This window comes from Muscardinus avellanarius (genome assembly GCF_963383645.1).
Source record: "Muscardinus avellanarius genome assembly, chromosome: 20".
Taxonomy (NCBI): Eukaryota; Metazoa; Chordata; class Mammalia; order Rodentia; family Gliridae; genus Muscardinus; species Muscardinus avellanarius.
Window position 1 is genome coordinate 14271225 of NC_137806.1, and position 72089 is coordinate 14343313.

The 72089-nt window shown below is 41.7% G+C and overlaps 1 protein-coding gene across 1 annotated transcript; it reads right to left on the bottom strand.

Annotated features, from left to right (window-relative positions):
- Nucleotides 1-7828: 7828 nt before the first annotated feature.
- LOC308277811 (vomeronasal type-1 receptor 90-like) lies at nt 7829-53433 on the bottom strand (the record flags this gene model as incomplete). The annotated part of the gene is made up of 3 exons (XM_080717207.1): nt 7829-8787; nt 52021-52165; nt 53299-53433. 3 exons carry the CDS (start codon nt 53431-53433, stop codon nt 7829-7831), a joined length of 1239 nt encoding a protein of 412 aa, XP_080573333.1.
- Nucleotides 53434-72089: the final 18656 nt, after the last annotated feature.

Sequence of the window (72089 nt, forward strand, 5' to 3'; positions counted from 1 at the left end):
GCAAGTACTAAAGGACTTCCTAGAAGTTCCAATAACCAAGTTAATGAACAGATAGGCCAAGGGGATGGGGAATAGCATTCTTAAGTAGAGTTCTGGCTCTATCTGGTGTCTAATATGAGCTTAACATCTCAAAGAAGTTAAAACCCCACTTATAGCAGATGGGAGGGCCTGGAGCCCTCCAGGTGTTGGAAATTTGGGGGATGAATGGAGAAATTCAACTGAAGGGACAGACAGGGGCCAGGTCCTGAAATAGGCCTTTACCTCAGAGACACTGAAGGTTTGACTTGTGCTTTAGAATCACTCAAGGGTGCAAACTGCCATGAATGGTTACATGCGATCAGAGGCCCAAGTTGTCAGTGTTCCAAGCCTATGCTTACAGCCTGAATTCCTGAGCCAGATACTGGAGAAGCAGACTCCTGCTGGAGGAAATGGGTATTTCTAGCAATTTGTTCTCCTCAGTTATCCCTACTGACTACAACTGTGCCTGGTTCCTGGTTGTTTCTATTTGAAAACATAAGGGTGTAGTCTGATGCTGTGGCACAGGCCTGTAATCCCAGTGCCTGGGAGGCTGAGGCAGGAAGAGTGCAAGTTTGAGGCCAGCATGGGCAACATAGCCAGACACAGTTTCAAAATAAAATTGGAAAATGCTGGATGTGCAGATGAGAAGTAGAATGATCTACTTGGGCTCATGGGCAGTACCACACACATACACATAAAAATACAATGGGAGGGCTGGGCATGGTGGTGCACACTTGTAATCCCAGTACTTGGGAGGCTGAGACAGGAGGATCACAGGTTCGAGGCCAATCTCAGCTACTTAGTGAGGCCCTCTACAACTTAGTGAGACCTTGCTTCAAAATAAAACAAAAAAGAAAAATTAGGCCTGAGAGTATGGCTCAGAGGTAGAATGTCCCTGGATTCAATCCCCAGTACTACACACACACACACACACACACACACACACACACACACACGCACGCACATGCGCGCACACACGCAAACACACACACAAAACCCCCGGGATATTTTTTCATACAAAAGTCTAAAGAAAGTGTGGCACTGTGGCACATGCCTGTAATCTCAGTACTTGGGAGTCAGACGTAGGGGAATTGCTGATTGAGGACAGCCTCAGGAAGTACTGAGACTCTCATCAACCTAGCAAGTTCCTGTTTCCAAGTAAAAAATAAAATTGATCTGAGGGTTCCATTTCCAGTGCCACAAAAAAAAAAAATCTTGGAGATGTGGCTTGGAGGTAGAATGACACTGGGTTTTATCCCTAGTACTACACTTGGGCTGCACACATACACACACTCTTTGGAGTGGGGCATGGTAGCACATGCTTGTAATTCCAGTACTTGAGAGGTGGAGATAGGAGAATTACAGGTTCGAGGCTAGCCTCAGCAACTGAGTGAGTCTCTGTTCCAACCAAAATATAAGTTCTGAGTACAGCTCAGAGGTAGCAGGACACTGGGTCCAATGCCCAGTAGCCACACAAACAATCAAGGACTAAATAGTCCAATCATAACACTGATGTCCCGCCCATCCAATGCCAACCTGTCTTTTGGAGAATTAGGAGGGTGGACTTTGCTTCACAATAGCCTGAGAGCCTGGAGTCCCTGGCCTGGTTCCCCCTTTATCGAGGCAGGAGGCTCCCAAGATTCCCTCCCCATTCCTCCTCTTCAGGTGTCTGTGAATGTCCATAAAGGGACAGTGGGACCCACCAGGGTCCAGCAGAGTCAGCTGCTCACACACATCCCCTCTCTGTGCCCCTCTCTACACAGCAGTCTGAAGAGGGTGTGGGAAAGGCCAAGTCCCCAAAGCGACATTCTCAGCACTCTTCCCAGGGTAAGTGTCCCTGGGGGCCTCTGGAGGACCAGTGCCTGCCCCACCCCTGAGCAGCAGATTTCTTGATTTCAGCAACAAGGTGAATGGAAGTCATATACAGGCCTCTTCCGCCACCTTCTCCATCCCCATTACGTAAATGAGAAAACTGAGTCCCTGAGAAAAAGTTTGAGAATATATCTCAGCCCTGATGCCCTATATGTATGAAAGGCCCTGGTCCATGAGGTCTGTGACAGGGTTTCCACAACTGCCTCTGCCTGGGTGGTCTCTAGCAGGTGCTGCCCCAGCTAGGTCCCAACTTCCTAGCTCCACTCACTACTTAGTCTCACCCACTGCTCAGCTCCACCCTGGCCGCCCATCTTACTGATTGGCTCCACTCACTTACTCTGTCTCACCCACTCAGTTGCAACACAACCACTTAGTTCTGCCCCAACTGCCACAGCATCTTCATGCAGATCTTGAGAAAGCTCGATCAGGGAATCTGCAACGGCGTAGATCCCCCATGAAGTATGTCTAGCATTTCTTTCTTCATAAAATTATTTTAGGATTATTTGGACTAATATGTATAATTGGAATTTTATGTATAAACATTATAACTAAAACTGATGGGCAGCAGCTTGTGAGAGACTCAGACAGCAAAGATCTTTCCCCAAGAATAAAAATATTGGGCCAAATATTAAGTTCAAACTGACCTTAGTTTGAGCCACTGTATCAGATTAGGTTTGAGTCAGCTTTATGAAGTGACACAAAGCATATTATGATTAATTAAATGTCTGACACCCCGCCCTCAAGTATGTAAATAATAACTTTTTCCCGTCCTTGGCAATCCTGCTTGCATGACTATGCTCTTGCTTTTCTGCCAAAAAAAAAGTATAAAAACTATAACAAATCCTAAATAAAATGGAGAAGATTGATCTCGTGTGGCAATTCTTTTCTAATTTTGACCTCAGCTCTTTTCTCACTGGCACACAAACCTCGACTCTGCTAGGGCTGGACCCCGGACACCCAACTGCTTTGTTCTACCCCAACTGTTCCTCCTACCAGTTGGCTCCATTCACTTGTTAGGTCCCGCCTACCTGGTTCCACCCTAACTGTTCCTCCTTGCGGTTGGCTCCATTTGCCTGTTAGGTCCTGCCCACTGCCTCTGCCTCAAGTGCTTCTACTGTTTGGAGTCATCCCCGCTCATTCAGCTCTGTCCCAACCACTACTACCCCTTGGGGCCACTCTCCCAGCTCCCCAACTGGTTCAGCCCATCACTTGGCTCTGACCCTCCCCCTGATTGCTACTGGCCTGTCCCAGCTCAGCCCCGCCCTCCAGCCCCACCCACCGGTTCCCCTTCTGGTTGGCTCCAACTGGTCTTCTCGACCCCGCCCCCAGATACGCCCCACTGGCTCCTCCTACCAACTAGCTCCTCCCACACTGATAGGCCCCGCCCCATCCCTGTCCATCCTCTTGACCCCATCCAGCCATCACTTTGGCTTCTCTTGGGCCCCTGGGCCCACCATAGATTTCCCATGCTCATTTATCTCCAGTCTCCTCTGGGCTTCTGCCCTCTGGTTCAGCCCACACTTCTGCTCCCTGGTCAGGTCAGCTGCTCTGCCCTTTTCTTTGGATACACTTGGCTCTGCCCAGGCTCTGAGGCCCCCTTTAGCAGATTCTCTTCAGGAGGAGGTACCCAGGGCCTGGGTCTCTGCGTATACTTAGCTTTGTGGGCTCTAGCTTATCTGTAAGGCCAGCCTTTCCTTGCTAAGCAAGAACTATCCATGCCTGCCCTGACTCTAGCCCAGCAATCGCCAAATGAGGCTGCATGGTGTCTGACCATTCCCTCTCCACGTCAGGTCTCAAGATGGCCTTTTATAATGATGTGAGTGTAACACATTCTTTCCACAAACCTCAGCCTGAAACTCAACTGGGGAGATAGGGCTGCTGTTTTGTACTTGGGATGCAAACTAGAACTGACTTGTTTATATTTATTTATTTTTGGTGGTACTGGGAATAGAGACCTCCTCTACTTTTTATTTTGAAACATTCTTGTTAAGTTGCTGTGGCTGGTCTTAACTTGTAGTCCTCCTGTTTTAACTTTCCCAGTACTGGGATTACAAGCATGCACCTCCATGCCCAACTTAGCTACTTTAAATAAGAACAATATGTTGGAAGAACAATGGAGAGGTCACAAAATAAAGTCTGAAGAAAAAGTTCAATAAATCAGAAGGTGGGGCTTATCAGTTGGCCTTGAGGCTAAACCCCCTTTTACAATCCTCCTGGCACACTGTTCTGTGAGCAGGTACTTTATCTGCTGTCTCTCTGGCATGGCTCAGATCTTTTTCTTTGGAAGAGTGGAGATGGTGAGGGTGAGACAGGAGGATTGCAGTTTTAAAGTCAGCCACATCAATTTAGCTAGCTCCTGTTTCAAAATAAAAAAGGGGGACTGCTGAGCATGGTGGCACATGCTTGCAATCCCAGCATTCAGGAGGCTGAGATGGGAGGTTAACAGAGAGCCTCAGCTACTTAGCAAGGCATTTTGCAACTCAGTGAAACCCTGTTTCAAAAAAATAAAAAGGCTAAAAAATAGGCCTGGGGGTGTAGCTTGGAGGTAGAATGCCCCTGGGTCCCATCCCCAGTACCCCCCTCAAAAAAAAGAGCTGAGTATGTAACTTGGAGGTAGAATGCCCCTGAGTTCATCCCGAGTCTCTCTGGGTTCACCCTTAGGGTCCCCCTAATGGATACTGATTTATGAAAAAGACTATATTGTGTTTAGCCAAGAATAGTGATGTGTGTCTACAGTCCTAGTGCTTGGGAGGCTAAGACAGGAAGTTAGCAGATTTAAGACAAGCCTCAGCAATTTAGCAAGGCCCTCTAAAACTTCATGAGACCCTATTTCAAAATAAAAAATAAAATAGGGTTGGGTCCTAAAGAGTAGGCGAGAAGCAGAGGCACTGATTAGAGACAATGTAGTTATGCGTAATCTCAAAGAGCAAGGCAGAGTCACTGTGATCTCAGGGTTTTTATTGTCTCTATGTATTTTTAAGGCCTAAAGCTTTAATTGCCTTTACATTCTTACTATGGAAAAACAATAGAACAAACAGTGGAAAGAAGGAGACATCTATGATAAAAATTATATAACATTAAAGAAAGAAATTGAAGACCTTAGAAGATTGAACGCTCTCCCATATACCTGGGTAGGTAGAATTAATATTATCTAAATGCCCATTCTACCAAAAGTGATCTACACAGTCAATGAAATCTCTATTAAATATTAATGTCATTCTTCACAGACCTAGAAAAATCAGTTTTAAGCTGTATATAAATAAAAGATCTAGAATAGCAAAAGCAATTGATTTTCCACAAAGGTGCTAAAAACAAATGTTGGAGAAAAGAGAGCCTTTTTTTAACAAATGTTGTTGGGGAAACTGGTTTTTCATTTGTAGAAAAATTAAATCCCCACCTTTAATCTTGCACAAGGGTCAACTCCAGATGGAGCAAAGACATGGAAATTAGACCAGAGGCTTTTTATATTATTTATTTATTTATTTATTTAATGTGGAACATATTGAAAATGGCATACATTCAGACTATGCTTGGTACCCTCTTCCACCCAAATCCCCTTCCCTCCCTCCCAACAGTAAGTGTCCAGGTCAACCATACTATATTTATATTTTTACACAAATTTTGATGTAGCTCTTTCATTAATCAACCTCAGCCTTCTTCCTCTCCTATCCGTTTATTCTAGCTTTGCTGAGGTTTCTTCTCCATTGTCTGGAGTCCCTCTGGTATCCCTAATACTCTCTAGTTTGGGCATATTGGAGAAAACATATTTCCCTTCTCTTTCTGCACTTGGCTGATCTCAGTTAACATAATGCTCTCCAGGACATTCCATCTTCTTTCAAATGACATGATTTTGTTCTTCTTTATATCTGAGTAGAATTCCATTGTGTGTATTTCCCATAATTTTTTAATCCATTCATCTGTTGATGGAGACCTAGGTTGGTTCTATATTTTGGCTATTGTGAATTGTCCTGCTATGAACATGGGTATGTATATGTTATGTAGTTCTCTGAATTCAACCAGTTTGGAAAAATACCCAGGAGAGGTATAGCCAGATCATATAGTGGATCTGTTCCAAATTTTCTAAGACCAACGTCTTTAAAAATACTAGAGGAGGGCATAAGTCTAGCAATCTAACAAATAGTCACAGGTTGAAAATAAACAAAGTATTTAAAAGACTTATGACTAAATCATTAAACAGAAAATTAAATAGACACTTTACAAAAGATGAAATACAAATGGCAAAAGAGTAAAATAAAAAATGTTCAACATCATTAGCAATCAGGAAGATGCAAATAAAGACTACACTGAGATTCCATCTAACCCCAATAAGAATGACAATCGTCAGGAAGACAACAATAAATACTGGTGAGAATTTGGGGAAATAGAAAATCTTCTACACTGTTAGTGGAATTGCAAATTATTGCAATTGCTATGGAGATCAGTGTAGAGATTTCTCAGAAGACTGGGAATGATGCAGCTATATTACTTTTGAGTATCTAGGGAGTAAGCTAGAGAATGATCCAGACACTAGAAAGACCTCAGAAAATGGAGAATAAACTTCAGTGGAGCAAAGGAGGTGGTCTAGGGGAATGAGATGGGGAGAGGGAGAACCTATGAAGGAAAAACTCCCGTGGACATCATGTGCATATGTGAGGATATCAATGCCAATCTCAAATTTCCATTTGGGGAAGGGAGTAATGGGGAGAGAGCTGGGGGAAAGCCCACCAAGTTCTTTGTGTGTATATCCCACAGTCACCATAATTATCATTTATACATTATTATGTGATTCTATAATGGACCAATGAAAGTATTAAAAAGCATAATCTAGACCCAGATGTGATGGTGTGTGCTGCGGTCCCAGCTACGGATGAAGCAGAGAACAGGAGAGGACCAGGGAGAAGGGGGAGGAGAGGAAGGAAGGAAAAGAGGAGGTGATGGAATGACAGAGAAACTGATACACGTAACACACATGAAGGAATCACCACAATGAGGTTCCATAGTTTCAGTTTCAATAATTGCCTTATTTATGAGCAACATCTGGAATCTCTAATGAAATAACCACATCAGACATTAAAAACAGTGGCCTTGATTATGATCACAACTCTATTTTCTTAAAAGAACCTCCACACACAGATATTCAGTGCCACAAGGCACCTTCCCAATGATGAACATTGGATAACCTTCCATGGATGTTTAAGCCTGACAGAAAGAAGACATGACAAAGGTGACCATTGACACTACATTTTGAAGGGGCATGTCATTCCTGTATATCACCTATAAAACAAAGGTCATCATGGATTGTGTGCTAAGTTCTACAAGCACAAATCCTAAAGTATTATTTCTGGGGTTGAAATCCTGGATCTCTATTTATTTCCTATGCAATCTTGACTCATCTAATTTCTCTGGACCTTAGTTTCTGCCTCTGGTAAATGGACATGATAATATTAGTTTATTTGAAATGTAACTTCAATAAAAAGAGTTAATATGAGCTGTGCATGGTATGGTGGTACAATCCTGAAATCTCAGTACTGGGTATTGTGTTGCTGAAATCTCAGTATTTTGGATGCTGAGAAAGGAGGAGCATAGGTTCAAGGTCAGTCTTAGTAATTTAACAAGGATCTCAACAATTTAGCAACACCTACTTTTCAAATAAAGAAATCAAATAGGACTAACATTCAGAGGTAGAATGTTGCTGGGCCCTGCAAAACACACACACACACACACACACACACACACACACACACACATACACACACATGCTTTAGATATAAGCTGTACAAGAACAGTCAATCTGTAAATTAGTAGTGTTTCAAAAAAACCCCAATTGTTTAAATTACATCACCCTCATTCTTACTTGGTTTCTCTGACAAATTAATTTCAATTTCAGAACAGATTATATGATGAAAAAAATGACAGTAGTTCTCCATCACCACATAATTTAACATTTACTCTCCTTCCCCAACACAAACTTTATAGCCTTGATTATTCGTTTTTCAGTACTGATCAGCAACAAAGGATTGATGGTCGCATAGCCATTGCCCACCAGCATCTGGAGCCACAGGCGAGCTGGATCATCCTTCAGCAATACTTCATAGGAAGAGCAGACAATGCAGTCCAAAAAGTACATGATCACAAAGAAACTCATGAGCAGCAGAATGGTCCAGGTGGCCCTTTGTTCTGGGGATGCTTTTGAGGAAACACTGGTGCTGTGGAGATGCTGGGACTGCCTCTTATGCCTACACAAGAGACCCACCATATACCCACTTGAAAGGGCCATGAGTCCTATAAACAAGATGTCTCGAAATACCCCCATTGCAGTAAAATAGTTCTTGAAGAAGTAACCCATGGGTGAAATAGAACAGGATTCTGAGACAAACCGAAGGGCTGTCTTATTGGTTGGGCCAGTAATGGAGATTAAAAAACGAGCATTTATAAATATACTGGAAACACAGAGAATGAGAAAGCAACACAGGCTGTGTTGTGAAGACTTATGTTTGAACTTTGCCAAGCAGGAGCTTCTGGGGCTGAGGATGATGGCCTGGAGGACACTCAGCAGGCAGGTGGTGCAAAGAGAGAGACTCTTCATCAACCTGTACAAGTAGATAACTGATTTGCATGTGATGTCATCCCAGAAGTTCCAAGATCCAAACTTGTCTATGTCCATGAACACCCTGGTTATTAGCATCACTAGATGAATTAGTGCCAAGAGGCCAACCATCAGGTCAGTAGGCTTGGACCTCTGTTGGAAAAGGGACACGAGGAGGTGGAAGAGAAGCAAAATGGTGTTGGCTGATATCCCAATGCAAATTTGGGAGAAAAAGGTATTTCTAGTGGCAATAAAGGTGTAAATGTTGATGCTTTCACTCATTTTTCTAGTGAACAGTTCATAGTAATTGTCTGAGAAGGAAACGAAGACAAATTCTCTTCACCTTAGATATTAAAAACATCAATCTCAACTAAAAATATTGCCAGCATTAAAATTTGTGGGTTCATCCTAATGCAGTTTTACCCCTTTGATACTGAAGTATTTATATTTCACTCTTTCGTTTTTCATGGATAGGGCAATGATTTACTTATCTTTGTGTCTGCAGCAACCTGATAAATTACTGGGTAAGAAGAAGTAAAAAGTGTCTCCACCATCTTGTATCCTATTAAGATATATGACATCAATGCACCAATAAAAATTTTTAAAGAAAGAAAAGATTCTCATGCAGAATTTCCACAGACAACCCTGCACACAGTTATATCTTTTTGTGCCCTCATCTTTTTTGATAATATATTGGGAATCAAGAAATAAACTATTTATAAATCTAGACTCTGAAGACAGAATGCTTACTTTTTTCTCTTTTTTTGTACTGAGATGGAACTCAGGAGTACTCTACCCATGAGCTATACCCTAGTTCTATTTTATTTTGAGACAGGGTTGCCAAGACTTTGCTGCCCACTCCATCTCGGCATCTACATGTGTGAGAATCCATGTAGTCATCGGCAATTAGCCCCGAGAGAGGGCATCGTCTCTGGCCAAAAAACCCCTCCACTCTTAGATATTCTTTCATAACTATTATTCTTTTAGTAATGATTCTTTTAACTTTCCACATGAAATTGCTCCGGTGGAAAAAAGATCAGGACTGCGAGAAAAAATTGAATTCATGTAAAATAATCTTTCCAGCAAACTTTCAGCCTTGCTCAAATGGTAATTAGATGAGCCTTGTTCAAATGGTAATTAGAGGCAGTAGCAACATTCCAGTCCACCTTCGACCTTCAATACAGCGACACCACCTGGTTAAAAATAGCTATGTCAAAACAAAGGACAGATAAAATAGATGTGTAAAGATGAAAGAAAGAAAATATGGTGAGAATAAGAAAGTATTTTGTATGAAGAAGAGCTTATCCTGAGATTGGCCCGAATGGGAAAGAGAGAATTAGGGTAATCAGAAAAGAAAAGAAAGTTGCAGAAGGTTAGTGATAGGAATATGGATTATTAAAAGAAGGAAAATGCTCAGCTGCTAGAGAAATATATCTGACAACTAAATCTAAAGACCTCATGTTATTTCTTGGTGTTTACCTGCTAAACTGTGTCATGAGTTTGTTTAAGTTTTTCAGACAGCGAATAGTATTGCAGACAAAATCCAGCAGACGTTCATCGAAATTCCCTAGATCATCATGAAGGAACACGGATTTTCCTTACGATAACTATATGAAAGCTGGAATCTCAGGCTTCGTCCCCCATTATAAAGAAGGACATTGGACTAAGCCCTAGGAATGAGCTCCGAAAGGGTTAAAGAAAACTCTTAAAAAACAAACTGGATTCTTCAACAAGTGATTTTTGGGTGTGACTTTTAGCCAAATAGAAGCCTCTGCAGCTGCAAGGCCAAAGGGGGCTGGGCTCCTGAGCACAAGGCCCACCTGAGATAATGGGACTGATTTCAAACACAAAGACCTGGGATATCCCAGGTCTTTACTTTTGTCTTGTTCAGGGTTGGTAATTTGCATGTGTATCTCTCTTTTGTACCTTGGGTGTTTTGCACTTCCTTTTACTAGAAATTCACTGGGAGAGGGGAATATATAAAAAATCTTGTGTCAAAAATAAAGTGTTAGATTGCACAAGAAGCATCGATCCATGTCAGGTTCTTTTTAAAAAGCGCCAATCATAGGATTATTTTCCTAGGAAAGAACCGCTACAGATAAGAATCTGTAGAAAATCACTCTGTCCTTCCCCACCTTTACTGAGACCCTCGACCGCGAGCAAACTCGCGCCCCATTGGACTAGCTGGCTTTCGGCACAGGGTGTCACTAAGTTCCTGAGGGTCATGCTAAATTGCTAACATTAGCCTTGAAAATGAAATTGCCCTATTTTAGCCTTGCAATTACTAGGATTACAGAGTGTACATCACCAAGCCTTGCTAAAATGCTTCCATTTAAATTCATGATCTATCCAGGCATGGTGGCGCATGCTTGTAATTCCAGTACTTGGGAGGCTGAGATAGGAGGATCCAGATTTGTGGCCAGCCTCAGCTACTTAGTAAGGCCTTCTGCAACTTAGTGAGAACCTGCTTAAAAAATAGAGTAGAAAATCGGGCTAGGGGCATAGCTCTGAAACAGAATGCCCCTGGGTTTAATCCCCAGCACCACAAAAATAGTAAATAAATAAATAATTAAATAATAATCAATTAATTAATTAATTAATTACGTTAAAACATATATGCTGAGAATTTGATGCAGAAATAGGCTAACACTTTCAGTCATAATGGCCTATCTACACACCTAAAATTCCCGAGAAGTTTGGTCAACAGTGGGTCCCTAAATATGTCTAAATTTTGATCTAGCTCAGCCATCATCCAGCATGAGCACTAAAATTTCAGCAACCTAAAAGTTCTAAGAACTGCACCCATATTCATGTTATGTGCCTCTCTCCACCCCTCTGGAGGTCTTTTATAACAAAAATCTTAAAAGGCTCCAAAGTTGTGTGAAAATCTCTCTCTCTCTCTCTCTCTCTCTCTCTCTCTCTCTCTCTCTCTCTCTCCTCTCTCTCTCTTTGTCTCTGACAAAAAAGTATTTAAAATTATTTAAACTAGCCAGGTGTGGGAGTGCACACCTATAATCCCAGTAGTTGGGTGGCTGACACAGGAGGACCACATGGTTCTTGTTCAGCCCCAGAAACTTACTGAGGCCCTCTGAAACATATTAAGACACTATTTTTAAACAACAAAATAAAATAGGGGTGTACCTCAGAGGTCAAAATGCTCTTGGATTCAATCCTTATAATACTGTGAACTACTTGTATAACTAGCATTTTATATAGTTCTTTAAAAAGTACATAAAACCATTATAAGATTCCTTCATATCATGTTGCTTTTAATAAATGCAGGCTTTACACATTGGTTTTAAAGGTAAAATACATAAACACTGAAAAATTTTGGACAAGCAATCTATCCAAATTGTTTGAAACCTAAATTTTAAATAATTCAGATAGATTGTTTGTCCAACTTGTCCTAAAACACTGACCTCCATGTGTTTCAGTGTTTCTTTTTGTGTGTATGTGGTACTGGGGATGGAACCTAGTGGCATTCTACCTCTGAGCTATATCCTCAGCCCTATTTTTCATTCTTTATTTTGAAACAGAGTCTCACTGAGTTGCAAAGGGCCTCACTAAGTAGCTGAGGCTGTCCACAAACTGTGATCCTCTTGTCTTAGCTTCATAAATGCTGAGATTACAAATGTGCACCACCACACCTGGCTTAATAGGATTAGTTTTAAACTGTTTTTGTGCGTATAATTTTAGTTACTTACCCAAATATACAGGGAGACTTATTCAATAATATTTTGAATTGATTTATGGAGATATGTTTAAATTTATTTCTTCCTTGTTAAATAAGTATATGAATTAGTAATATTGGAATAAAAATAAATAATAAAATATGCACTTTTGGAAGTTCTGTAGCACTAACAATAGTCATCATAGCAAAGAAATGAATGGGATTCTAATGTAATTAAATATTTCTGATAAAACTTTCATAAATCACCAAATCAATACTAAATATGAAGAAAAATTTGATTTGCATTCCTGATAAAAGTTATTTAAACAGCGTATAGGAAACAGGTGTTTAATCTTAGGCTACCGAAACATGTTGATAGGTCCTATTTGCCCCTCTTTTGATCATTAATCAAAATCACAAAAGCTGTATATGCCCACTGATTCTGCATCAGTGACATACAGAGGTACTTACCTAGACAACCTGTGCAGGGATTCGGAACCCCCTAGAAAATCTTTCATGGTTTAAGATGAGGATGTCTTTAATGTATCTCTTTGCAGCATCTGGAAAGGTGACAGGATCCCCCTGGGAAAGAGAAAACCTAGGAGTCCCCAGTGGCAGATTTCACATGACTCTTAATTTTACTTTATTCACCATGGGATAATAGTAATCTGGGGACAGCTAGGCTCAAAACTTTTCTCTTTGTTTACTCATTTGCATAGAAGGAGAAATGGGTCCCAATCCTATAGGCAACACCCATTCTCTCAGTTGACTCTAAGATCAAATTAGTCCTAAGAATTTAGAGAAAAGCCCATTAGCAGAAAACTGAGCATATGTATCAGTCAGCTATTTATGTATCCAAACCCAAAGTTTTCTAAACTCTCAAATCAGAAGATTAAAAAGTTTTGTTGTCTCTCCCACTGCACAAAGGAGAGTGTAATTTCAACCTGTTCAGTCTTGAGAGTTTTAATCCCTAATAACTAGGCTGTTTTCCCAGTATGTCACTGTATAGCAAGAATCTAGGTTTTCAAACAACCAAGTTTCAAATTTTTACATCATTATGCACATAGAAAGAATAACTGTTCATTTAATTTAAAAAGTCATCATTAAATATCCACACTGAATAGCCATCAGCCCTTACTAAATCCCTGAATTTTTATGCATCCTGTTTCACATAGTGAAAGGCAATATTTTATATACACATGTTATATACATATACGGTAATAGATACAAATGGCAATGAACAGTCCTGGCAAAAATTCAGTTTCAGTTTTTTTTTTTTTTTAAATGGCGACTGAGGGACACAGCACTTCTCAGTAGCTGAAGCAAATAAAGTTCAAATACGTAGAAAGCTGTGTCTTAATCAACAAAATAAATACATACCAGGAACCAAAACAAATCCTGGTACCTCGGGGGAACTCTGAACGTGAAGAAGAAGAAGAACAAGGATCGGACACCAGACCTGCTACAGATACAATCGGATCGGAACGCTGATCGGCGCGCCACTTTTGCGGCTGTCCGCGGATCTGTCTGCCCGATATTACCGCGGCAAGATAATCCAGGACTGAAAACGGACTTAGTTTCTCATCTTAAGCAACGAACAGCACCCACGTCAGAATTCTGTGTTGTCACCAGCGACTGGATCACAACAGCATAGAGACAGACTCCCATGGAATCCTGAACCAAGAAAGGCAGGTAACTGCGGGTGCCCAGGGAAGTGCGGACCCTAGCGTGCGCTGCACCCCAACCCCCCAGCACGCCCCAGCCTCAGAACCGAGCACTCCCTTCGGCGCACCTTGTCTGTGCCCCGGTCCCCTGCTAGCAGTCAGTGCCTGTGCCACTGCACTGCCACCTCTAAATTGGAGACTGCCTGTGCGTCTAGCCCCCGCCACCTTGCCAGAGCCTGCCTTCCAGGTTACGAAAGCCCTGTGTGACCGGGAAACCTCCTTGGGGCACCTCCAGTTTCTACATCCCGTGGGAGGCAGGGACCATTGCTGGACACCACGCACTGGATCCTTGAGCACCTATCCTGCACCCCTGGCCCACCACTGGGTGTTCCCACCCTCCTGGAAGCCAGATGCTTAGTTCTAAGTGAGAACACAGCTCAATACACCTTGGAAGAGCATACCAGCAGCAATAGACAGCTGTATCCACTCACACCAGGGTCCAGTACTAGCAGCACACCCAGCCTGCACTCTCGGAATAGGCAGAGCTCTGGCAGTAACTGTGGGCATCCAGGAACCAGCATCCATTTGACCAGGGTACATCTTGGGACCACACCGGCTAACCCAGCTGGAATTTCCAGAGACACAGGAAAATCCATCGGGCCACAATATCTGCACAGGACCTCAGGGGGAGGTTCTAATTATACCTTGGTCATTCTCCACCACTGTTGTAGGGTAGCACAGGCTGGAGACTAGGGTGGTGAGTGCAGAGGTGCTGACCACAGGTTAGAATTTCGCAGAACCTGTGAATTGTACAGAATCAAATAAAAGTGAAACCAGACATCCGGACACATAAACCTAAAGCAGCTACAGGAGAGAAAGGTGTCCAAACAACCAGAGTGATCTAAGAAGATAAAAATAGAGTATAAAGAAAACTAAGAGACATTGGATGGTATTCTGAAAGTTACCAAACCAATCAGATACGCACATATTATATGGACCTGACCCCATATGTGTAAATAAGGAGGACTGTTTGTTTTACTTTTAATGTGGATGTTTTGTTTTATTTTGCTTTTACAGTACTTTTGTTTTGGTATGGTTATTGCTGTTTTATTTTATTTTTTTTCTTTTAACCCACACTTCTCTTACTTTAACTTGTTTTTTTTATATATATATTGGATAGTTTGCCTTATCTTTTTATTTCACACAGCTGCTAGTTCCTTTTATTTTATTCTCGTTCTTTTTTCCTCTTTCTTCCTCTTTCCTTCCCTTATTTTCATCCTCCTCCTTTGATTGGTTTTCCTCCCTTTTTCTTGGATTACATAATAGTCTTGGTATCTTGAGTGGATTTTTTTTTCTTTTTTTTTTTTTATGTCTGTCTGCTCCTTCCATCACCCCTATTTACAAACCTTCCCACACTAACCCTACATACTTTTCTCCCCCCAAACTTTTCCCCATAATATACCTCCTGGTTTAATACTCAAAGTATTTCTTATATCCATAATTACTCTACTAACGACAAGAGTCCTAGTAGTTAACTCTCTCTCATTCCTAGCAAGATATTACCTTATCATACTTAAAGTCTTTCTCAACCTAAACATATCCTCTACCTAATCCGGCTCCTTTACCAATCACCCCAGCTCCTCCCACATCACCTACCCTCAACACTGGAAAGGCTCTGCTGACTAGCCGATACTCCTAAACTCCAAATATTAAGATTTGACTAAGCATAATACTCACGAACGATGGGTAGAAACCAGAAAAACAGGACAGAGAACGCTATTAATAGGAGAACCAGGAATTATGAAGAGACAGCAGAAATCACGAATACTGACCTACTAGAAATGCAAGAAGGGGAGTTCTGAATCTTGAGGTTCAATATGATGAAAGGATTTAAAACAAGTATAGAGGAGGTAAAAGGTGAACTAGAAACACTAAAAAAGAATCAGAAAGAGGTCTGGAATGAAATGAAAGAGGCAATAAGTGAAATGAAGACAGCAATAGAAAGAAATTCTGGAAGATTAGATGAAATGGAAAACAGAATATCAATATTAGAAGACAGCACATCCCAAACTGAAAACACAGTCAGCAATATACAGAAATCTTTACAGCAACAAAACCTAAACATATAGCAATTATGGGATAATATGAAGCGCCCTAATTTACGGATAATAGCCATTGAGGAAGGGTTAGAGGTACAGACCAAGGGCATCTGCAACATCTTCAAGGAAATAATCTCAGAGAATTTTCCAAATATGGAAAGAGACTTTGATCTTCAAGTCCAGGAGGCATACAGAACTCCACTGAGACAAGACCAAAAAAAGACCACTCCACGTCACATAATAACCAAAATGACCAATATAGAGGCTAAGGAAGGAATCTTAAAAGCAGTGAGAACAAAAGGACGGGTGACATATAGAGGCAAAACAATACGAATCACCCTAGATTATACAACCCAGGTCATGAATGCTAGGAGAGACTGGTATGACGTGATTCAGACCCTGGAAGAAAATAACTTCCAGCCAAGGCTCATCTATCCAGCAAAACTACTATTCAAGATCAGTGGAGAAACCAAAGTCTTTCAGGATAAACAGAATCTCAAAAAATTCATGAATTCAAAGCCAACACTAGAGAAAATTCTTAAAGAAATAAACTATAAGGAATAAAAAAGAAGCAGACTTCAGAACCAGAGAAGAGAGGAAGTTAATAAGTGGGCCATTTAAGTAAAGAAGAAAGTTCACACCACCCAAGAGTAGACAGAACACAAAATGGCAGAAAACAAAAATCATATTTCAATAATATGTCTTAATGTCAAAGGACTTAACTCACCAATCAAAAGACATAGACTGGCAATGTGGATTAGGAAACATAATCCAAATATATGCTGTCTGCAAGAAACTCACCTCACAGCCAAAGACACTCACAGGCTGAAGGTGAAAGGATGGAAAAAGATATACCATGCCACCAGCGACCAAAAAAAGAGCAGAGGTAGCAATCCTAATATCCAACAAAACAGACTTTAAACTAAAACACATCAAAAGAGATAAATCAGGGCACTTACTTTTATTAAAAGGAACAATATACCAAGAAGATATAATGATAGTAAATATTTATGCCCCAAATATGGGAGCAACCACATTTGTAAAACAAATCCTTCTGGACATAAGATCCCAAGTAGACCCAAATACAATAATTCTGGGATACTTTAATACGCCTCTCAAACCACTGGATCGATCTTCAAGGCAAAAGATGAGTAAAGACACTCTAGAACTAAAGGAAACCATAAACCAAATGGACCTAATAGACATTTTCAGAGTATTTCAACCAGGAACTACAGAATACACTTTCTTCTCAGCAGCTCATGGAACCTTCTCCAAAATTGATCACATCCTGGGACACAAAGAAAATACCAGCAAATTAAAAAAAGTAATATAATTCCTTGCATCTTTTCAGACCACAATGGAATAAAAGTAGAAATCAACAACAGGAAACTCGAAATAAAGTATTCAAATTCATGGAGAATGAAAGATACACTATTGAACGACGAATGGGTAAGAGCAGAAATTAGGGAAGAAATAAAGAAATTTATGGAAACAAATGAAAACAGAGACACAACCTAACAAAACCTATGGGACACCATGAAGGCAGTTCTAAGAGGAAAGTTTATTGCATTGAGTGCCTACATAAAAAGGACAGAGAACCACCAAGTAAAGAACCTAATGACACAACTCAAGGATCTAGAAATTCTGGAACAGTCTATTCCCAAAGCCAGCAGAAGGCAAGAAATCATCAAAATTAGAGCAGAAATAAACAAAATAGAGAACAAAAAAACAATTCAAAGAATCAATAAAACAAAAAGTTGGTTCTTTGAAAAGATTAATAGAATTGATAAACCCCTGGCCAACCTAACCAAAAGAAAAAGAGAATCAACTCAAATTATCAAAATTAGAAATGAAAAAGGAGATATCACCACAGATAGAGAAGAAATTCAAAAGATTATCAGAAACTACTTTAAAAATTTATACTCCAAGAGACTTTAAAACCTGGAAGAAATTGATAGATTTCTAAGCACAGTTAACCTTCCTATACTCAGCCAAGAGGACATAGCAAGCCTAAACCAACCAATAACAACCAAAGAAATAGAAACGGCAATAAAAAGTCTTCCACCAAAGAAAAGCCCAGGCCCAGATGGGTTCCCAGCTGAATTCTACAAATCCTTCAGTGAACAACTAATACCAATACTGCATAACATGTTCCGGAAAATTGAAAGAGATGGAACTCTTCCAAATTTCTTCTATGAGGCCAGTATCACATTAATCCCCAAACCAAATAAAGATACCTCAAGAAAGGAAAACTACAGACCAATATCCTTAATAAACATAGATGCAAAAATTCTAAACAAAATACTAGCTACACGCATTCAAAACTATATCAAGAGAATAATACATCATGACCAAGTCGGTTTCATCCCAGAAAAACAAGGCTGGTTCAACATACGCAAATCAATACATATTATTCACCACATAAATAGAACCAAGAACAAAAACCACATCATCATAGCAATAGATGCTGAAAAAGCATTTGACAAAATCCAACACCCATTTATGTTAAAAACACTGCAAAAAATTGGGATAGAAGGAAAGTACCTCAAAATTATCAAGGCAATATACTGCAAACCCAAAGCCAACATTATATTGAATGGGGAAAAACTGCAAGAATTTCCACTACAGTCAGGAACAAGACAAGAATGCCCACTATCACCACTCCTTTTCAATATAGTCCTTGAGACTCTTGCTGCAGCAATCAGACAAGAGAAGGAAATCAAAGGAATTCACATAGGAAGAGAGGAATTAAAATTATCCTTATTCACAGATGACATGATCCTTTATCTGGAAGACCCAAAGAACTCAACAAAAAGACTGCTGGACCTGATTGACAAATTCAGCAAAGTTGCAGGTTACAAAATCAACCTAAAGAAATCAGTGGCTTTTCTTTATGCCAACAACTAATCCACAATGAAAGAAATAAAAACAGCAATTCCATTCACTATAACCTCAAAACCAATAAAATACCTAGGAATAAACCTAACCCAAGATGTAAAAGACCTCTACAACAAAAACTATAAAACATTAAAGAAAGAAATAGAAGAAGACCTTGGAAGATGGAAAGATCTCCCGTGCTCATGGATAGGCAGAATAAATATCATCAAAATGGCCATTCTGCCAAAACTGATCTATAGGTTCAATGCAATTCCCATTAAAATACCAGTGGCATTCTTCAGAGACCTAGAAAAATCAATCATGAACTTCATATGGAGAAAGAAAAGACCTAGAATATCCAAAGCAATTCTCAATAACAAGAAACACGCAGGAGGCATTACAATCCCAGACTTCAAACTATACTATAGAGCAAGAGTAGTAAAAACAGCATGGTACTGGCACAAAAACAGATATACTGACCAGTGGATTAGAATAGAAGATACAGAAACAAACCCACACATCTTTAGTCAATTAATCTTTGACAAAGGGGCCAAACACATACGCTGGAGAAAAGACAGCCTTTTCAACAAGTGGTGCTGGGAGAACTGGCTAACCATTTGTAAAAAGATGAATCTAAACCCCTATATCTCACCAAACACAGGAATCAACTCAAGATGGATTAAAGACTTAGAAATTAGACCTGAGATGGTGAAGTTAGTAGAGGAGAACATAGGTTCAACACTACAACATATTGGCACAGGCAGTAACTTTCTCAACAAAACCCCCAAAGCTCAGGAAATTAAAGCAAGAATAAACAAGTGGGATAACATCAAACTAAAAAGTTTCTTCTCATCAAAGGAAACTATCAATAACCTAAAGAGGAAGCCTACAGAATGGGAAAGGATCTTTACCAGCCACCATTCTGATAGGGGCCTAATATCCAGAGTATACAAGGAGCTCAAAAGACTCTACACTGGCAAAACAAACAACCCAATCAAGAAATGGGCAAATGAACTAAATAGACACTTCACAAAAGAAGAGATACAAAGAGCTAATAGATACATGAAAAGATGTTCTTCATCACTGGCCATCAGGGAGATGCAAATCAAAACTACACTGCGATTCCATCTAACCCCAGTCAGAGTAGCAAGCATAAAGAAATCAAACAACAACAAATGCTGGCGAGGATGTGGGGAAAGAGGAACTCTTTTACACTGTTGTTGGGAATGCAAACTAGTTCAACCACTATGGAGATCTGTGTGGAGATTCCTAAGAAAGGTGGGAATAGATCCACCATATGATCCAGCTATACCACTCCTGGGTATCTTTCCAAAGGGGTTGAATTCAGAGAAATATAGCCACATATGCATACCTATGTTCATAGCAGCACAATATGTAATAGCCAAAATATGGAACCAACCCAGATCACCATCAACAGATGAATGGATAGCAAAACTGTGGGAAATACACACAATGGAATTCTATTCAGCCATAAAGAAGAACAAAATTATGTCATTTGCAAGGAGATGGAAAACCCTGGAGAACATTATGTTAAGTGAAATCAGCCAAGCACAAAAGAAGAAGATACATATGTTTCCTCTAATATGCCCAAACTAGGAAACACAAAGAATACCAGTGGGACTCCAGTTATTGAAGGGGAAATACTAGCTAAGTTTGGATGGTAAGATAGGAGAGGAGGAAGGTCGGTCTTCATTAACGAGGGTCTACACCTGAACATGTGTAAAATTATGAATAGGTCATGGTTAACCTGGACAGCCATTGGCGGGAGGGGGGAAAGGAAAACGGGGGCGGGGGGGGGAGGGCATCAAATATAGTGTAAATGTATACTATTTACGTTCAATAAAAAATTGTTTAAATAAAAAAAATAAAAAAATAAAGAATAAAAAAATGGACTGAGGGTGTAGCTTGGAAGTAGAGTGCTCATGGATTCAATCCTCAGCACCACAAAAATAAATATCAATAATTAAAAAAGCTTTGTAAAATAAACCTTGCATAGTTGTGCTGTATGTATTTTTCTTTGCGTTTTTAATTTTGGTAACAGTATATAGCATAATTATTAAAATTTTATACAATATAGCATTATGGATCCAAAATGTGATGTATTATAGTTGACTTTTAGTGGTTAGAAACTGTCAATCTTCTAAATTTTTGACTACTTCAGACATTTTTTTTAATTGGAATCATGTAGTATTTATCCTAATTTGACTGGTGATTTCCTCTTAGGGTAATGTCACCAAGGTACATTCATTTTGTTGCATATATTAGGATGTATTATTTAATGTTTGATGATATTTCATTACACCCTATTTTTATCTATTTATCTGACAATGCATTCTTTGTTTATAAATTTTGATTATTCTAAAATGCTATTATGAATTAAGAGTTCAAATATCTCTTGATATTCTGACTTAAATTCCTATGTATATTTCAGATTTGAGAATATTTTAGAATTTTTGGATCATGTAGCCCTATTTTTTTAATTGTATGTGAAACCTACATACTGATTTCTACACAGTATCATCACTTTAAATTCCCAGCAACCATGTACAAGTGTTCCAGCTGTTTTACATGATCAACAAAACCATCTATTTTTTGAAAAACTTTGTTTTATAATGTACCATCATAAAAGTGTAAGATGATATAGCACTGATTTTGATTTGCATTAACCTGATGATAGGTGATATTGAGTATCTTTAACATAGCTTATGGCCATTTGCATAGCTTCTGAAGAGAAATGTCTACTCAAGGGTTTTACTCATTTGACTTGTCTTATTTTTTATTTTAATTTTTGTCAAAGTTGTAAATTTCATATACATTTTATATAGTAATATCTTACATATATGCCTTTTTCTCACTCTATGCCATCTTTGTTGTTTTCTTTGCTTTATAGACCTTTATGTTTTGCTACAAATGAATTTTATTCATGATTTTTACACTTAGGCTTTTGGTATTGCATCCAGTAAATCACTGGTGGCAACAATTTTATAAAACTTTTTCCTATGCTTTTTAATTATATAATTTCCCTTTAATCTATTTTCAGTTAATTTTTGTGAATTATGTAGGAGTCCAATATTATTTGTGGACTGTAACTAGTAATGAGTCATGAAAATATAATGTGGAGCTGTAAAAATCTATTTCTAGGACACTACATACATGATATACTTTGCCATTGTTTCTGTTAGTACATTGTTATTGATTTTATTTAAATCTACAATTTCAACTATTGCAACAGATCAATAACCTTCAATTCACAGAAATATTCCTTTGCCAGGCTAATCCCTGCTTTGTCCTACATCTGTATTTTTACCCTTTTGGCTGGTTCATTTTCATCACATGAAAATATGCTTCAATGTCACTCAATGAATAAAATGTGTTTTTTCACTTGTAAAAAAAAAATTTAGTTTCAGTTGAGGCTATGGCTTCTATGCATTGGGATAGTTTTAGACCTCAAAATTGAAAAATACTGATAAATCTGTCTTGAGATGAGATTTGACAGTAACCTTCAGGTTAAGCTTCTCAGCCTAAAAATGGCTGTAAGGTAAGGTAAGTTTGGTCTGTTTTGATCATTGTTATATGCCAAATACTTTTCTTCTGCTAGGATTTTTTTTTTTTTTTGGAACAAGCAGAGAAACAGTGGAATGATGCTCCTGGATTCAACACCCAGTGTCTATTATCTCTGTTATCTGTTATCTCTCTCTCTCTCTCTCTCTCTCTCTCTCTCTCTCTCTCTCACACACACACACACACACACACACACACACACACACACTGTCTATTTATTTAGTTTATTTGTCCATTCTTGTTTGGGTTGGTTCTTTTTAAAGGTAATTTTTCTGAATTCTTTGTATGTTCTAGATATTAGTCTTCTATCAAAGGAGTAGCTGGAAAAGATCTCCCATTCTGTCAGCTCTCTATAAAAGTTCTTGATAGTTTTCTTTGCTACACAGAAGCTCTGAGGTTTAATACAATCCCATAAATTACTCCTCTTTTTAAATTGCTTGTGTTTGGAATCTTATTGAGGAAGTTCTTATCCATACCTAGATGTTGGAGTATTGTTCCTATGCCCTCTTTAAATCCCTGGTTTAATTTCCAGGTGATGATCCATTGTGTTGACTCTTGTTCAGGGTGAGACAGTGAGATTTATTTCCACTTCTCTATATATGGATTAACCAGTTTTTCCAGCACTATTTGGTAAAAACGATATATTTTTCCAGTATATGTTTTGATATGCAAAAATGTTTAACATAATCAGGAATGAGAGATAAAAATCAACACTACTGAGACCAGCGCACTCAACCAGCCACCAGGCTCCAGAGAGGAGGGGCGGACAGCAAGCTGAGGTGAGCAGCTGCAGAACAGCTGGGTGTAATTCAGCAGTTTTCTGGGCTCAAGGAGCATCTAAAGCTCCCAGGAGCCGGGCTCAGCATGCCCTCCAGGGACTCAAGAGTGGAGCCCAAAACCAGAAAAGAAATATGCCAGCCTCATGACCGAGGGTGTGGCAGCAGTGCCATATTGCCTTCAGTGATGGCAGTGAGTTCACTGAGTCTGCGACAGTGCACTCAACAATTGTTGGCATTGGCTACTGTTTATTGTCATTTTGTGAAGCAGAGAAACAAAATTTTGGTGTTCAGGGTTCCTGACTTCTGACCCCTGCTACTCCACCATCACCCAACCCTCACCACTTGAAAAAGTATTGTTTACCTTTTAACTCTTCTAAATCCATTCTACTAAGACTGGACTATAGACAATACCCACAATCAATGGGAAGACAAGAGAAGAACAGGCCTGAGAACGTTGAAAATATGAGAACCAGGAATAGTGGAGAAATGACAGAAGTCACGAATACTTACCTACAAGAAATGCAAGAAGGGGAGTTCTGAATCTTGATTTACAATATAATGAAAGGATTTAAAACAAGTGTACAGGAGATGAAAGGTGAGTTGGAAACACTAAGAAAGAATCAGAAAGAGGTCTGGAATGAAATGAAAGAATCAATACGTGAAATGAAGACAGCAATAGAAAGAAATTCTTAAAGATTAGATGAAATGGAAAACAAAATATCAATGTTAGAAGACAGTACATCCAAAACCGAAAACATGGTCAGCGATATACAGAAATCTTTACAGCAACAAAACCTAAACATCCAGCAAATATGTGATAATATGAAGCATCCTAACTTATGAATAATAGGCATTGAATAAGGGATAGAGGTACAGACCAAGGTCACCCATAATCTATTCAAAGAAATAATTTTAGAGAATTTTCCAAACATGGAAAGAGACTTGAATCTTCATGTACAGGAGGCATACAGAACACCATTGTGACAGGACCAAAGAAGGACTTCCCCACGCCACATAATAGTCAAAATGACAAACATCAAGGCTAAGGAAAGAATCTTAAAACCAGTGAGAACAAAAGGATGGGTGACATATAGAGGAAAAACAATAAGACTCACCCCAGACTATACAACCCAGGTCAGGAATGCTAGGAGAGACTGGTATGATGTGATTCAGACCCTGGAAGAAAATAACTTACAACCAAAACTACTCTATGTGGCAAAATTACTATTCAAAATCAATGGGGAAACAAAAGTATTTCAGGATAAATAGAATCTTAAAAAAATTCATGAATTCAAAGCCAACACTAAAGAAAATTCTTAAAGAAATAAACCATAAGGAAGAAAAAAGAAGCAGACTTCAGAACCAGAGAAGAGAGGAAGTTCATAAGTGGGCCATTTAAGTAAAGAAAAAAGAGAAAACCGCCCAATAGTAGAGAGAACACAAAATGGCAGGAAATAAAATTCATATTTCAATAATATGTCTTAATGTCAAAGGACTTAATTCACCAATCAAAAGACATAGACTGGCAATGTGGATTTAAAAACATAATCCAAAAATATGCTGCCTGCAAGAAACCAATCTTTATGGAAAAAGATATACCATGCTATTGGAGACCAAAAAAGAGCAGGGGCAGCAAACCTGATATCCAACAAAACACACTTTAAACTAAAACACATCAGAAGAGAAAATTAAGGCACTTACTTTTATTAAAAAGAACAATACACCAAGAGATATAATGACAGTAAATATGTATGCCCCAAATATGGGAGCAACCACATTTTTAAAACAAATCCTTCTGGACATAAGATCCCAAGTAGACCCAAATAAGATAATTCTGGGAGACTTCAATACACCCCTCACACCACTGGATCAATCTTCAAGGCAAAAGATGAGTAAAGACTCCTTAGAACTAAAGAAAACCATAAACCAAATGGACCTAATAGACATTTACAGAGTATTTCAGCCAGGAACTACAGAATAAATATTCTTCTCAGCAGCCCATGGAACCTTCTCCAAAATAGACCACATCCTGGGTCAAAAAGAAAGTGCTTGCAAATTCAAAAAATGTAATATAATTCCTTGCATCTTTTCAGACCATAATGGAATAAAAGTAGAAATCAACAACAGGAAACTCAAAAGAAATTACTCAAATACATGGAGATTGAATGATACATTATTGAATGATGAATGGGTAAGAGCAGAAATTAGGGAAGAAATAAAGAAATTTATCAAAACAAATGAAAACAGAGACACAACCAATCAAAATCTATGGGACACTATGAAGGAAGTATTAAGAGGAAAGTTTATTGCATTGAGTGCCCACAGAAGAAGGAGAGATAATCAGCAAATAAAGAACCTAATGACACAACTAAAGGACCTAGAAAGACTGCAACAGTCTATTTCTAAAGCCAGCAGAAGGCAAGAAATTATTGAAATTAGAGCAGAAATAAATGAAATAGAGAACAAAAAACAATTCAAAGAATCAATAAAACAAAAAGCTGGCTCTTTGAAAAGATTAATAGAATTGATAAATCTCTGGCCAACCTAACCAAAAGAAAAAGAGAATCAACTCAAATTATGAAAATTAAAAATGAAAAAGGAAATATCACCACAGATAATGAAGAAATTCAAAAGATTATCAGAAACTACTTTAAGAATTTATACTCCAAATTACTAGAAAACATGGAAGAAATTGATATTTTTCTAAGCACATATAACCTACCTAAACTCAACCAAAAGGGCATAGCAAGCCTAAACAAACCAATAGCAGTGAAAGAAATAGAAATGGCAATAAAAATTCTTCCACCAAAGAAAACCACAGGCCTAGATGGGTTTCCAACTGAATTTTACAAACCTTTCAGTGAACAACTAATACCAATACTTCATAACATGTTCCGGGAAATTGAAAGAGATGAAACTCTCCCATATTCCTTCTATGAGGCCAGTATCACATTAATCCCCAAAACAAAGATACCTCAAGAAAGGAAAACTACAGACCAATATCCTTAGTGAACATAGATGCAAAAATTCTAAACAAAATACTAGCCATAAGCATTCAAAACTATATCAAGAGAATAATACATCATGACCAAGTCGGTTTTATCCCAGAAAAACAAGGCTGGTTCAACATACGCAAATCAATACATGTTATCCACCACATAAATAGAAGAAAGAACAAAAACCACATCATCATAGCAATAGATGCTGAAGAAGCATTTGACAAAATCCAACACCCATTTATGTTAAAAACACTGCAAAAAAATGGGATAGAAGGAACATACCTCAACATCATTAAGGCAATATACTGTAAACCCAAAGCCAACATTATATTGAATGGGGAAAAAACTGCAAGAATTTCCTCTAAAATCAGGAACAAGACAATGATGCCCACTATCACCACTCCTTTTCAATATAGTATTTGAGACCCTTGCCACAGCAATAAGAAAAGAGAAGGAAATCAAAGGAATTCACATAGGAAGAGAGGAATTAAAATTATCCTTATTTGCAGATGACATGATCCTTTATCTGGAAGACCCAAAGAACTCAACCAAAAGACTTCTGGAGCTGACTGAAAAATTCAGCAAAGTTGCAGGTTACAAAATCAACCTAAAGAAATCAGTGGCTTTTCTTTATGCCAACAACTAATCCACAATGAAAGAAACAAAGAAAACAATTCCATTCACTATAACCTCAAAACCAATAAAATACCTAGGAATAAACCTAACCCAAGATGTAAAAGACCTCTACAACAAAAACTATAAAACATTAAAGAAAAATTGAAGAAGACCTTGGAAGATGGAAAGACATCCCTTGCTCATGGATAGGCAGAATAAATGTTATCAAAATGGTCATTCTGACAAAAGTGATCTATAGATTCAATGCAATTCCCATTAAAATACTAGTGACATTCTTCAGAGACCTAGAAAAATCAATCATGAACTTTATATAGAGAAAGAAAAGACCCAGAATAGCCAAAGCAATTCTCAGCAATAAGAATCACGCAGGAGGCATCACAATCCCAGACTTCAAATTATACTATAGAGCAATATAGTAAAAACAGCATGGTACTGGCACAATAACAGGTACAGTGACCAGTGGATTAGAATAGAAGATACAGAAACAAACCCACACATCTTTAGTCAATTAATCTTTGACAAAGTGGCCAAACACATACGCTGGAGAAAAGACAGCCTTTAAACTATTGGTGCAGGGAAAACTGGCTATTCATTTGTAGAAAGATGGAACTAAACCCCTATATCTCACTATGCACAGGAATCAACTTAAGATGGATCAAAGACTTAGAAATTAGACCTGAGACTGCCGAGACCACCTGCTGCCTTGGCATCTATGTATTGAGACCCCACTCTACATAGCTAATCGGCAACAAGCCCCAGGAAGGGGGTGTCATCTCTGGCCAAAGTACCCCCCACTTTTAGATATCCTTAATAACTATTATTCTCTTGGTAATGATTCCTTTTAACTCTCTACACGAACTGCTCTGGTGATGTGAGATCAGGACTATGAAAGAAATTGAGTCCGTGGAAATAAATTTTCTAATAATTCGTCTAAACACCATTGGCTTTGCTCAATAGTAATGAAAAACTGGCCAGAACTCAGATGCTGTGATAAGCATTCCAGCTGCAGCAGTTACAAATAATCTCCAACCCTCATTCTTATCACTAACTTAGGTTAAGCCATTAAGTTTAAGGTAACTCTGTTTACCCTTGAGATCCTGCCTAGAGACAGAGAAGATAAAACTTTGTGTGTGACTTCAAAACAATTTGGTTGATGAACAACTTAGTTGCCCAAATACAATAGAGTCGAAGGAAAAAGATTATTGACTTTTAGGCCCAGTATGAGCATTCCCCGAGACAGAGAGACTGGCCGCATGGTTAGAAATCAATATGACAAAATAAAGGACAGATATTCTAAATATATATGTATGAAAGAAAGGAAATACCGTAAGAGTAAGAAAAGCATTTTTGCATGAAGAAGAGCTTATCATAAGATTATCCCAACTGGGAAAGAAAGGAATTAGAAAGTTAGAAGCAGGTTGCAGAGGGTTTGTGATAGGGAAATGGATTATTAAATATGAATAGGCTTTTAATAAGCTTATTGTTTAAGGAAGAGTGTTCAGTAGTTAAGGAAATACATCTGACAACTAAGAACCTCATGGTGTTTTTTTGGTGTTTTATTTGCCAAGCTGTGTTGTGAGTTTTTGTAAGCTTTCAGACTTCAGAAGGCAAGGCAGATGAGATCTGAGAGACTTCCATCACATCTCCCTGGACCGCCATATCTCCCCATGCTTGTCATATGGATATAGATGGAAACTTCAAAAACAAAAAAAGAAAGCAAAAGAAGATTCCATGAGAAGGTGTATTCTCCAAGCCCTGGGCGTTGGGCATGCCTGTATTGCCTCTGGAATTTACCCCTTGGACCTGCTCTGCTGCAATATCGGAAGAAAGATCCGGAGTTAATCTTTTAAATGCTGGACTAATCTTTTACTTTGTTTACATGTAATTCACTATTGTTTTGCTGTGATGCCCCCCTTTTCTTTTTCTCCTATTATTAATCTCACTGGTGAAGGGTATAAATTTTCTGGGTTCCTGTAATAAATTGTCATTGGCTCAAGAAGCCTTTGTCCACCTCAGATTCTTTCCAAAGCGTCGTACCTAAGAACTTAAGGAAATTTATTTCATAGAGGGGAAAGAATCGCTGCAGATAAGATTCTGCAGAACTCCATCTGCCTTTTGGCCCATCTTTCCGAGGATTTGACCGGGAGCAGACAATTACGACCTGACTGACTTGGTCTGCGACATGAGACTGTGAAGTTATTAGAGGAGAGAATAGGCTCAACACTACAATATATTGGCACAGGCAGTAACTTTCTCAACAAAACCTCCAAAGCTCAGGAAATTAAAGCAAGAATTAACAAGTGGGATAGCATCAAACTAAAAAGTTTTTTCTCATCAAATGAAACCATCAATAGCCTAAAGAGAAAGCCTACAGAATGGGAAAAGATCTTTAACAGCCACCACTCTGATAGGGGGCTAATATCCAGAATATACAAAGAGCTCAAAAGATTCTTCACTAGCTAAACCAACAACCCAATCAAGAAATGGGCAAATGAACTGAATAGACACTTCACAAAAGAAGAGACACAAAGGGCCAATAGATACATGGAAAGATGTTCTACATCGCTGGCCATTAGGAAGATGCAAATCAAAATTACACTGAAATTCCATCTAACCCCAGTCAGACTGGCAAGAATAAAGAAATGAAATAACAACAAATTCTGACGAGGATGTGGGGAAAGAGGAACTCTTACACTGTTGGTGGGAATGCAAACTAGTTCAGCCACTATGGAGATCTGTGTGGAGATTCCTAAGAAAGGTGGGAATAGATCCACCATATGATCCAGCTCTACCACTTTTGGGTATCTTTCCAAAGGGGTTAAATTCAGAGAACTACAGCAACATATGCATACCTATGTTCATAGCAGCACAATTCGTAATAGCCAAAATATGGAACCAACCCAGATCTCCATCAACAGATGATTGGATAGGAAAACATTGGAAAATACACAATGGAATTCTATTCAGCCATAGAGAAGAACAAAATTATATCATTTGCAAGAAAATGGAAAGTCTTGGAGAACATTATATTAAGTGAGATCAGCCAAGCACAGAAGGAGAAGGTACGTATGTTTCCTCTAATATGCCCAAACTAGGGAACATAGAGGATACCAGTGGGACTCCAGAAAATGGAGGGAAAATATCAGCATAGTTTGAGTGGAAAGGTAGGAGAGGAGGAAGGCTGACCTTGATTAATGAGGTTCTACTGAAAGGCTCCATTTTAAAAGAAAAATTATAAGCCCCTAGCAACCAGCTAATAGTTAAAAAATATTTTTTCTGCAGCTAAATAGGTACAGGCTCGAGAATGAGATATATGCAATAAGCACACCCTGTTCCAGGAACCCACCTAGCATTTTATCTATTCTGACTGGATCAGCGCGCCCTGTGCTGGGAACCTGCTGACTACACCTAATATCTTATCTAACATTTGACTACAGAATGTGCTTTTGAAATGATTCTGTAATTTTCTGTAAGCGCATGCAATCTGGCCCAATTTCCCCTTAACTAGTGGTCTTTTCCCTATAAATACCCTCAGTTCCAATCGCTCGAGGCCGAACTCCTCTGCTCTTGCGTGAGATACGAGTCGGCCCCAGTGCACTGGCCCCGTAATAAACCTTTTGCTTTTGCATCAAGGAAAAGTCTCTCGTGTGTACTTGGATGTCGCTTATCCTAAGGCTTGATTGAGGGTCTCCCCTCTGGGGGGGTCTTTCATTTGGTGCGTTGGCCAGGAAGCGCGACCACCCAAGTTCCGCGAGACACCCCTTGGAGGTAAGAACATTTCTGTTTGTTTTGTTTGTCTCCTGTTGCCGACTTTGGTTTCAGTTTCTGGTATTTGCAGTCATCTGCACCAGCAGAACTCCTTGTCCGATAGATTGTGCATTCGAGTCCCATACGGAAGGAGGGTTACAACAGATGTGTCTGTGATACCCGACTACCACCCTGGGAGATGTCCCGGGAAGTCTGGGGTACCTCCAAGGACACTCAGAAACGTCCTATCTGGGTGCCACGTGATCGTGGGTTCGAGTCCCACCGCTAAGTTTTGGAAGGTCCACTTGCCATAGTGTTAGGAGTCTCTTGGTGAGAGTTGAGGCTCCATTTTGTGTGCTATTTGTGTTTCTTTGATTGGTTTTGAGAGTCTCTTGGTGAGAGGTGAGGCTTTATTTTGAGTTTGGTTAAGGGCCAATTGTGTCTCTTTGTCTGGTTCATTTAAGTGTCATTTTTTGTGTGGTTCTTATCAGGATGTGTGTACCAGCTGGATTGTAAATAATTCTTTTCAATAGGGGTGATCAATAATTTGTTAGATATCTGTTGTATAACAGCTTTAATTTAGTAGATTAGATTACAGTCTATTTTTATTAATTTAGGGAAACAGCCAATCTTGGGTGGGGTTGAGCAACAACATCTGTTAAAATTAAATAAAAGTCTGCCAGGGGACTGCAAATAAGGGGTGGTCACCCAGCACTCCAGACTAGCCTACCTCTGGTAGAGAGGGCAGGTTTGCCTGAGACATCGTGGAGGCATACAGCATCAGGGTAACAACCTGATGAAGTCCCCTCCTTCATACAGCACACACCCTGACCCAAAACACTAGAAACTCCATCCCGGACTCCAGTTAAGGTATAAGGACTTCTTGCCAGCTGCTTGGGTGGGTTTCCATTCACCTGTGACCCTTAAGGATCGGGGAAGTGGCCGGCAAGAAAAGGGGAACCTCGCTACCAGCTGTTCGGGTGGCCCTCCTACCACCTAACCCATAAGGATTTGGGGAGCATCCAACGGTAAGGAGCCTGGTTGGGGGCTTATACCAACCCCCTTCGTTCCAGACCAACTGGAGTCCTCTACCATCTCCCTAGACTCATAACTCCCCTATCCAACTCGGCTGAAAATAGTAAAGGGTTTTAGTTATAAAGATTTAGTGTTAAAAAAGTTGGGGTGTGTGTGGATTTATTTGGTTTTCTCTTTTTTGTGTTTAACTTTGGCAATGGGGCAAGGAACCCCGACTGTCCATGGGGAAAGGTAAAAATGCTGTTCTGTGGTTTTTTTTTTTGTTTTGTTTTGTTTTTTTGAGATGGCATGTTTTTTGGTATGGTAAAAATTTTATGATATTGTTTTGTCTTCTATGGTGCTTTTAGTGTTTTGCTTAAAGTGATAGTGTTGGAGCAGTTGCCCCATGATAATAGAAGGTGGTGTTTGTTAGTTGTATGATGGTTGTGATAGGCTGTTAAAGAAAAAAAAAATGAGGTGTGGGTCGGAGAAGGCTTCTGGCCTCTGTTCTGCATCAGATTGCATAGAAAAAGATTTTTCAGTACTGTGCATTTATTTTGTGTGTTTAATTTGCTTTTTAATTAGACTTTGGATGGTGAGCTGGAGGGAGGCTGAGAAAACTGCTCTGGGGGTGGACGCTGGAAGATTTCTTCCAGCCCCAGAGTGAAGTTCTGTCAGCATCCCACTCCTCACTCATCCAACGAGAAAGGGGGGAGGAAACTACATCTAGCAGGCCTGTGCTGTAAAATTAGAAAGGTAATTAAGTTGTCTTGTCTCTCTTATCAGGCTGAAGCTCTTTGAAAAGGGATCTCTCCCTTCCCCCAACAGGAAATGTTTAAAATCACAGTGGCTAAACAGCACAGATTTAAATTTGATATAAAATCTAAAACCGAATATTAAGGATCCTAACTATATGTAAATATAAAAAGGACCGGTCTGTGTGAGTGGGAGTATAAAATGAGTGAAAATAGAAAATGTATGCTATTGGAAATGCAATCCCTTGTTTTTATTATATTTTATATTAAAATACTGGTACCAGTAATAGGGATATTTAAATGTTTTATTGTAAATGGCTTATTATTGTTTTTTAATGTATTTTAAATGATTTTAGCTAAAAAAGTTTTTTAAGATATAAAAAAAGCTTTAAAAATTATATAAGTTGTTTATTTTGTTTTTTAGGTTGTTTGCTTGCATGTTTTTTATATATGTATAAGGTTTATAGACTCAATACAAAATGGAACTTTTGTAACAATATGGGTTTTTATTCTTAATTCCCCCTTCCCATCCTGATTGGCAAATAGTTTTTCTTTTCCCAAATTATTATGGCAGGAAAACCTGCCAATCATTTTTGCTTCTTGTTTTAGATTAATTATAAAAATGATGTATTTGGTTAACAAGATCAGTGAGGTTTGAAATAGCTTATCCTCAGCTGTTCTTAAACTTCAAAGACCATCCAGATTTTTTCAATAATTACAGAGTTAGGATAATTTCCTAGGCACTTGAGCCTGGCCACTGAACATCCCAAGAGCAGCTTCAGCAGCCTGAGATCCTCAGGGTCTTAGTGCCGCCAGATTAGCCTTCAATTGGTTCTGCCTACTGGCTCCCTGGGGAGGGGAGTTTAGAATTTGAGCCTCTACATACAGAGCTTATAAAATTTTTATTTCAACCAATCTCATTGCAGAATTAAGGTTTTAAGGTGCTAGTGATATTCATCTGATGTTTTATAATTCAATTATTAAATTAAGAAAATGTAAAATGCAATGCTTTAAAGCCTGCAATGAAGAATGCTTAAAAGCTCTCCATCAGGCATCGGAAAAATAATTATTTAAAACTGGCTTCAAGGTTATTTATTAGAGAGCAGTTATGGGAATCAATTCGCTTTTCTTTCCTTGTCATGTTGCTTTGTGGCCCTGTTTGCTAACTATTTTGTGAGTGTTATCTTCTACATCTGATGGTGTTACAGACAGAACCTGACAGACATCTATCAAAGCCCTTTGGACTGCCATAGAGACATACTCACCCGTCTGACTCCCTCACCACCTGCCTGCATGCCTGTACCCTAAACCCGGGCCCCCAACTTTGTCCCTGTTCAGCTTGAAGCAGTTTATGACTGAGTCTGCATCCTTATTCCTTTGCTAAGGGGTACAGGTGTCAGGAAGTTACTCGACAGAGAGGAAAATGTACCAGTATTGGAAAGATGCATCAAAATGTATTAATGTGGCAGTATTGAAAATGTAGTCAGAGTCTAGGTGCTGTGGATATCAATACAAATAACATAGGGTACATGCCCACTTTGAAATTTGGAGCATGTGCTGTCCACATGTGTCCTTAAAGAGTTTTGGGCCATTTTCTGCTAAAAAATTGTTTATGTTTAACTTAAATAAAAATTTTAAGATACAGAGATATATAGTCCTACAAGTTATAAAGGCTTTGGACTAAAATTCCTTTGTATAACTGGTAATTAATACCGGATTAATGCAGCTTGCTTTTACAACAATTTATATGATAGTTTTTCTAAGTACAGGTGTTTGTGTTTTAACACTTGGTGTTAACTAAACTAAGGGTCAGCTTTGACTGACCAAGGTCAATGTTTAAAAAAATATTATAACTCTAGCCTGATGGCTCAGAAACAAAGAAAAATATTTTATTATTTGGCCTACATGTGAAGGCTTATTCTTGCTACTGGTTCAATCCCCAGCAGCTTTTTGTTCTTAAAGGAAATCTTTGTTTAATGTTTGCTAAATGAGTAAAACAAGCAATAGTAAAAATGTACCTTGATTCATGTGGCTTAAATTGTTAAACGTTTAAGGTTGTTACTGAAAGATTAACATACTTTGTTTTCCTCAGGCTGAGACAACTACCATCATATTGTCTTCCTGGTAATAGATATTTAAATCATAATGTCATTCTAAAGATTTGTTTTGTTAAGATAATGATTTAATCCACTGGCTGGTTAAAAAAAATAAGTTAGTGAAGAAAGATAAATAAACAAATTGTATCTATACCAGTGACCATAATGTACTTATATCTAAAAATTAAATGTGTTGTATATCTAGAGTTATCTAAATGTGCTAAGAAAATTTCAGAAATCAAAAGTTAAAGGTTAAAGGTATATGAATTTTATATTTATATGTAACCTGACCAATAAGATTTTGTCTTTTAATCCAAAGATTTAGCCTTAAAACCTGGTTTGCATCTGTTTGTCCTGACTAAATAAATGTCTTATTATAAAAATAGCTGATGGTCAATCAGGTAACACATTTATTTTCATTGTTAATGTTGTCATCTAAAAGATAGAGCTATCTAATTTTTATCAATACTGTTAGCTCACATAGACTTATAGTTACTAGTGTAGTCCAGTATAAAATTGGGTCAATGTGCAGAAACCCCTGATAAATATATGAATGAAATTTAAAATTTGGCTTATGTTTGATCTAACAAAAATAAGATGCATATCCTAATGTGTCTCCAGGATGAAGTCTCCCATTAATCAGCTTTTAAGTTCGACCTTTGGGGTGTCTCAACAACAGAAATAGGGTAACAAAGTTAAGCATCAGAATGGACAGATGCAGACACAGAGACTAGCCCGTCTAACAGCCCTGCATTGGGTAATAAGTCTTTGCCCCCTCAAAGATACCAAAGGCTTCTTGTACAGAGAGGGAAGGAGCTAAAGGCCTTATACCTGCCAGTATGGCAAGGGTGCCTGAATGTCGGGTTAAAGACTGGCCAAAGAATTTGTCGGCATCTGGAGGGCCACCTTTAGGAAGCATGTTGCCCTCACTTCTGAAGGGAAGTCAGGTCAGCTGTGCTCTTTGTGGATACCCTCAAAGACTGAGGACTAAGGATGCCCAAAGCTCGGCAAGGCCACTCTGATCAGCCCTCTGACCAGCTGGGGAAGCCTGGGTAGCTCTTGAGGTGACAGCCAAAATATTAAATTTCTTTAGATATTGTGCTTAGTTCTCTGCTTGCTCTGTCTCTCCTAGAGTTCTCTTCAGTAGAGATGTATTTTGTATCTGGGGTTAACAACACTCCAAGGCCAAAGAAATATAATGTCTTGAGTCTATAAAAGATCATTTAGTTTACTTGTATATGTACTTGTATATGTTAGCTGGCTTGATCCTGATGAGCAGCCTCTAACCCTAATATAAAATGAGTTGCCAAGAAGAGCAGCTTCATGAGTAAGGAGATTCGGAAATCAGGCTATAGTGAAGTCCCCCCACACACACTTTGATAGGAACAAGGGAAATCTTTGATCCTGATGCTTCTCTTTCTCAACCCTTGCTAGTCAGCTTGAAGGCCCTTGAAGCTTTTAGAAGTGAGGCGTGGCAGCAGATCAAAAAAGCCTACGAGCCAGGAATGACAGTGATTCCCCATCCTTATCAAGTGGGAGATTGAGTCCTGGTTCGCCGCCATTGAATTGGCAATTTTGAACCATGCTGGAAGGGACCCTACCTGGTACTCCTGACTATGCCTATGGCTGTAAAAGTGGAGGTCGATCGCTGGCCTTCTAGGTGGACACCATTTGGCCTAATTCCAGAACCTGACTGTGAGAGGGGTTAACAGCATCGGATCGTGGGTACACTATTCTCATGTGCGAAGGGCTCAGGTCAGCAATCAGGGGGAGACAGAAAAGTAGGACATAAAACAACACCCCACCAACCCGCCAAAGCTGCGCTTCACCCAAAGGTCCCAAGATGACCAGCACCACAGCTGACCACAACCCGCATCGACCAGTAAAACTTACATGGGTACTGAGAAGCAGAGTGACATTTGAGGAATGGAATACGACTTCCTCCATCTCTCTCCCTGGAACTTGGTTTCCTGACTTATATTTTAACCTGGAAAAAGTACTTGGGGGTTTTGATGACGTAGCTCATTCCCACAAGCCGTGAGCTCATCAGACAATGAGAAAAAATGGATTCTTTGTTTGCCCAGGATATAAAACTGGGGCCTGGAGGCAAAAATGTGGAGGAGCAGAAAGTCTATACTGTGCATCATGGGACTGTGTTGTTACCAATGATGGAGAATCTAGATGGCAGGTGACCCCAGAATTTATAATCATGAGTTTTGTTCACCCATACCAAAGAACTAGAGTCTGGGATGACAGTAATTTGGTTAAAATTACCTTCACCGAAAAGGCCCAATCTGAAACTCGGTGGAGGCGTGGGCTGTCCTGGGGTTTGATGCTTTTTCAAACACCACGGCATGGTACCATTTTTTCAGACACTCCTTAAGATGGAGCCAGTTTTTAAACCCTCCTCAGTTGGCCCGAACTCGGCCAGCCCCTCCCCAATTCCCTTCCCCTTCACACCTGCCCTCTTTGCCTAAAACTAACCCTTCTCCTACTACCCCTTCTCTAATTATCCCTCCTCCAACTACCCCACCTCTGATTACCCCTGCTCCACCTTTAGAGATTACCCCTGGGCCGATATTTGCTAATACCACCATAGAACTTTCCTCTTCACAAAAAGAGCAAAATGGCTGCTGACTCCTCAGCCAGCCCCCAACCACAGAAGATAGTTTTTTTAGCTTAATCCAGGGGGCATTTCAAGCTTTAAATGCTACTAATCCTGATGCCACTGCTTCATGTTGGCTCTGTTTGGCTGCCAGTCCTCCTTATTATGAAGGGACTGCCATAAATGGGACTTTTTTAGTTACTAACAAACTGGAACTTTGCCCCTGGGGGTCTTACAGTAAATTTACTCTTACTGTAATATCTGGAATTGGAACGTGCATAGGGAAAGTGCCTCCGACCCATCAACATCTTTGTAGCTCACTTGATATTTCTATAACAGTTCCCAAATCCCAAAAACATCAATATCTACTGCCCAATAATAATGGTTGGTGGGCCTGCAGTACCGGACTCACTCCCTGTGTCTCTACCTCAGTTCTTAATCAATCCAGAGATTTCTGTATTATGATCAGGATGGTTCTTCGTGTTTATACCATCCTGATGAGACTGTTATAGAAGCTTATGATTTTAAACCAACTACATTTAAAAGAGAGCCTGTATCCCTCACCTTGGCAGTAATGTTGGGATTGGGAGTAGTGGCAGGGGTTGGAACAGGAACTGCAGCATTGATTACCGGGCACCAGGGTTTAAACAATCTGCAAATCGCTATGGAGGCAGACTTAAAGGCCTTAGAAAATTCACTCAGCCAGTTAGAAGAATCCCTTACATCTTTATCAGAGGTAGTGTTACAGAACAGAAGAGGACTGGATTTGCTGTTTTTAAAAGAGGGAGGGCTTTGTGCTGCCCTAAAGGAGGAATGTTGTTTTTATGTAGAACACTCTGAAGCTATAAAAGACTCCATGGCTAAGCTTAGAAAATGGCTAGAAGAACATAAACGCACCAGAGAGGCTTCATTGGGATGGTTTGAAGAATGGTTCAATAGATCTCCCTGGATGACTACATTAATATCTGCTCTTATGGGGCCACTTTTACTATTACTGCTTTTGCTTACCATAGGACCTTGTATAATAAATTGCCTTTGTTAAGGAATGAGTTAATGCCATTAAGATTTTAATGCTGCGCCAACAGTACCAAAAAGTTAAGCCTGAAGACCTTAAATATATAGAATCAGAAACTTAGTTCTATGATTAGAACTATTTCCTAAAAGGAGTGGGGAATGAAAGGGTCCATTTTAAAAGAAAAATTATAAGCCCCTAGCAACCAGCTAATAGTTAAAAAATATTTTTACTGCAGCTAAAGAAGTATAGGCTCAAGAATGAGAAATATGCAATAAGCACACCCTGTTCCAGGAACCCACCTAGCATTTTATCTATACTGACCGGATCCGCGCACCCTGTGCCAGGAACCTGCTGACTACACCTAGTATCTTATCTAACATTTGACTACAGAATGTACTTTTCAAATGTTTCTGTAAGCGCATGCAATCTGGCCCAATCCCCCCTTAACTAGTGGTCTTTTCCCTATAAATACCCTCAGTTCCAGTCACTCGAGGCTGAACTCCTCTGCTCTTGAGTGAGATACGAGTCGGCCCCAGTGCACTGGCTCCATAATAAACCTTTTGCTTTTGCATCAAGGAAAAGTCTCTCATGTGTACTTGGATGTTGCTTATCCCAAGGCTTGATTGAGGGTCTCCCCTCTGGGGGGGGGGGGTCTTTCACTACATCTGAATATGTGTAAAATTATGAATATGACATGGTTAACCTGGACAACCATTGGTGGGAGGGGGGAAGGGAAAATGGGGGCGGGGGGAGAGGGCACCATATATAGTTTAAATGTATATCATTTATGTTCAATAAAATTTGTTTAAAAAATATCAACACTACTCTGAGTTTTCACCTAGCCCCAATTATAATGGCAATACTAAAAAACACAAATAATAAAGCCAGGCATGGTGGCACATGTTTTTAATCCAAGAATTTGGGAGGCTGAGACCAGAGGATTGTGGTTCATGGCCAACCTCAGGTACTTAGCGAGGCCCTTTACAACTCAGGGAGATCCTGTTTCCAAATAAAGTGTAAATAATAGGGCTGGGGATGTAGTTTGAAGATAGAATGCCCCTGGGTTCCATCCCCAGTACTGCTCCCCCAAAATGAGCCATAACTAATAATAAATGCTGGTAAGGTTGTGGAATAGGAATTCTAATATATTTTTAGTGGTATTACAAATTAATGCAAGCACTTTGGAAATTAGGATGGAGATTTATTAGAAGAATGGAAATTAACCTTCCATATGACCCAGTTGTATCACTCCTGGTTATCTACCCAAAATAAATGAAATCAGAATATCATAGTAATGCATAGATATCTCTGTTTATAGCAGCATGATTTATAATAGCCAAAATATAGAACCAGACTAGGTGTCCACCAAAAGAGAATAGACTACAATACTGTGGGGTAGGCACAGAATGGACTTCTACTCAGCCGTAAAAAATATCAAAATTACATCATTTTCAGGGAAATGGAATGAAACTGGAGAACATTATATTGAGATTAATCGGTAATAAAAAGTAAGAAATCAGATGTTCTCCCTAATATGCAGATGCTAGGGAGGAAAAGGGCCATAGGAGGAACTCCAAACGAGGAAGGATAAACTATAGATGAGCAAATAAGGTGACCTGAGGGGATTGGAAAGGGAGAGGAGGGAAATTCCTTAATATACATGATATGTATTCACAAAAAGATCAAAGTCAGTCATGAAGCCAAACATGAGAAGGAGCGAGGGGGAGAGAATGGGGTGAAAGTTAGGGAAGGGGTAATTGAGTGATGTGTGCATGTATGCCTCTACAATCTTATACCCCATTAAGATGTATGACTACAATGCACCAATAAAAACATTAAAAAAAAACACAACTACTATTGGCTTTAGGGGAAGTAGTTTAATACATCATAGAGCAGTGTGTGAAATAAATCTCTGTTACCGACTAGCTCAGTTCTGTGGGGGGCAAGTCCACTAGCGGTCGGGGGCCTCAGAAAGATGGGTCAAAAGGCAGGCGGCGTTCTGCAGATCCTTATCTGCAGCGGTCCTTTCCCCTCTATGAATTCTTTAAGTTTTTAGTCACGACGCTTTGGAAAAAGGACCTGAGGTGGACAAAGGCTTCTTGAGCCAATGACACTTTATTATGAAAAACCCAAGAAATTTATACACTTCACCAGTAAAGTTAAGAGAAAGGGAGGCGGGGGTCCTTCAGCTGGCTGTTGGCCTTTGAAGAATTAACTTCTGTTTCTCTCCAAGGTCTTGCAGATAAGCAGCTCCAGGTGGCAGCCTCCCAGGATAGTCGAGGCTTGGGAGCTTCTCAGGGGGATCTTCTTTTAACCCTTCCTGGAACTTTCCATCTTTTGGGCTCAGTTCATATAACAAGTGTGAGGAGATTTGGTAATTCAGGTATTGGCATCTTATCTTCTGAATCTGAAAGCTTAAGCATACTCACAACACAGTTTGGCAGACAAAATACCACAAACAACACCACAAGTTTCCCAGTTCCAATTGTCAGATGCATTTCCTTAACTGCTGAGCATTCAACAAGCCTATTAAAAGAATCCACTTATCTTTAATAATCCACTTCCCTGTCACAAACTCTTTGCAACCTGCTTTTAACCTTCTAATTTCTTTCTTTTCCAGTTGGGACTTTCTTATGATAAGCTCTTTTTCATGCAAAAATGCTTTTCTTACTCTTACGGTATTTCCTTTTCTTCATACATATATATATTTAGAATGTCTGTCCTTTATTCTGTCATATTCATTTCTAACTATGCGGCCATTTTTTCTGTCTCCTGGAGTGCTCACACTGAGGTAAAAGTTAACAGTCTTTTTCTTTGGGTCTATTGTATTTGGGCAGCTAAGTTGTTTCTTTAAGGTCACACACAAGGTTTTTCTCTGTCTCTTGGCAGGATTTGCCAGAGTTAACGATGAAGGTTGGAGGCCATTTGTGGTTGCTGCAGCTGGGGTGCTTATCACAGTACCCGAATTCTGGCCAGTTTCTCATTATTGTTGAGCAGAGCCAAGGACGCTTGGACAGATTATTAGAGTGTTCATCTTCACTGACTCAGTTTTATAAATCACATCACTGGAGCAATTCATATAGAAAGTTAAAAGGAATAAGAGTGAAGGGTATCTATAAGTTGGGGGGCTTTGGCCAGAGACGATACCTGCCTCTCGGGGCTTTCTTGCCGATTACTATGTGGAGTGGGGGTTCTCAACACATAGATGCCGAGGCAGCAGGATGTCTTGGCAAATCTCTTCTTCCTTAAATGCATAAAAACAACAAAATTAGGTCATTTGCCAGTGAATGGATAGAACTGGAGAATATGATGCTGAGATTAGTCAATCACAAAAAGTAAAGGTGAGAAGTTCTCCCTCATGTGTGGAAGCTAGGGAGAAATTGGTAAACAGGAAAGAGTTCAGAAAAAGAAGGAGAAACCTAGTGGTGTGATGAAGGGGACCCAAAAGGGAATTGGGAGGGGGAAGGGAGACTTGGTTAAGGAAACACTTCAATGGATATGATATACATATGCAAAGTTATCAGTGCCAACCAGAACGTCATGCTCAGGGAGGGTGAAGGAATGGAGTGGGTGCTGGGGAGGGCTCACTGAGTGCTGTGTGCATATATTCCTCCATCGCTTTGAACATCATGATTATAAAGCACCAATAAGAAAAAAATATCATAGCCAGGCGTGGTGGTGCATGCTTGTAATCCCCGTGCTTGGGAGGCAGAGACAGGAGGATAGCGCAGGTTGGAAGCCAGCCCCGCGCTGGCTTAGGAGACCCTGTTTCCAAATAAAAATGTTAAAATAGGTCTGGGAGTGTAGCACGGAGGTAGAAGGGCTTCCAGGAACCCCAGTACCACCAATAAATAAATAAATAAATAAATAAATGAATAAATAAATAAATAAATAAATAAAAAGAAAAAATATCAAAAAATGAAGACACAAAGCAAATCCTTTTATTGTATGGATTTATACCCAGTCCCAATAATTTTTAAATGCCAGAGTGAAACAATCCTTTTGTGATATAGCAACATTTGGAGCTTAAGTAGCAACATACAAGAAAACAAAGGGAAAACACATAATCTTAATAGGTACAGAAAAAAATATTTAAAAAATTCCAATTACTTAAATAAATTTCTTTTGTGCTGAGGATTAGACCTAGGAGTGTTTAGTCACTGAACAAAACCCAGCCCTTTTTATTTTTTTAATTTTAATTTTTTTATTTTTGGTGTTACTGGGGTTCTTGGAAACCCTTCTACTTCCGGGCTACACTCCCAGACCAATTTTTTATACTTTTGTTACTTTGAAACAGGGTCTTTTAAGCCAGCGAGGCTGACTTCTAACCTGTGCAATCCTCCTGTCTCTGCCTTCCAAGCATGGAGATTATAAGCATGTGCCACCACACCTGGCACCCTTTTTATTTTTATTTGCAAACTGGGTCTCACTAAGTTGCTAAGGAGCATGATAAATTTCTGGGGCTGTCTTCCAACCTGTGATCCTTTTATCTCAGCCTTCAAAATACTGGAATTACAGGTGTGAACCATCACATCAGGCTTCAAAATCACCTTTTATTTGAATTAGGTGAAATCCTAAAATGTTGAAGATGGAAATCAAGGAATGGATGACCAGTAATATCAGCAAGCCAGGGGCTCCTTGTGAAACTGTACCAGGCAACAAAGTGCCTGACATACATAGAAGGGACAAACCCACAGACCTCAGAACCTCACAAAGTGCCAGGGATCTCTCACCCCAGAGCACACACAGCCAAGGTGTGAAGCACGATGGGACTAATTTGAACTTAGGGTCAAAACTGAAATATTTATTATTTACATGATTGAGAACTTTCCAGTCTTCACACTTATGTGTCAAGGGGACTTAGAGGAAAGTTTTGTTCCTACCTCTCCCCAGATTGCTACTATCCAGGATGGCATAAAAAAAATCATGGAACAGGTTAAATGTTCCACTGGGGACTCCAAGTTTATAACCTCCCCAGTGGTTTCTCGTCACCTTTCCAAAAGGACAATTGCAGGTGTGTAGAAAGATGAGCTCATAGCACCAGTGATTCACAGGTGCACCCAGTGCCTTCAGGCCATCTGGTAAGTGCTTCTCTAGTCTATGGATGCAATGGGTGGGCAGGCAGGGCTTCTAGGATAGAATGGGAGGAGGTGAATCAGGGTGAATGGCTCAACTCTCCAAGTGAGGGTTTTTGTGGCTTCAGAATAGTGGTCCAGCTCTCACCACTCTATACAACCCAGATAACTGTTACTGTGATCAGGAAATTTCTTAGGATGTGTAGCCTTTTACTGTTGATCCTTAGTAAACTAGCCATTTCTATCCCCAGAAAATACCAGCTATTTTTTTTCTGGATTTATTTTTCAGCATTTATTTTTCTGGATTAAACAACATTCGTTGATTGGCTTTCTCAGTACTCAAGTTACATACTATTGAATTGTTTTCTATGTCTTTTATTCTTATGTATAAATAAAAAATTGATTACTTTCAGTATCAGACTTTTTTTTACTTATGCTCAGATTTGGTTCTCATCTCCATAAAGCAAATGTAAGGCTTATATATATGTAACGTATATAATTTAATAAATAAAAATAATTTTAGACACACTTGAGTATAGCATTACAGAGCACATCTATAATATCAATAACTGTGGCTGGAACAGGAGGATCACAAACTCAAGGACAGCTTTGGTAACTTAGTGAGACCTATTTTTTTTTCAGTACTGGGGATGGAACCCAGGGGCATTTGACCTCTGACTTACACCCCCAGCCCTATTTTTTATTCTTTATTTTGAAACAGGGTCTCACTGAGTTGCTAAGGGCCTCACTAAATAGTACCTGAGGCTGTCCTTGAGACACGATACTCTTGTTTCAGCCTCCCAAATGCTGAGATTACAAGTGTGTGCCAACATGCCTAGCTAGTGAGACCTATTTTAAAAATAAAAATAAAATCAAGCCAGGTATATAGCTATAGAATGCCCAAAGGTTCAATCCCAGAAACAAAGAAAAAATATACACTAGAAAAAAAAATGTTGCAAACCACATCTCAGAGAGAGTGGACACTCACATTACTGCCAAGTATCTGAAGCATTTCCTCCTGAAACCTTTCTTGTCCCACATTTAATTTTACAAATTAAGAATGAATGCTGTAGGCTGATAACCTGTACTCTGCCAGTTAGAAAATTTAAAATAGAAACCAAAGATGATGAGACCGTCATAACTTTTTTTTCTTCAGTACTAATGACTGACTAAATCTAAGTTTTGATTTCTTCCTCTGAGCTACATCCCCAGCCCTTTTTATTTGAAAAGAAGGTCTTGCTAAATTATTGTGACTCTTGCTAAGTTTCTTAGGCTGGCCTCAAATTTGAGGTCTTCCTGTATCAGCCTTCTAAGTGCTGGGATTACAGCCATGGGCCAGAACATCTGCCTATATTAAATATAAAAAGCAAACATAAAGTCAACTTTGTGAGGCACAACTGTTATCTCAGCACTTGGGAGACTGAGACAGGAGGATCACAAATTTGAGGTCTGTCTCAGAAAGTTAGCAAGATCCTCAGTAATTTCACAAGACCCTGAAAATAAAAATTAAAATAGGACTCGTGGTATATATTTCAGAGGTAGAATGTACATGGCTTCAATTCAAATACTAAAAAAACAGGGTGAGGGAAGAACATGAATAAGACAGTTTTGAGGCTGGAGTGCAATGATTTAGCGAGATGCTCCTATAAAATAAAGAAGTAAAATAGGGTTGTGGTGTAGCTCAAAGGAAAAAGGCCTTTGGGTTATATTTTTTACCACCCAAAAGTAAATAAATAAATAAGTGAATGTGCTGGTGGTTTCCTGTGTCTCACTCCAATATATACAGAAGTCTAATTTCCAACAGCTGCACAGAAGAAAAGGCATTTCTGCCCAGTAATTTTATCTCTGTGTATGGTTAATATGCCTGAAAGTCATTTTTATAAGAGAAAAAGGTCAGGAACATGAATTTCATCCTGCCCTGATCTGTGTGCTCGAGTTTTTTTAATTTATTCAAATTACAGGGTTTTTTTTTTTTGTGGTACTGGGGTTTCTGGAAACCCTTCTACCACCGGGCTACACCGTACCTGTTTTATATTTTTTATTTGTAAACAGGGTCTCTTAAGCCAGTGGAGGCTGGTGTCGAACCTGCACAATCCTCCTGTCTCCGCCTACCAAGTGCGGGGATTATAAGCGTGCGCCACCATGCCTGGCTTGAAAATTACAGCTTTTCATGAACATGCATGTGCAGAAAATGTAAACCTATAGTTTATTCTTCCTTATTCTCCCTTATTTCCTTATAAAACAGGTCTGGGAGTGTAGCCCGGTGGTAGAAGGGTTTCCAGAAACCCCAGTACCACCAAAAAAAAAAAAAAAAAAAAAAAAAACCCTGTAATTTGAATAAATTAAAAAGAACTCGAGCACACAGATCAGGGCAGGATGAAGTTCATCTTCCTGACATTTTCTCTTATAAAAATGACTTTCAGGCATATATTATTGGGAATTAAACCCAGGGATATTCTACCTCTGAGCTACTCCCCCAGTTATTTTTAAATTTGTGTCAAGTCTCTTTGAGGGTGACTTATTTTCTCCAGTATGGAAATTGTGATTAAATTCTTTTTGGTTTGGAGCGACAGGCATCTGTGTTTCATCTTTGCATCTTCACTCATTATATATATATAATTTTTTAACTTTTTTATTGGTGCACTCTATTCATACATCATAATGGGATAAAAAATAAAAACTTGTATAGACATACATGCACACATCACCCAGTTAGCACCTACCCAATCCCCACACTATTCCCTTCCCATCCCTCCTTCCCATGCTTGGCTTAGTGGTTGCACCTAATATAGCAATTTATCCAAAATTAACAATAATAATCACACATAACAGACTAATTTGTCTGATATCAAGCTTTTGATCACTTAGAGATAACATTTCAATATTTCTTTTTGCCTTTTTTCTTACCAGAGAATATTATTTTCTTTTTTTTAAGGTGAGACTATCATACATTTTTTTTAGAAAAGAAATCTATCCTAACGCCGGGCATGGTGGCACACGCTTGTAATCCCCGCGCTTGGGAGGCGGAGACAGGAGGATCGCGCAGGTTCGAAGCCAGCCGCGTTGGCATAAGAGACCCTGTTTCAAAAATATAAAATAGGTCTGGGAGTGTAGCCTGGAGGTAGAAGGGCTTCCAGGAACCCCAGTACCACCAAAAACTAAAAATCTATCCTAAGATGAAATATGAACTCTAAAAACCCAAAACAATCTCAGAAAAGAACTAGAAGATGTACATTTTTTTTATTTAAAAACTTTTAAAGATACAGTAATAGAAACAGTGTAGTACTGCTATAAAGGCAGATATATAAACAAGTGGAGTAACATAAAAAGCCTAGAAATAAATTATTCCATATTTGGTCAAGTTATTTTTGACAAGGTTTCCAAGAACATTTGGTGAAAGAAATAATGATATTTTTACTAAATATTGTTGAAAAATAATAATTACATGAAAAAGAATAAAATTGGACCCTTACCTAACACCATATACAAATATTAACTCAAAATAGATAAAAGACCTAAATGTAAATCTTAAAACTATAAACTTTTAGAAGAAAACCTGGGTCATAAAACTTCAAAACATTGAAATTTAAAGTGATTTATTGAATTTGATTTCAAAGGCAAAGGCAACAAAAGAATAAAACAACCTTCCTAAAAAATAAAAAAAATATTGTATATCCAAAGACAATGTAAACAGAGTTAAAAGTTACTGACAGAATGGGATAAAATATTTCCAAATGCTATATCTGAAGGTATATTAATATTCCAAATAGAAATACTAAGATTTAGCAACAATAAAAGAAAACAATACAATTTAGAAATAGAAAAAAGACTAAAATAAATAATGAATCTCCAAAGATTTTATATAACCAATAAACACATAAATATCACTCATCATTATCATACTATAACTAATCATTAAGAAAATACAAATTAAAACCATAGTGAAATACTACTTCACATTTGTTAGGATGGCTGCTTAACATGAATTACCTTGATCCAGCCCTTTACCTTGAGTTTGTTACACTCTTTACTTGTAATGTGTGTTTCTTGTAAGCAGCAGATGGATGGATTCTGGTTTTTAATCCATTTTGCCACTTTATGTCTTTGAGGTCATTTACATTCTGTGATTATTGAGAGATAACTTTTAATTCCTAACAAGTTAAAATTTTATTTCTGTTTTAAATACTGTTTATTCTTTGCTTAGTTGTCTGCTGGATGGAAAATCTTGTTTTTCTGGTTCTGGCATGTATTACCTATTTCTTCTTTGTAGTTAATCTCTGAGTATTTTCTCTAGTGCTGGTTTCGAAGACATAAATTCCTTCAGTTTCTGTTTGTCATGGAAGCTTCTTATTTCCCCATTTAATTTGATAGAGGATTTTGCTGGGTAGGAAATTTTTGGCTGAAATTTGTTTTCTTTCAGAGTTTGGAATATGTTACTCCAATCCCTTATGACTTTCATGACTTGGTTGGGAAGTCTGGAGTGATTCTAATTGGTTTGCCTCTGAATATCACTTGGCCTTTTGTTTTCATTGCCTTTAAGATTCTCTGCTTGGTCATTTTGACAATTATGTGGCATGGGGAACCTCTTCTCTGATCCTGTCTAAAAAGAATTCTATAAGTTTCCTGGACCTGTGTATCGACCTCTTGCTCTAGGTTTGGAAAATTTTCTGATATTATTTATTTGAGGATATTATTGATCCCTTTGGTTTCACCTTCTTTTCCCTCCTCTATTCCAATTATTTTTAGGTTAACAATCTTAAAATGGGCCCATATTTCTTCAAAGTCAAATAAGTTATAAATTATGTGTTCGTTTTTGGTGTTATCATCTTCTAGGAGTGAGATTCTATTATGCATGTTGTCTAATCGATTGCTTATACTTTGAATTGAGGTCTTTACCTCAATGATTGCATCCTTTATTTCTTTTAGACTCTCTCTAAATTCTTTTTGAAGGTCCTATATTATCTCTACAGTTATTTTCCTGATTTGATATTATGGAAATCTCTGAATTTCTGTGTTATGAGGTTCTAATATTGTGATGTTGTGGGCACTTATTGCTCTATTGTGTTCCTCTTTCTCATGATTCAGAAGTTTGTGCCTTCCCTGGGTCACTACGACTTCACTTAGGGTGCTCTGTATCTTGAGTCTGTGGTAATCTCACTGGACACTATTCCTTTACTGGGTTGTATCGCAAAGTCTCAGACCCAGGAAGTTAATCGAGGCTGCATGAAACTGTGGGGGTGCTGGGCTGGTTGTTTTCCCACAGGAAGCTGTGACTAGCATGTGGTATCTCTGCCACTGCTACTCCTTCACTGGGTTGGACTGCAAAATCTCAGACCCAAGGAGATTATCAAAGCTGGGAAAGTCCCTGGGGGTGCAGTACAGGGATTTCTCCTTTATGGGCCACAACTTCACACATGATTATTGTGCACACTGATCAGGAGCTGTCATGGGGTGTGGTGAACTTGCTGTCACTGCTGGCAATATGGGAGCACTGCCATGCTCTTGGCTGTGAGTCTGGCATATTTCATTTCTGGTTTTGAGCTCCATTCTGAGTCCCTGGAAGGCGTGATGAGATTGGCCACTGGGAGTTTTAGATGTTCTTTGCGCTGAAAGAACTGCTGAATTACTCCCGAATGATCCACAGCTGCTCACTTCAGCTCCTTGTTTACCTTTCCTCTCTGGAGCCTGGTGCTGTGAGGGAAGATGGTGCCGGCGCGGCTCTGCCACTGCATTGTGGGATTGATTTCTTTTCTTGTCTCTAGTTGTTCTTCTAGTCTTTTCTTTCTCTGTCCCTTGTATTTACATTTTTTATTTCTCTGCTGATAGTGTTTCCTGGCTATAGACATCGAGGTGGCAATAGACATCGAGGCAATAGACATCGAGGTGTTTTTTGTTTGTTTTTTTTGTTTTGTTTTGTTTTGTTTTTGGTGGTACTGGGGTTCCTGTAAGCCCTTCTACCTTGGGGCTACACTCCAAGACCTATTTTATACTTTTTTATTTTTAGAAACAGGGTCTCTTAAGCCAGTGCGGCTGGATTTGAACCTGCGCAAACCTCCTGTCTCTGCCTCCCAAGTGCGGGGATTACAAGCATGCGCCACCACACCCAGCTTATAGATCGAGTTTTAGAGGGACTCGTAAACACTGCTTTTCTCAGTCACCATCTTCCTGGAAGTCTGCATCCTCACTCTTGACACCAATAATTGGGGAAACTCTAAGATCATCCTGCTGATGGCAGAAACCTTCTGTTTCATCTCCCATCTCCTAGACTGTGTTGTGGTGATCAGGAGGAATCTTTGTTATGAAGTAACATTCTGGGCAATTTCTTTTTGAAGGGTTCCTATTCATCAAATGCATTCTAACAAATGTGAGCGATCATCACAGAAATGGTTACATACCTTTCTTTGTAGAACATATAGTATAATATTTAAGTCATATGTGTTTACTATGTATGATTTACTGACACAGTGGTGTGGAATCCAAAGTTAAGACACAGATTGATTACTGTAGACATGTTTGCTATGGACTTTTTTTTTGCCACTGAAAACACTGCTCTCTTATCTCCAGTCTGAAGAAAGGAGTTCTTTTGTTTGTGGTTCTACTACAGCATTTTATTTTCAGATAAATAAGATTCTTTTCAGTGTTTTGAACTAATGTGGCATTGAATCCATGATTTTCTGAATATCATTCCAAATTCATGACTCCTCTATAAACCTACTTTTCCAAAAATATGTAGACTTACAGAGCTGTTGTTATTAAAGTATATTTGAGCCGGGCATTGTGGGGCATGCTTGTAATCCCTGTTCTTGGGAGGCGGAAACAAGAGAATCACACAGGTTTGAAGCCAGCCTCGCTGGCATAAGAGACCCTGTTTCCAAATAAAAATATAAAAAAATAGGTGTCTGGGAGTGTAGCCTGAAGGAAGAAGGGTTTCCAGGAACCCCAGTACCACAAATAAAAGTAGATTTGAAAATAATGTCATTCAACACTCTCATTTAACTGATTGAAACATATTGCTAGACCAGTTTTCCATACTACACTTTCGTTTGCTCCAATTTTTTTTTAATGAATGAAACATAATTAAAGCAAAGTCTCAATTTTACAGAAATGGCACGAGAGAAGGTAACTTCCAGGTCTACTACATGTTATTCATAAATGCTATGTTTCTTGTTTAAAGTTTCTCTTTGAACACTTCAACACCATATATTTTATCTTGAATGAAATAATAAATCAGACCAGGCATATGACATGTGACAGAACAAAGATTTTACAGAGTAACACTTCTTTGTACTACTGACCAAGTGTGAACTATAGTCTTGAATGGACCTTTGACTAAGATCTGCATAATTAGTCTGGTAACAAATATTCCAGAATAAATAAAAATAAGTTAACTGAATACTGTCAAACCTATTAAGATTTCCTGCTTTCCAGGTCTATTTTTTTTTCTTTGTTGAAAATGGGTACTACAGATTGAACCCAAAAGTTTCTACCTTGGAGCCACACCCCCAGATCCATTTTATATTTTATTTAAAACAAGGTCTCACAAAGTTACTGAGGGTCTCATATAGTTGCTGAGACTGGTCTCAAAACCTGAGATTCTCCTGTATACGTCCCCCAGGAACAGAAATTACAAGCATGTGCCACCATATCTAGCCCATGTTTTTCTTTTTAATACAATCTTCCTAGGTTGAATTTACCAAAAATTCTAGAGCTCTTAGTATATTCCTGACAATTAATTAAAATGACAGATGAAGCTGGGTGTGGTGACGCATGCATGTAATCCCAGCACTTGGGAGGCTGAGACAGGAGGTTCGCACAGTTTCAAAGCCAGCCTCAGCTACTTAGTGAGGCTCTCAGCAACTTAGTGAGGCCCTGTTTCCAAATAAAATATACAAAAAACGGTCTGGGAGTATAGCCCAGAGGTAGAAAGCCCCTGGGTTCCACCCCCAGTACCACCAAAAAAAAAAAAAAAAGACAGATGAAAATAATTATTTTATTTTTATCACCCTAGCCCCTAAAAATTCAAGATGAGCTATAATAAGAAAAACTTTTCTATAATATACATTTTGTTGTTGGTGGTGGTGGTGGTGATGGTGGTGGAGGAGGAGGTGGTTGCACACACTTACAATCCCAGCATTTAGGAGGCTGAAACAGGAGGATTGCAGTTCACCGACAGCCTCAGCTACTTAGTGAGACCCTCTGCAACTCAGTGAGACCCTGTTTCAAAATAAAGAATAAAAACTAGGGCAGGGGTTATAGCTCAGAGGTTGAATGCCCCTGGGTTCCATCCCCAGACCTGAAAAAAAGAAATATTTTTTTGCTCAGCCTTCTTTTTCCCCTCCCCACCTACCTTCCCCATAGGCTGCTCCCAGTCTCCCTACATTGCTGAGGCTGGTGGCAAACCCGTGATTCTTCTGTCTCAGCCTCCCAGTACAGGGATTACAGGTGTGCACCACCATGCCCCGTCTAACTTCAATTCTTTTGTTTCTGCTCTGTGGCATCTTCTGCAGCTCTGTGCCTGGCTCTCCCTTTCCCTGCCCTGGAGGCCCCCTGGACCTCCCTCTGCACTCCGTTCATGCCTGTGGCTGCTGTGTGCTTGGGGCCCAGCATGGCTTAGAGTGTCAGCATGAGACTGGAATCCCGAGGCTCAGCACCCCCAGACAGTCCTCGCCAGTGTCCTTGTTTCTCCCTCCTCCATGCCCTTTTGCAGAGTCTAGGAGATGGGGCTCTAGAGCTGCAGCCCAGCCTGGTTGTGCCTCAGCCCAGAGGGAGCCAGAGGGCATGGCCCCTCCCTGCATTCTCAGGTGTGGCAGACACTGTGGGCTCTGCAACCTGCCCTGTGCCACTGCAGCGCACCGCTCTGCCTAGTCAGACCTGGAGGGAGCCGAGTGCCAGGCAGAGGCCTGGGAGCAGAGGGCAAGTGAGCATGGCTACCTGGCCAGGAGCCCAGAGCGACCACATGGGAGGCAGTAAGCATGAGGCTTAGGTCAGGACTTTGGATTGGTCCTGGGAGCAGGCGGGAGCCATGCAAAGGTTTTAAAGCTAGGGATGTCCTGCGGATAGAGAAGTGCTCTGGCTTCTGAAAGGTGCAGAGCAAAGTCAAGTTGGGTGAGCAGGGGACATGGGTGGCAGGGGATGGAGGACTTCAGGTCCCTGGCAGAGCTGCACAGGGGGTGGGAAGGGAAGCTTGTTCAAAGGAGGCAGAGACATAGGAGGCACAAGATGCCCAGGAGATGAGAGGCTGGGAGGGGACACAGGAGGCCTTCTGCATGCTCCTTTGCAGTGTCAGCTGCGGGGAAACAGCCGGATATGGGGTCTGGGGGAAACCTGAGCAGGTGATATAAATTTGGGGGCCAGTGGAAGAAAAAGTAACAGGACCTGGTAAAACACCAGGTAGATGGAGTATTGAGCAAACCGCTAGCTCAGAATGTCCTTCGGTCCTCCCCCCTGGTTCCACCTCACCCCAGGGGATAAGGCCCCCCAAATCAGAGATCCAGCAACAGTAGACAAGATTTGAAACAGCAGCTCTTAGTTTCAGTGATTCTGGGGATTGAAGCCAGGGGCATTCTCCCTCCGAGCTACACGTTCTGGGATTACAACTGCGCCACCACACCAGACTGAAATAGTAACTTGAAATTGGGATGCAACGAGGCATGGTGGCACACACATGTCATCCTAGTATTTGGGAAACTGAAACAGGAGGGTCACAGGTTCACAGACACCTCAGCTAGTTAGTGAGGCCCTCAACATAGTTTCATAGACCTTGTTTCAAAAATAAAGAATAAAAAAAGTAGGGCTTGGGGTATAGCTCAGAGGTAGAATGCCCTTGGGCTACATCCCCAATACCAAAAAAAAAAAAAAAAGACCCCCAGCAAATTAGTGAGCCTTTCTCAAAATAAAAAATAAAATCAGGCTGGGGGTTATGGGGAGTGACTTAGAGGTAAAATTTTCCTGGGTTCAATCCCCAGTATCAAAACAACAAAAAACAGAGCCACTCTGGTGAACTCCAGGTTTGGTGAGATCTACAGGCTGAGGGAGTGCAGGAGTATTCCCTCAACTGCCAGGAGGTCAGGCGGCAGGACAGCCACACAGTGCTCTCTGAGGTCTGGGAGGCTTTGCAGGGCAGGCTGGGGCGCGTCTCCTCCTGGGTTTGTGATGGTTGATGGTGTGGGTCCAGGGTGCAGTGCCTGGAGCCCACTAGGTGAAGCTCACCTGGTCCCTGCAGGGCCTGAGCAGCACCCCAAGCACTGCCTCCCCATGCTCACTGACCAACCACAGCTGCACCTGGTTCTTGGAGCCCGCATAGATCGAGGTCCCGGTGGACACGCAGATGCGGTAGACTCCCATCTTGCCCAAAGAAGTCGTGTATCTTGTCTTGTATCTTGCAGAGGTTTGATGCACTAAATCAAGGAGCTGGAGACCCCGCCCTCTCGAAGTCCCTCTTGGGTTCGGGTGTAGGTGGCCTGTCCTCCACCAACCCCACCTGGAGGTGCAAAAGGCCCTGCTACACCAGCCCCAATCCAGAAAGGTGGGGCCCTGCCCAGCGGGGGCAGGGAGAAAGCTATTAACTTGGTGGGAGGAGGACAGAAGGAGGAAGCAGAGGAGGATTGGAGCAGAAAATATGCAAGAAGGACTCAACACTGGGTCCAGAAAAAGATGTGCAGGGCCTGGTGGCTGCACTAATATCAGGACTTTGGAAGGCTGAGACAGCAGGACAGGAGGATAGCAGGTTCACAGCCAGCCTCAGCTACGTAGTGAGGTCCTCCTCAAATTAGTGAGACCTTGTTTCAAAATAAAGAATTAAAAATATGGCTGGAGGTATAGCCCAGAAGTAGAATGCCCCTGGGTTCAATGCGAAGTACCACAAAAATAAAACAAAAATAAATAAACAAATAAAATAGGGCTGGGAGCCGGGCACAGTGGTGTATACTTGTACTCCCTGCGCTTAGAAGGCTGAGACAGGAGAATCACACAGGTTCGAAGCCAGCCTCAGCTACTTAGTGAGGCTCTCAGCAACTTAGTGAGACCCTGTTTCCAAATAAAATATAAATGTCTGGGAGTATAGCTCGGAGATAGTAAGACCCTGGGTTCCATCCCCAGTACCACCAAAATTAAAATAAAATAAAATAAAATAAAATAAAATAAAATAGGGCTGGGGTGTAGCTCAGCTCAGAGGAGAATGACTCTGGGTGCAATCATCATTACCACACACACACACAAAAAAAAAATCCTATGAGTGAGAGAAGTGTGCCCCAGAGGGCAGACCTGTGATGGGGGGAGCAAGCCTGAGTGGCTGGGAAGGACCCCATTACCTGAAACACACACACACACACACACACACACACACACACACACACACACACACACACACGTTACTTCACCCATACCAAAGGAGATGCTGGGGTGTATAGGAGAAAGCAAAATGGGTGAGGGCCCACAGACTTCCGCCAGCATTTGAAGAAGGTACAGTTGAGCTGCAGAATTAATTCAGCCAGCTTTGCACTCTGTCTTCCCTATATCAGCCTTTGGGCTCACTCCTTTTGAGCTTAAATCCTCTGCCTCACCAGGCATGGTGGAGTACACCTGTAACCCCAGTCCTTGGGAGGCTGAGACAGAAGGATCACAAGTTCCAGGCCAACTTCAGCAACTCAGCAAAAAAAAAGACATCACTCCAAAGATGGCAGTGAGCTGGAAACGCTCTCAAAGGCACCCTCCACTTTCAGGAATGCCCCCAAACAAGAAGCATGCAGAGTCTCTCCATGGGCTTGTCATTTTGTGTCAGGTGCAGGACCTGCCACAAACAGGTGGTCTGGCCATATAAATCTGTATTCATTAAGAAACGCGCCTTTAAGCTGGGTGTGGTGATTCTATAACTTAGACCCTGTTTTAAAATAACTTAGAGGAGCTGGACAGAGTGGCATATGCTTGTAATCCCAGCATTTGGGAGGCTGAGACAGGAGGATCGCAGATTCACAGATAGTCTTGGCTACTTAGGCCCTTTGCAACTCAGTGAGACTCTCTTTCAAAATAAAGAATAAAAAGTAGGGCTAGGGGTATTGCTTGGAGGTAGAATGCCCCTGGTTCAACCCCTGGTACTGCAAAGACAGACAAACACACACACACATTTTTTATTAAACATCTGAGCGCAGGTGTCTCCTGAGGAATTCCCTTCGCGAGGAGAGCCTGGAAAGCTGGACACACTGGCCTGTCCCCTCAGGATAAAAGGAGAAGACAGCTTCTCCTGTCTGCTCAGGTGAGAGCCTAGCAATACACCTGAAGCCCAGCATATGATGCCTCCATCAGGCATGAAGTTCAGCCTTGCCGGACCTACACACATGTGTGTACACATGCATGCACGCACACACATGGTTTTTAAAGGGTTGGGGTAGTTAGGTGTGGTGACACACACCTGTAATCACAGTACTTGGGAGGCGGAGACAGGAAGATCATATTCAAAGCCAGAGTAGACACTAAAACTGAGGCTTTCCACAACTTAGTGAGACTTAGTAAAATTAAAAATTAAAAGGGCTGGGGGTATAGCCAAGAGGTAGAAAGCTCCTGGTTTCCACCCTCAGTACCACCAACAACAAAAAAATAGGGATAGGGGTGTAGCTCAGAGGTAGAAATCCCCTGGGTTCAATTCTCAGTACCACAAAAAATAAAAACCATAAAAAATAAAGGTTTGGGGTTAAAGCTGGGCATGGTGGTATGCATTTATAATCCTAGTACTTAGGAGGCTGAGACAGAAGAATTGCAGGCTTGAGGACAGCTTCAGTAAGTAGTGAGACTCCCATAAACCTAGCAAGACCCTGTTTCCAAATAAGAAATAAAATCAGTCTAGGAGTGTAGCTCAGAGGTAGAAAGCCTCTGGATTCAATTCTCAGTATCACACACACAAAAAAAGTTTTGGGGGTGAAGCTTGAAGGTAGAATGCCCCTAGGTTTAATCCATGGTACCTCAAAAAATGAAATTCAGAAAAATCAGAAATGAAATTCAGAAATGACATCATAAAGTTGTCATCCTTAGCTTTGACACAAACCCTATAATTTTCCTCCAGATAAAAAGTGTGATTGAGGAGTCTGGAAGATATGAAGCAACTACTCTAAATGGCTGTGGGTGACCCCAGTGAAGTGAGGTTGTGTCACATTTATGAACTAGAGAGGTGAAACACTCCTCCATTTCTGAGTAGGAATGTTTAGTGGCCATCCTGTTTTCACCTCTCCCATGGTCTTCAGGAGGAAAGAATTGTACTTGTGGCCTGTACTTAATGAAACACACGTGAGGAAATCTCATCTGCACGTGAAAGAGACTTGAATGGTGAAATATTGGGCTTCAAGCTGATTTTATAATCAGATTAAACTTTGGGGGGTCTTGAGAAGAAGTGAGTATATTTTGCACATGAGACAAATATAAACCATTTAGAATGAGAGGGCATACTGGTGGTAGGCAGTCTTTAAAATAGCCCCCAGAGATGCCTACCTTACAATGTGCATAGTATTATTACAGTATTAGAGAGATTTTTGTTGGGGGGGTACTGGGGTTGAATCCAGAGACCCAAGTTATTTTTTATTTTATTCCCAAGAGACCCCACAGCCTGATTTTATATCTTATTTGAAAACATGGTCTACTAGGTTGCTGAGAGCCTTGCTAAATTGCCGAGGCTGGCTTTGAACCTGCAATCTTCCTATCTCAGCTTCCCAAGTACTGAGATTATAAGCCTGTGCCACCACACCCAGCATTATGATATATACATACATATATTTACATATACATTAGTGTATATGTGTGTGTGTGTATATATATATATATAAAACAATATATAATATAAATATATATAATATAAATATATAATATAAAACTATATATATGTGGTATTGAGGATTGTACGCAGGGGCATTCTACCTTTGAGCTACATTCCCAGCCCTATTTTTTATTCTTTACTTTGAAACAGGTTCTCACTAAGTTGCAGAGGGCCTTTTAGCTGAGGCTGGCCACAAACCTGTGATTATCCTGTCTTAGCCTCTCAAATACTGGGATAACAAGCATGCATCACCACACCCTTCTTCTTATAGACATTTCAATAGTCTCCTCCCAGATTGTATGAAGTTGGTCTCAATACAGCAGGAATGATGGGAGTGACTCCAAAGCTAGTTCTTAAAAAAACTTTGTGATTCTCTATCTTCATACTCTGGGATAGATGAGCTGCCATGTCATGAGGACTCAAGAAACTCTATGGAGAAGTCTACAGGGCAGAGAAGTGAGCCCTCCTGTCATGAACCAGCAAGAGACCAGGGTCTGGAGCCAACAGCTTCTGCAGGTGCCATCTTGGTAGCAGATCCTCCATCCCTGGTCCAGCCTTCCGATGGTGGATTACTGTAGTCTCACCCAGCGTCTTGACTGGTGCTAAAGATTATGGTGCTAAAGATTGAACCTAGGGACATTCTACCTCCAAGATATAACCCCCAGCCTTATTCATTATTATTATTATTATTATTATTATTATTATTATTATTATTATTTGGTACTGGGGATGGAACCCAGGGGCATTCTACCTCCTAGCTACACAGCTAAAGCCCTATTTTTTATTCTCTTTTTTTTTTGTGTGTGTGTGTGTGGTGGTACTGGGTTCCTGGAAGCCCTTCTGCATCTGGGCTACGCTCCCAGACCTATTTTATATTTTTTTTATTTTTTGAAAACAGGGTCTCTTAAGCCAGCGCAGCTGGCTTTGAACCTACGCGATCTTCCTGTCTCTGCCTCCCAATCGGCAGGGATTACACACATGTGTGACCACACCCAGCTTTATTCTTTATTTTGAAACAGGGTCTAAGTTTCTGAGAGCCTCATAAGTATTGCAAGTTGGCTTCAAATCTGTATGATCCTCCTGTCTCAGCCTCCCAAGTACTGAGATTAAAAGCATGTGCTACTATACCCAGCTCTCAGTCACTTTACTTATTTATTTATTTTGGTGGTACTGGGGGTGGAACCCAGGGGCTTTTCTACCTCCGGGCTTTACTCTCAGTCCTATTTTATACTTTATTTGCAAACAGGGTCTCACTGAGTTGCTGAGAGCCTCACTCAGTAGCTGAAGCTGGCTTCAACCCTGTGTGATCCTCCTGTCTCAGCCTCCCAAAGGCTGGGATTACAAGCATGCACCACCACGCCCGCCCCACTCTCAGTCACTTTAGATGACTAATGATGTCAAAATCAAGAAATGGTTTCTTGAAAGAGATCAAATGGTGTTTTCAGAAATATAATTTAGCCAGACATGGCACTTGGGAGGCTGAGGCAGGAGGACTGAAGGTATGTGTCCAGCCTCAGGTAATTAGTGAGGCCCTTTGCAACTCTGTGAGACCCTGTTTCAAACAAAAAAGACTAAAAATTGGTCTTGGGGTTTAATTCATAGGTACAATGCCTTTTGGTTCCATTCCCAGTACCGCAAAAAAAAAAAAAAAAAAAAAAAAAAAAAGAATATAAACTTAGGGCACGGGGTGGTAGCTCAGAGGTAGAATGCCCCTGGGTTCCATCCCCAGTATCACACACACACACACACACACACACACACACACACACACACACACATTTTTTAAAATGTTTTGGGCGTGGTGGTGCATGCTTATAATCCCAACACTTGGGAAGCTGTGACAGGATTGCACAGGTTCGAAGCCAGCATCAGCTACTTAGTGAGGCTCTCAGCAACTTAGTGAGACCCTGTTTCCAAATAAAATATAAAATAGGTTTGGGAGTATAGCCCAGAGGTAGAAAGCCTCTGGGTTCCACCCCTGGTACCACCAGAATAAAATAAAACAAAATAAAATAAAATAAAATAAAATAAAATAAAATAAAATATGCTTGGGAGTATAGCCCAGAGGCAGTAAAGCCCCTGTACCCCAGTACCACAAAAATAAATTTTAAAAAATTTCTTAGAAGAGGAAACTAAGATCCTAGAGGTGAAACAGGACCACAGACAACTCACAGAAAATAGAACAAACCCCTAATCAAGGGACTGTGCGTGAGAAACACCCAGGGTGAGTCCCTGGCCTCTGGACAGACCCGTTACTGAAATGACCTGGGGAGGGACTGCATGTAGGAATGTGGCTTGTGATCAGAGGATGGCTCTGGCTGATGCTCCAGACATGACCACATCCCACCTATTCTAGAACACCAGCGCTCCGGCCATAGAGGCAGGGTCACCCCCCCCCCAAACACATTTTTTTTTCCTCTTTTGTGGCACTGGGGATTAGATCCAGGGTGTTCTACCTCTGAGCTATACCCCCAGTCATATTTATTTTCTATTTGGAAACAGGGTCTAAGTTGCAGGGGACCTAATTAAGTTGCTAAGGCTGGCCTTGAACCTTCAATCCTTCTGTCTCAGCCTCCCAAGTATTGGGATCACAGGCACGTGCCACCATGCCTGGCTTATTTTCCTTCTTTGTACTTTGAACTATACCTCCACCCATGTTTTATTTTATTTTTTTATTTAAAATGGGGTCTCACTAAGTTAACGAGAGCTTCACTACCTTGCAGAGGCTGTCCTTGAACCTATGATCCTCATATCTCTGAAGTAGTGGAGTACAGACATATATCACAACACCCAGCTCAATGGCCGATATATATATATAGCCGTTCTGGAAATGAAACCCAGGGGCATTCAACTTCTAAGTTGATAGGTTGTATCCACACGTCCCTCCCCCCATTTGACCCCTCAGCGGGGAAAGGAGACGGAACCCTGGAAGCCAGAAGCAGAGATATCATGAGACTCCAAGCGTCACAAGACTCCAAACATTGAAAGACAGACTCCAGAGCTTGTGAGACTGCAGATGTCAAGAGAGAATTGGTATGCCTATAAAACATCCCTGATTCCGCTCTGCCACGTGACTCAGCTGGCAGATTGGGATTATGTTTGACTTTTCAGACATGTGGCTCATTGGTCCCTTCCCCCATGCCTTGCTGACTCCCCAAAGATGCTGGGTTTTACTAAAACAGCAGCTTTTGATGACCTGGCTGGTATTTTACCTCCTTCGTGACTCCCTAGCTCCATTTTCAATGTTCCACAAGCTACAGCCCCTGCCCTATTTTTTATTCTTTAATTTGAAACAGGGTCTCACTAAGTTACAGAGGTCCTCACTAAGTAGCTGAGACTGTCTGCGAACTATGATCCTCCTGTCTCAGCCTCCCGAATGCTGGGATTACAAGCATATGCCACCACATCCGGCTCAATGGCCTATATTTTATAACAGAAGACAGTCTATTTTTTTGTTGTTATTTGTTTGGTACTAAGAATTGAACCTAGAGGCATTCTACCTCCAAGCTATACCCCCAACCTGATTTTACTTCTTTATTTGCAAACAGGGTTTCATTAGGTTTCTGAGAGCCTTCCTATATATGATCAAGGATGACCTGTGATCCTCCTATCTCAGCCTCCCAAGTACTGGGATTACAAAGGTGTGCCACCATGCCCAGTGACAATCTAGGTTTAAAAATTATTACATGGAGCCTGGCATGGTGGTGCACACCTGTAACCCTAGTATGTGGGAGACTGAAACAAGAGAATCACAGGTTCAAGGACAGCCTCAGCAATTTAGTAAGACCCTGTTTCAAAGAAAAAATAAGAGCCAGGCGTCTTGGCACATGCTTGTAATCCCAGCACTTGGGAGGCTGAGACAAGAGGATCACACAAGTTCAAAGCCATCCTCAGCTACATAATGAGATTCTCAGCAACTTAGTGAGGCCCTGTTTCCAAATAAAGTATAAAATAAGTCTGGGAGTATGGCCCTGAGGTAGAAAAGCCCCTGGGTCCACCCTCAGTACCACTAAACAAACAAACAAACAAACAAACAAACAAACACACCAGATGTAGTAGTACATGCCTGGAATCCCAGTACTTGGGGAGCTGAGACAGGAGAATTTCAAGTTTAAGGATAGCCTTAGCAAGTAGTGAGACTCTCATCAACATAGTGAGACTCTATTTCCAAACAAAAAATAAAACAAGGCTGGGAGATAGCCCAGAGATAGAATGCCTCTGGGTTCATCCCCTGTACCACAATAAATAAATAAATAAAATAGGGCTGGGGGTGTATCTCAGAAGTAGAATGACCCTGTGTTTAATCCTCAGCACCAGAAAAAAAGAAAGAAAGAAAGAAGAAAGAAAGAAAGAAAGAAAGAAAGAAAGAAAGAAAGAAAGAAAGAAAAAGAAAAGAATAAATCATCACATAGTCTGGAGATATAGCTCAGTGGGAAAGCACTTGCCCAGTATGCACAAGGTCCTGGGTTTGATCCCCAGTAACACACACACACACACACACACACACACCTAATTAATTATCTTCACACATTACTTTTTTTTTTTTTTTTGGTGGTACTGGGGGTGGAACCCAGAGGCTTTCTACCTCTGGGCTATACTCCCAGACCTTTTTTATATTTTATTTGGAAACAGGGTCTCACTAAGTTGCTGAAAGCCTCACTAAGTAGCTGAGGCTGGTTTCGAACCCGTGCAATCCTCTTGTCTCAGCCTCCCAAGTGCAGGGATTACAAGTGTGCGCTACCACGCCCGGCTTATCTTCACACATTTCAAACAGTCAAATGTCAGATCAAAAACAGCATACAAGCTGGGCATGGTGGCACATGCTTGTAATCCAAGCATTTGGGAGGCTAAGACAGGAGGATTGCGGTTCGCGGACAGCCTCAGATACTTAGGCCCTTTGCAACTCAGTGAGACCTGGTTTCAAAATAAAGAATAAAAAATAGGGCAGGGGGTGTAGCTTGGAGGTCGAATGCCCCTGGTTTCCATCCCCAAGACCCACACTCACACACCCCCCCACACACAAAAAAAAACAGCATACAGTTGGGCCTGGTCACCCACACTTGTAATCTCAGTACTTAGGAGGCTGAGACAGGAGGATCACAGGTTCGCAGTCAGCCTCAGCTACTTACTGAGACCCTTCACAAATTGGTGAGACCCTGTTTCAAAATAAATAATAAAAATCTGGGCACAGTGGTGCATGCTTGTAATCCCAGCATTCAGGAGGTGGAGACCTGAGGATCATGGTTCGTGGACAGCCTCCGCTACTTAGCGAGGCCCTTTGGAACTCAGTGAGACACGTTTCACAAAATAAAAAGACTAAAAAATATGAGTGGGGGTGTAGCTTGGAGGTACTATGCCCCTGGGTTCCATCCTCATTACTGCAATAAATAAATAAATAAATAAATAAATAAATAAATAAATAAATAAGAAAGAAAGAAATATAGGGCTGGAGTATAGCTCAGAAGTAGAATACTCCTGGGTTCAATCCCCTGTACTGCAATAAAAAAATAATAAAGCCTCAGAAAACTCCTATGCAATTTTAAATTAAAAGCAACAGTGAAAGGTGGGCATGGTGGTGCATGCTGCAATCCCAGCATTTGAGAGGCTGAGGCAGGAGGATCACGCAGGTTCAAAGCCAGCCTCAGCTACTTGGTGAGGCTCTCAGCAACTTAGTGAGACCCTGTTTCCAAATAAATGATAAAATAGGTGTGGGAGTAGAGCCTGGAGGTAGAAAAGCCCCTGGGTTCCACCCCAGTACCACACACACAAAATGACTGAAGAAGGCTAGCAGGGTGGGACATACAGAGAAATGCGCCATGATATGTACGTGTATGTCTGTACCACCTGTGTGTGTGTGTGTGTGTTATACTGGGACTGAAGCCAGAGGTGTTCTATCTCTGAGCTACTCAGAGATATTATTTTATAATTCATTTTATATTTTATTTGTTTTTAAATAAGGTCTCACCCAAGTTGCTGACGCTCGCCTTGAATTTATGGTCCTCCAGTCTCAGCCTCCCAAGTAATGGGATTATATATATTATATTATTTATTTTTGCAGTACTAGGGATGGAATCTGGGGCATTCTACCTTCAAGCTACACCCCAACTCTATTTTTATTCTTGACTTTGAAACCATCTCACTGAGTCATGAAGGGCCTTACTAAGTAGCTGAGGCTGTCTGCAAACCATAATCCTCTTGTCTCAGCCTCTCAAATGCTGGGATTACAAACATGCACCACCACGCCCAACTCCAATTTTATTTTTTATTTTGAAACAGGGTTTTCCTAACTTTCCTGAGGGTCCCTCCTTCTCGGGCTCCTCTCTGAACTCTGCACTCTCTTCTTCCGGCCCGGCCCGGGAGGCCTGGTTCACTCCCGGAATCACAGAGCTCCACCTCCTAGCTTCCGGCCCTGCCCCTTGCGGGCTCAAACCTTACACTCTGATCCTGAAATTATCAAGCAAATATGAGGATAAAGTTATTTTTCAGAACTACAAGTAAGCCACACTTAATGGCACAGGTTTATAATCCCAGTATTTGGGAGGATAAGACAGGAGAATCACAGATTCATGACCAGCCTCAGCTACTTAGTGAGGCCCTCTGCAACTTGGTGAGACTTGTTTCAAAATAATTTTTAAAAAATTTGTAGCCGGGCGTGGTGGCACACGCTTGTAATCCCCGCGCTTGGGAGGCAGAGACAGGAGGATCGAAGCCAGACGTGCTGGCGTAAGAGACCCTGTTTCAAAAATATAAAATAGGTCTGGGAGTGTAGCCCGGAAGTAGAAGGGCTTCCAGGAACCCCAGTACCACCACTAAAAAAAAAATTGTAATCCCAAATGCCAGGATTAGAAGCGTGCACCACCTGGGAAGCTGGGCTTGGTGGTGCACACTTGTAATCCTAGCATTTGGGAGGCTGAGACAGGAGGATAGGCCCTTTGCAACTCAGTGAGACCATGTTTCAAAACAAAGAATAAAAAATAGGGCTGGGAGTGTCACTTGGAGGCAGAATGTCCCTGGGTTCAACCCCTAGTACCACACACACACACACACACACACACACAGATCTGCAAGAAGGCAAGAAGTAAGCCGTTTTATCTCCTATATACCCTTTCTCAAGAAGTTACTGGAGCATGTGCTGCCTTGAAATACAGAAATGAGCCCAGAAAGAGGAAGGCCTGTCATCCAGGAAACATGAAAGGCAAAGGGCTTTCCCAGGACAGAGGTGAAGGGAAGTTCCCAAGTAAGTGATACTGGTATTACAGAACTAGAGAACAATACCCCTACCCAATTTTATCATTTATTTATTTATTTACTTACTTACTTATTTTTGCAGTACTAGGGATGGGTTCAGAGTGGAGGAGAGCTGAATAAGTTCTTGTGTGTGTGTGGGAGGGGTGCTGGGATTGAACCCAGGGGCATTCTGTCTCCGAGCAATACCCCAGCCCTATTTCTTTTGTGTGTGGTTGTACTAGAGATGTCCACAACTGTGATCCTTCTGTCTCAGCCTCCCTAATGAATGCTGGGGTTACAAGCATGCACCACCATGCCAGGCTATATTCCTTTTTTCTTTTCTTTCTTTTTTTCTTGTGTGTGTGTGTGTGTGTGTGTGTGTGTGTGTGTGTGTGTGTGTGTGTTTTGGTATTGGGGATGGAACCCAGGGGCATTCTACCTCCAAGCTAGACCCCCAGCCCTATTTTTTAGTCTTTTCATTTTGTGAAACAGTGTCTCACTGGGTTGCAAAGGGCCTAGCTAAGTAGCTGAGACCGACTGCAACCCTCCAGTCTCTGCCTCCTGAATGCTGGGAGAACTGAGGGAGGGGCTCCCAGGAGGGTAGGAGGGGCGGCTCCCTCAAAGGCGGGGTGCTGGCAGGGCTCCCGCAGTCACCGAAACTTCGAAACTTCGCAGGCCCAACATGGGCCTTGTGCCCGCAGCCAACCATCTCCTCTGCGGGAAGAGCCAGGACTGGAAGAGCCTGGGCACCACTGGAGGGAGGATGGAGAGAGAGGAGGAGTTAGGTGGGAGAGGAACAATGGAAGGAGAGGAGTTAGTGGGGTTGGGGAGGACCAAAAGAGAGAGGGAGCTGGGTGCTGGAGGATGGCAAAGGAGTGGGAGATGGGGGATCAAGAGGGAGAGGGGGCCTTAGCCTGGAGCGGGAGGACAGAAAAGGGAGAGGAGGAGTTAGCTGGGGGCAGGAGTCCGATCTGGGAAGCAGGAGAGGGAGCAGAAGGTGGGAGCTGGAGCCAGGACTAGGAGCCAGGAGGGGAGCCTGGGGCCTGGTAAGGAAGTCGGGACCAGGAGCGGGTCAGGAGCCAGAGCTTAGCCAGGAGCAGGAGCTGGAGGGTGAGTTAGGAGCGGGAGCCCCGAGGGAGAGTTAGGAGGGTCCCCAAGGACAGGCAGCGATGGCGTCAAACGCAGGGCGGCTAAAGGGTGCCCACAGCCAGCATCCAGCACTGAGCTCCTCCACTGCCACCCCTCTCCTCTGGGAGGAGAGCTGGGACGCCGCTGGCGGGAGGAAGGAGAGGGAGGTGAGGAGTTAGCTGGGAGCGGGAGGATGGAGAGGGAGCGGCAGCCTGGAGCCAGGGGCCGGAGGACTAAGAGGGAGAGGAGGAGTTAGCTGGGAGCGGGAGGACTAATGGGGCAGGAGCCTGGGGCGGGAGGTCCGAAAGGGAGGGGAGGGGTTAGCTCGGGGCGGGAGACCTAGCTTGGAGGAGGAAGAGGGAGCTGAAGGTGGATGCGGGAGCAGACTGGCAGAGCCAGGGGCAGAGCCTGGAGCCTGGTAAGTAAGCAGGGAGCAGAAGCGGGGCTGGGGCTGGGGCTGAGCCAGGAGCTGGGCCAGAGGCGCAGCTGGGAGGCGGGAGCCTAGGGAGAGTTAGGGGAGGGTCTCTGAGGACCCGCAGTGTCGTCTAAGGCGGGGCAGCGGAGGGGCGCCCACAGCCCGCGCCCTGCACTGAGCCCCTCCACCGCCGCCATTCTCCTCTGGGGGATGAGTGGGGCACGGTGGACAGGAGGAAGGAGAGGGAGAGGAGGAGTTAGCAGGGAGCGGGAGGAGGGAGAGGGAGGCCTGAGATGGAGTGGGGAAGTAGCTTGGAGCGGGAGGACATAAAGGAGAGGGGAGGTAGCCTAGAGCAGGAGAACCCAGACCGAGTGGAAGCCAGGGGCGGAAGAACAGAGGGAGAGGAGGAGTTAGCTGGGAGCGGGAGGACTACAAGGGGGAGCGGGAGCCAGGGGCGGGAGGTCAGAGAGGGAGGGGAGTAGTTAGCTGGGAGCTGGAGACCGAGCTTGGAGGCGGGAGAGGGAGCAGAAGGTGGGTGCAGGGGCTGGAACCCAGAAGCGGAGCCTGGTTAGGAAGCCGGGGAGTGGGAATGGGTCAGGAGCCCGGGGCTGAGCCAGGAGCAGGAGGCTGGAGCCCCGAGGGGGAGTTAGGAGCTGGAGCCGGGAGTGGAGCTGGAGAGGGAGCCAGAAGCAGAGCTGGAGAGGGACCTCTGGGCGGGAGGACTGAGGGAGGGTCTCTGGGGAGGGACCGCGGCAGCGGGGCTCCCGCAGCCCAGCCCGCGGCCGGCACTGAGCCCCGCCACCGCTGTCCCTTACCTCTGCCGGAGGAGCCAGGGCACCGCGGGCAGGATGAAGGAGAGAGAGCGGAGGAGTTAGGCGGGGGTGGGAGGACAGAAGGGAAAGGGGACGGTAGCTTGGAGCAGGAGGACTGAGAGGGAGCTGGAGGCCAGGGCGGGAGGACCAAAAGGGAGAGGAGGAGGAGTTAGCCGGGGCAGGAGGCCAAGCTGGAGGTTGGAGAGGGAGCAGTAGGTGGGAGCGGGAGCTGGGATGCAGAGCCTGGAGCCTAGTAAGGAAGCCTGGAGTGGGAGCAGGTCAGGAGCCTGGGGCTGAGCCCAAAGCAGGAGCCAGGAGGCAGAGCTGGGAGGGGGAGACCCAAGACGGGAGCCCAGCTGGAGAGGGACCTCTCAAGGGAGGATGCTGGGAGGGTCTCCAAGGAGGGGCTGCAGTGCCAAAGCCGGGCGCGACGGGGCTCCCGCAGCCTGAGCCTGGCTACCACCGCCCCTCTCCTCCAGGGGACAAGCCAGGGCACTGGGGACCTTGGGCAGGATGATGGAGAAGGAGAGGAAGAGTTAGCCTGGGCGGAGGACTTAAGGGAGAGGGGGCCTTAGCCTGGAGCGGGAGGACTGAGCAGGAGTGGGAGCCCCGGCTGGGGGATGGAGAGGGAGAGGAGGAGTTAGCCTGGTGTGGAGACCGAGCTGGGAGGCTGGAGAAGGAGCAGAAGGTGGGAGCGGGAGCCCACTGGGGGGGGGGGGCAGAAGCAGAGCCTAGAGCCTGGTAAGGAACCCAGGAGCGCCAGGAGCAGAGCGGGTTAGGAGCCTGGGCTGAGCCTGGAGCAGGAGCCCGGAGGGGGGAGTTAGGAGCGGGAGCTGAGAGCTTACCTGGAGAGGGACCGCTGGGCGCAAGGAAGGAGGAAGGGTCTCCGAGGAGGGGCTGCTGCATCAAAGGCGGGAGGGGGGCACTCTGCGGGAGGAGTCGCGGCACCGTGGGCAGTAGGCTCTGGCTGTGGAGGAGTTGGCGGGGTCTGTTCCCCGGAACAGCCTGGTTGAGCTTGGAGCCGCCCGAGGTGGGGCTGCAGGGGAAGGAGCTGGTGCGGAAGCAGCCCTGAGGATGAGGAGTGGGACAGGCAGGAGGGGCAATGGCGGCTAGGTGGAGCCAGCGGTGTGTGCCTGAGAAGGACACACCACCCAGAGCTTCCCCGGACCAAGACCCTAAGCAGAAGCCCGGTGCTCCTTTCACACCTCCTGGCTCAGGACTTTCGCTCCTATGCTCTTCCAAGGATACACTGGTCTTGGCCTCCTGGTCTGCAGCTGGTGCCAAAGATCCCTGAGGATGTGGAGTCTGGACCTTCCCCCAAGTAGGGAGGGAGCTTTTTTTTTTTTAAGGGACCCTCAATTCTAAGAAAACCCTGCTTCCTATCTAAGAAAACCCTTCGCCTATCTTTTGAGATTGTCAGAATGTATGCAGTATTGATTGGAGTTGAAATCTAAGGATAAGGGAAAAAGAATGGATGATAAAGTGATACACATAGGCAATGTACATGAGCCAATGAGCATGCCCCAAATTAGAGGCAAAATATGAGGCTCAATAAAAGAAAAATAATTTGTGCATAAAAAGAAAGTTGAGCAAAATAAGAAACTTCTTGTTTTGTACCAATTTAATTTTATATTTGCTTAACTATATTGAGCTAAGTCATTTCTCTGTTCTTTAAACTTTTTAATCAGCAGGATGTCTGGTAGGTTAGAAATGAGTATGTGATAGTTGGACATTTGGATATATTTTGTGGGGGGGGTACTGAGGTTCCTGGAAACCATTCTACCTCCAGGCTACTCTCCCAGACACCTAACCTTTCTGTTTACTTGTCCTATTTTACTACCTAATCTAACCTTTCTGTTTACTTGTCCACATGGTGGTAGTAAAGACATAATATGGATGACCCCAGGAGTTAGAGCTCCAATATGATGCCTGTCAGGGTTGGCACTCCATCTGTGACAGCTATCGTCCATGAATTAAGAAATGCATTAAGTGAGCTGAGCCTGGTGGCATACACGTATCATCCCAACCCTTAGAAGGCTGAGTCAGGAGGGCCACAGGTTCACAGCTAGCCTCAACAACTTAGGCCCTCTGTAACTTGAGACCCTATTTCAAAATAAATAATAAAATGGGGCTGGGAGTATAGTTTGGAGATAGAATGACCCTGGGTTCAATCCCCTCCAAAATTAAGTGCGAGGAGTAATGATGGTGTCTCTAAATGAGGCAGCTGGCAGCAGAGGTTAACAAGTGGGGTCACTCTTACCATGGCAGCCATTGGGGTCCTTGGGGGAGACAGGCCTGGATGCTTGGTGCTGATGACTTACAGCTTTCCCTTTCTCCCTGCAGAATGTCCCCCCAGACCTGTCCATCTGCACTTTCATACTGGAACAGTCCTTGTCGGTGTGGCCTCTGCAGGAGATGCCGGCTAACACCATGGAGAAGTTGGAAGGAGCAAGTACACTTTCTGTCTACTTGGAATAGTTTAAGAAGCTTGGTTGTTGATTGACAGTTGCCTTCACAGGTCCTGGCCATCTTCTCTTGGCTGAAACAAGCCAATGACTTCTGCTTGTGATTGTCTTAGGGTTGGCCTTCTGTTTTCTTCAGCAGACCTGTGGCTTTTTAGACTGAGTCCCATGCAGATGTGTTCTGTGTCTCTGCCCACCCTGCTTGTGTCTGGTTAAATCTGAGCCTTTCATGAGCATCCACGTGTCTTCTTGTGTTCCCAGAGCTTATATTGTTACTGTCTTGATGACTTGCCATGTGCCTGGCTGTTTGTCATCACATCTGATTTTATTTGCCAATGCTTTGAACCATGTGACTGTGGTGTACGCTGCTTCATGGCAAGAAAAATTTCATGGCAGTGTTAGATATTTTAGAAAACAAATGATGGTGCTAGGGCTTTAGTTGATTGTAATTTTGCTAACAGCTAATCATTCTCTTAAATTAAAATCCTGTCTCTGAATGCAGGTTTTTTCTTTCTGTTTTTTGAGAGCCTAGGTTGTTTTCCATGAAATGTGCTATTGCTATTACTTCTTTTTCTTTTCTTTTCTTTTTTTTTTTTTTTTTTGGTGGTACTGGGGATGGAACCTAGGGGCTTTCTACTTCTGGGCTATCCTCCCACCTATTTTATATTTTATTTGGAAACGGTCTCACTAAGTTGCTGAGAGCCTCACTAAGTAGCTAAGGCTGGCTTCAAAACTGTGCGATCCTCCTGTCTCAGCTTCCCAACCGTGGGGATTACAAGCATGTGCCACCATGTCCTTTTAGTACCTTTTTTAAATTTATTTTTGTTTTTGATGGTACTGGAGTTCCTGGAAACCCTTCTATGTCCGGGCTACACTCCCAACCTATTTTATATTATTTTTATTTGGAAACAGGGTCTCAAGCCTAGAAGGCTGACTTCAAACCTGCGGGATCCTCCTATCTCCGCCTCCCAAGCCCAGGGATTACAATGCTTGCGCCACCATGCCAGGCCTATTACTTGTTCTTAATTAGCTCATGAGAGCTTAAAAAGAGGCAAGAGAATAAATTGTCAAATTTTTGTTTGCTTTTTCTATTAGGTTAGTGCACTGTGCTTATTGCAATGTTGTAGCTTACTCCAGGAATACAGCCAAAAGTTTCCTTTGGTCCTTATTAATCTTTGTCTTGCTCTTACTGTCATGCCCGTGTTCTAGCTTGGGTTAAATAGAAAAGATAATGCATGGTTGCCTAGAAATCAGTGATTAATTATGATGTCTCTTAAGTCCTGAAATTTTAAGATTTTAGCTTCATAGTTTCAGACTTGTTGATTAATTGCAATTGAACCTTAAATTTCTTTCTTTTTTTTTTTTTGTGGTACTGGGGAAGAACCCAAGGTCATTCTACCTCCAAGCTATGCTCTCAGCCCTATTTCTTATTGTTTATTTTGAAATAGTCTCACTGAGTCGCAAAGAGCCCACTAAGTAACTGAGGCTGTCCTAGAACCCAGAACCTCTTGTATCAGCCTCCCAAGTAGTGGGATTACAAGTGTGTGCCACCACTCCCAGCGAACCTTAAATTTTGACATATTACTGAAATAAGGGAAACTTTATTCTAACTTTATAGTAGACTAAAACTTAATTTACAAAGCATTACTTATTCTGAGCATATTGTGTGTGTTTTAATAATTTAGATTCGTTTTGGTTAAAGCTTGAAATCATCATATTAAGATTAAAAAATTGTTTAAATTCTTATCCTTTTATGCAAATATTTTAGGATAGGCTTGAATTAAGAAAGTGTAAAAATGTCTTAATTTAAATAGTTTAATTTCTACCTGGAATAATATCTCTCTCTCTCTCTCTCTCTCTCTCTCTCTCTCTCTCTCTCTCCCTCCCTCCCTCTCTCTCCTCTCTCTCTCACTTCTCTCTCTCTCTCTCTCTCTCTTTTGGTGGTACTGGGGTTCCTGGAAACCCTTCTATCTCCAGATTACACCCCCAGACCTATTTTTATACTTTTTTTTGAAACAGGGCCTCTTAAGCCAGCGCAGATGAATTCAAATCTGCACGATCCTCCTGTCTCTGCCTTCCAAGCACAGGGACTACAAGCGTGGGCCACCAAGTCTGGTGCTTCTCATTTTTAAATACTGAGATATAGAAATTTTGAAAGGCAAATCTGTCTTTACAAAGAAAAATAATTTTTTCTTGCATTAGAATTTAGAAAAAAATTAGTATTGCTATTTCATCTATCTTTGTAGATACCAACTTACCCAGTTTCCCTGAATTTAATTTTTATATTGCTAAGTGGCTTTTTATAAATTTGACAACTTTTTTGTGTGTGTGTGTGGTACTGGAGTTCCTGGAAACCCTTATACCTCTGGGCTACACTCCCAGACCTATTTTTATATTCTTATTTGGAGGGACTTCCGGGAAGATGGCGACCGAGAAAAGCGGGGCTTAAGAGTCCCGCTAACAACCAATCTCCATTACCATAAAAAGAGCGCCTTTCATAGCCAGAAAACACCATCACCAGAAAAACAAAAAAACCACCAGGCTCCAGAGAGAAAGCGGACTGAGAACAGAGCTCAGGGCCACAGAAGAGACACACGCGCCCGAAAACGCGGCAGCAGCGCCATACTGCCGGCGGCAGCGGCGAAATCAGCGGACGGCTACAGCAAGCCGAGGTGAGCCGATGCGGAACAGCCAGGCGGGATCTTTCGGCGCAGACAGCATTTAAAGCTCCCAGTGGCTGAGCTCAGCACACGCTGCAGGGATTCAGAGTGGAAATCAAAACCAGAGAAGAAAAAATACGCCAGCCTCATGGCCGAGGGCGTGGCAGAGGCGCCATATTGCCACCGGCGGCGGCAGCAGCAGTGAATTCACCGAGTCCAGTACAGCTACATCTACGTACTCAAGAACAGTGAGTCAAATTGCGGGCCACAGAGGAGAAATCCCAGTATTGTGCCTCCTGGGACTTGACCCAGTGAGGGAGTGGTGGTGGCAGAGATATCACACCATAGGAGAGCGTGCAACCTGGCACCCCCCATAGTTTAAAGCAGCCTCTATCGACTCCCTGGGTCGGAGACTCTGTGATACAACCCAGTAAAGGAGTAGTGGGGTCTGAGATAATACAGACTCGAGATCCAGAGCACCTTAAGTGAAGCCATAGT